The sequence below is a fragment of the Pseudophryne corroboree genome, unplaced genomic scaffold (assembly GCF_028390025.1).
Source record: "Pseudophryne corroboree isolate aPseCor3 unplaced genomic scaffold, aPseCor3.hap2 scaffold_937, whole genome shotgun sequence".
Taxonomy (NCBI): Eukaryota; Metazoa; Chordata; class Amphibia; order Anura; family Myobatrachidae; genus Pseudophryne; species Pseudophryne corroboree.
In genome coordinates, this window is record NW_026970517.1 from 69,706 (window position 1) to 130,653 (window position 60,948).

At 38.2% G+C, this 60,948-nt stretch overlaps 3 non-coding genes across 3 annotated transcripts; all 3 read right to left on the reverse strand.

Moving 5' to 3' along the window:
* Positions 1-37,985: 37,985 nt before the first annotated feature.
* Positions 37,986-38,059, reverse strand: TRNAS-ACU (transfer RNA serine (anticodon ACU)). The gene has a single exon. It is a non-coding gene; the product is annotated as a tRNA-Ser (tRNA).
* Positions 38,060-41,466: 3,407 nt separating this feature from the next.
* Positions 41,467-41,540, reverse strand: TRNAS-ACU (transfer RNA serine (anticodon ACU)). The gene has a single exon. It is a non-coding gene; the product is annotated as a tRNA-Ser (tRNA).
* Positions 41,541-44,962: 3,422 nt separating this feature from the next.
* TRNAS-ACU (transfer RNA serine (anticodon ACU)) lies at positions 44,963-45,036 on the reverse strand. The gene has a single exon. It is a non-coding gene; the product is annotated as a tRNA-Ser (tRNA).
* Positions 45,037-60,948: the final 15,912 nt, after the last annotated feature.

Below are 60,948 nucleotides of genomic sequence, written 5' to 3' on the forward strand. Positions count from 1 at the left end.
AAGGCCAGGTACCCTACACCATAAGAGGGGGTTTGAAATTTTGACTTGTCTACTTAAAGATCACCAAAATCTGATAACAAGGTCAATTACGTCCCTGGGTGGGATTGAACCACCAACCTTTTGGTTAGTAGCCGGACTCACTAACCGATTGCGCCACAGAGACACTTTGCAAAAAGTACATACTGACAAAGGCTAATAAGCATACATCTAGAACGTTTCCTAGAAAAACTTTAAAAAGTCAATAATCTGGAGAGTTTTTGTAAGATGTTTCTTCCATCAACCAACGAAGAAACACATTGGTACTTTCCCATGATGACTGAGTGCTTCAGGATCTCTTGCACTTACATGTGCAGCAAAGTACTGCAATGGAAGCATGCTGGGCCCATAACCCAGAGGTAGGCAGATTGAAACTATCCTTTGCTATATACATTTTTTTTTTGTTAATTTAAGTAATCAAAACTGGGATTGATATTTTTTTCTTTTATTTTTACTTAAAGTACAATAACTTTTACCATTATAATTTGTTTTAATAGTATATTGACAGTATAGTTTTCTTTAAAAAATCCACTTAATTTTCTTTACCCTATTATTAAAAGGGTAATTGACAAAAACAAACTACATTGTCACCAGAAGAGCAATACAAAATGTACAAGTGATATATTAAAATCATCTTTCCAGCTTGAATTTCAATGATGCATTGGGGCAACGATTTTGTGAGAAACATTTTCACCCTTAAATAAAGATTTTCTTAATTCCTTACCTGTGTGCTAATTAGATATCACCTTGTTTTCACATTAAACAGACTTCCACATGAGAAAGCAGCAAGGATGCAGTGGCGTTAATGTTTCCTGGTGTCAACCTGTATTATTTCAGTAGACATTGAAATGAGGATGCATCTTGCTGCCTTTCCAATGAAGCAAGTTTAATTTAGTAATAGGTTAAAAACCATCCTTACAAAGGTGTTAATCAGATACTTGGCTTTGTGGACACTTTTCAGAGAACAAATTTGTTAGCATAAAAATAAAGCCAGAAAATTAAGAGCTGTTTAATCACTCAATTGGATTTTTTTTGCCAGCATATTTCTTTTTCTCTGCAACCCACTGCTAAATTGTGCTTCCTAGCTGATTTTATAAAATCACTGAATCAAATCTAACTCTGATTACATCAGAGAAGGCCAGGTACCCTACACCAGAACAGGGGGATTTGAAATTTTGACTTGTCTACTTAAAGATCACCAAAATCTGATAACAAGGTCAATTACATCCCTGGGTGGGATTGAACCACCAACCTTTTGGTTAATAGCCGTGCACACTAACTGATTGCGCCACAGAGACACTTTGCAAAAGTCCATACTGACAAAGGCTAATAAGCATTCATCTAAAACGTTTCCTAGAAAAACTTTAAAAAGTCAATAATCTGGAGAGTTTTTGTAAGATGTTTCTTCCATCAACCAACGAAGAAACACATTGGTACTTTCCCATGATGAGTGAGTGCTTCAGGATCTCTTGCACTTACATGTGCAGCAGAGTACAGCAATGGAAGCATGCTGGGCCCATAACCCAGCGGTAGGCAGATTGAAACTATCCTCTGCTATATGCATTTTTTTTTTGTTAATTAAAGTAATCCAAAACTGGGATTGATATTTTGGCTCTTTTATTTTTACTTAAAGTACAATAACTTTTACCATTTTAATTTGTTTTAATAGTATATTGACAGTATTGTTTTCTTTTAAAAATCCACTTAATTTTCTTTACCCTATTATTAAAATGGTAATTGACAAAAACAAACTACATTGTCACCAGAAGAGCAATACAAAATGTACAAGTGATATATTAAAATCATCTTTCCAGCTTGAATTTCAATGATGCATTGGGGCAACGATTTTGTGAGAAACATCTTCACCCTTAAATAAAGATTTTCTTAATTCCTTACCTGTGTGCTAATTAGATATCACCTTGTTTTCACATTAAACAGACTTTTACATGAGAAAGCAGCAAGGATGCAGTGGCGTTAATGTTTCCTGGTGTCAACCTGTATTATTTCAGTAGACATTGAAATGAGGATGCATCTTGCTGCCTTTCCAATGAAGCAAGTTTAATTTAGTAATAGGTGAAAAACCATCCTTACAAAGGTGTTAATCAGAGACTTGGCTTTGTGGACACTTTTCAGAGAACAAATTTGTTAGCATAAAAATAAAGCCAGAAAATGAAGAGCTGTTTAATCGCTCAATTGGATTTTTTTGCCAGCATATTTCTTTTTCTCTGCAACCCACTGCTAAATTGTGCTTCCTAGCTGTTTTTATAAAATCACTGAATCAAATCTAACTCTGATTACATCAGAGAAGGCCAGGTACCCTACACCATAAGAGGGGGTTTGAAATTTTGACTTGTCTACTTAAAGATCACCAAAATCTGATAACAAGGTCAATTACGTCCCTGGGTGGGATTGAACCACCAACCTTTTGGTTAATAACCATACACACTAACTGATTGCGCCACAGAGACACTTTGCAAAAGTACATACTGACAAAGGCTAATAAGCATTCATCTAAAACGTTTCCTAGAAAAACTTTAAAAAGTCAATAATCTGGAGAGTTTTTGTAAGATGTTTCTTCCATCAACCAACGAAGAAACACATTGGTACTTTCCCATGATGAGTGAGTGCTTCAGGATCTATTGCACTTACATGTGCAGCAGAGTACAGCAATGGAAGCATGCTGAGCACATAACCCAGAGGTAGGCAGATTGAAACTATCCTCTGCTATATGCATTTGTTTTTGTTAATTAAAGTATTCCAAAACTGGGATTGATATGTTGGCTCTTTTATTTTTACTTACAGTACAATAACTTTTACCATTTTAATTTGTTTTAATAGTATATTGACAGTATTGTTTTCTTTCAAAAATCCACTTAATTTTCTTTACCCTATTATTAAAATGGTAATTGACAAAAACAAACTACATTGTCACCAGAAGAGCAATACAAAATGTACAAGTGATATATTAAAATCATATTTCCAGCTTGAATTTCAATGATGCATTGGGGCAACGATTTTGTGAGAAACATTTTCACCCTTAAATAAAGATTTTCTTAATTCCTTACCTGTGTGCTAATTAGATATCACCTTGTTTTCACATTAAACAGACTTCCACATGAGAAAGCAGCAAGGATGCAGTGGCGTTAATGTTTCCTGGTGTCAACCTGTATTATTTCAGTAGACATTGAAATGAGGATGCATCTTGCTGCCTTTCCAATGAAGCAAGTTTAATTTAGTAATAGGTTAAAAACCATCCTTACAAAGGTGTTAATCAGAGACTTGGCTTTGTGGACACTTTTCAGAGAACAAATTTGTTAGCATAAAAATAAAGCCAGAAAATTAAGAGCTGTTTAATCACTCAATTGGATTTTTTTTGCCAGCATATTTCTTTTTCTCTGCAACCCACTGCTAAATTGTGCTTCCTAACTGATTTTATAAAATCACTGAATCAAATCTAACTCTGATTACATCAGAGAAGGCCAGGTACCCTACACCAGAACAGGGGGATTTGAAATTTTGACTTGTCTACTTAAAGATCACCAAAATCTGATAACAAGGTCAATTACGTCCCTGGGTGGGATTGAACCACCAACCTTTTGGTTAATAGCCATGCACACTAACTGATTGCGCCACAGAGACACTTTGCAAAAGTCCATACTGACAAAGGCTAATAAGCATTCATCTAAAACGTTTCCTAGAAAAACTTTAAAAAGTCAATAATCTGGAGAGTTTTTGTAAGATGTTTCTTCCATCAACCAACGAAGAAACACATTGGTACTTTCCCATGATGAGTGAGTGCTTCAGGATCTCTTGCACTTACATGTGCAGCAGAGTACAGCAATGGAAGCATGCTGGGCCCATAACCCAGCGGTAGGCAGATTGAAACTATCCTCTGCTATATGCATTTTTTTTTGTTAATTAAAGTAATCCAAAACTGGGATTGATATTTTGGCTCTTTTATTTTTACTTAAAGTACAATAACTTTTACCATTTTAATTTGTTTTAATAGTATATTGACAGTATTGTTTTCTTTTAAAAATCCACTTAATTTTCTTTACCCTATTATTAAAATGGTAATTGACAAAAACAAACTACATTGTCACCAGAAGAGCAATACAAAATATACAAGTGATATATTAAAATCATCTTTCCAGCTTGAATTTCAATGATGCATTGGGGCAACAATTTTGTGAGAAACATCTTCACCCTTAAATAAAGATTTTCTTAATTCCTTACCTGTGTGCTAATTAGATATCACCTTGTTTTCACATTAAACAGACTTCCACATGAGAAAGCAGCAAGGATACAGTGGCATTAATGTTTCCTGGTGTCAACCTGTATTATTTCAGTAGACATTGAAATGAGGATGCATCTTGCTGCCTTTCCAATGAAGCAAGTTTAATTTAGTAATAGGTGAAAAACCATCCCTACAAAGGTGTTAATCAGAGACTTGGCTTTGTGGACACTTTTCAGAGAACAAATTTGTTAGCATAAAAATAAAGCCAGAAAATGAAGAGCTGTTTAATCACTCAATTGGATTTTTTTTGCCAGCATATTTCTTTTTCTCTGCAACCCACTGCTAAATTGTGCTTCCTAGCTGTTTTTATTAAATCACTGAATCAAATCTAACTCTGATTACATCAGAAAAGGCCAGGTACCCTACACCATAACAAGGGGTTTGAAATTTTGACTTGTCTACTTAAAGATCACCAAAATCTGATAACAAGGTCAATTACGTCCCTGGGTGGGATTGAACCACCAACCTTTTAGCTAGTAGCCAGATACACTAACCGATTGCGCCACAGAGATACTTCTCAAAAAGTACATACTGACAAAGGCTAATAAGCATACATCTAGAACGTTTCCTAGAAAAACTTTAAAAAGTCAATAATCTGGAGAGTTTTTGTAAGATGTTTCTTCCATCAACCAAAGAAGAAACACATTGGTACTTTCCCATGATGACTGAGTGCTTCAGGATCTCTTGCACTTACATGTGCAGCAGAGTACTGCAATGGAAGCATGCTGGGCCCATAACCCAGAGGTAGGCAGATTGAAACTATCCTTTGCTATATGCATTTTTTTTTGTTAATTTAAGTAATCAAAACTGGGATTGATATTTTTGCTCTTTTATTTTTACTTAAAGTACAATAACTTTTACCATTTTAATTTGTTTTAATAGTAAATTGACAGTATAGTTTTCTTTAAAAAATCCACTTAATTTTCTTTACCCTATTATTAAAAGGGTAATTGACAAAAACAAACTACATTGTCACCAGAAGAGCAATACAAAATGTACAAGTGATATATTAAAATCATCTTTCCAGCTTGAATTTCAATGATGCATTGGGGCAACGATTTTGTGAGAAACATCTTCACCCTTAAATAAAGATTTTCTTAATTCCTTACCTGTGTGCTAATTAGATATCACCTTGTTTTCACATTAAACAGACTTCTACATGAGAAAGCAGCAAGGATGCAGTGGCGTTAATGTTTCCTGGTGTCAACCTGTATTATTTCAGTAGACATTGAAATGAGGATGCATCTTGCTGCCTTTCCAATGAAGCAAGTTTAATTTAGCAATAGGTGAAAAACCATCCCTACAAAGGTGTTAATCAGAGACTTGGCTTTGTGGACACTTTTCAGAGAACAAATTTGTTAGCATAAAAATAAAGCCAGAAAATGAAGAGCTGTTTAATCACTCAATTTGATTTTTTTTGCCAGCATATTTCTTTTTCTCTGCAACCGACTGCTAAATTGTGCTTCCTAGCTGTTTTTATAAAATCAATGAATCAAATCTAACTCTGATTACATCAGAGAAGGCCAGGTACCCTACACCATAAGAGGGGGTTTGAAATTTTGACTTGTCTACTTAAAGATCACCAAAATCTGATAACAAGGTCAATTACGTCCCTGGGTGGGATTGAACCACCAACCTTTTGGTTAGTAGCCGGACTCACTAACCGATTGCGCCACAGAGACACTTTGCAAAAAGTACATACTGACAAAGGCTAATAAGCATACATCTAGAACGTTTCCTAGAAAAACTTTAAAAAGTCAATAATCTGGAGAGTTTTTGTAAGATGTTTCTTCCATCAACCAACGAAGAAACACATTGGTACTTTCCCATGATGACTGAGTGCTTCAGGATCTCTTGCACTTACATGTGCAGCAAAGTACTGCAATGGAAGCATGCTGGGCCCATAACCCAGAGGTAGGCAGATTGAAACTATCCTTTGCTATATACATTTTTTTTTTGTTAATTTAAGTAATCAAAACTGGGATTGATATTTTTGTTCTTTTATTTTTACTTAAAGTACAATAACTTTTACCATTATAATTTGTTTTAATAGTATATTGACAGTATAGTTTTCTTTAAAAAATCCACTTAATTTTCTTTACCCTATTATTAAAAGGGTAATTGACAAAAACAAACTACATTGTCACCAGAAGAGCAATACAAAATGTACAAGTGATATATTAAAATCATCTTTCCAGCTTGAATTTCAATGATGCATTGGGGCAACGATTTTGTGAGAAACATTTTCACCCTTAAATAAAGATTTTCTTAATTCCTTACCTGTGTGCTAATTAGATATCACCTTGTTTTCACATTAAACAGACTTCCACATGAGAAAGCAGCAAGGATGCAGTGGCGTTAATGTTTCCTGGTGTCAACCTGTATTATTTCAGTAGACATTGAAATGAGGATGCATCTTGCTGCCTTTCCAATGAAGCAAGTTTAATTTAGTAATAGGTTAAAAACCATCCTTACAAAGGTGTTAATCAGATACTTGGCTTTGTGGACACTTTTCAGAGAACAAATTTGTTAGCATAAAAATAAAGCCAGAAAATTAAGAGCTGTTTAATCACTCAATTGGATTTTTTTTGCCAGCATATTTCTTTTTCTCTGCAACCCACTGCTAAATTGTGCTTCCTAGCTGTTTTTATAAAATCACTGAATCAAATCTAACTCTGATTACATCAGAGAAGGCCAGGTACCCTACACCAGAACAGGGGGATTTGAAATTTTGACTTGTCTACTTAAAGATCACCAAAATCTGATAACAAGGTCAATTACGTCCCTGGGTGGGATTGAACCACCAACCTTTTGGTTAATAGCCGTGCACACTAACTGATTGCGCCACAGAGACACTTTGCAAAAGTCCATACTGACAAAGGCTAATAAGCATTCATCTAAAACGTTTCCTAGAAAAACTTTAAAAAGTCAATAATCTGGAGAGTTTTTGTAAGATGTTTCTTCCATCAACCAACGAAGAAACACATTGGTACTTTCCCATGATGAGTGAGTGCTTCAGGATCTCTTGCACTTACATGTGCAGCAGAGTACAGCAATGGAAGCATGCTGGGCCCATAACCCAGCGGTAGGCAGATTGAAACTATCCTCTGCTATATGCATTTTTTTTTGTTAATTAAAGTAATCCAAAACTGGGATTGATATTTTGGCTCTTTTATTTTTACTTAAAGTACAATAACTTTTACCATTTTAATTTGTTTTAATAGTATATTGACAGTATTGTTTTCTTTTAAAAATCCACTTAATTTTCTTTACCCTATTATTAAAATGGTAATTGACAAAAACAAACTACATTGTCACCAGAAGAGCAATACAAAATGTACAAGTGATATAGTAAAATCATCTTTCCAGCTTGAATTTCAATGATGCATTGGGGCAACGATTTTGTGAGAAACATCTTCACCCTTAAATAAAGATTTTCTTAATTCCTTACCTGTGTGCTAATTAGATATCACCTTGTTTTCACATTAAACAGACTTTTACATGAGAAAGCAGCAAGGATGCAGTGGCGTTAATGTTTCCTGGTGTCAACCTGTATTATTTCAGTAGACATTGAAATGAGGATGCATCTTGCTGCCTTTCCAATGAAGCAAGTTTAATTTAGTAATAGGTGAAAAACCATCCTTACAAAGGTGTTAATCAGAGACTTGGCTTTGTGGACACTTTTCAGAGAACAAATTTGTTAGCATAAAAATAAAGCCAGAAAATGAAGAGCTGTTTAATCGCTCAATTGGATTTTTTTGCCAGCATATTTCTTTTTCTCTGCAACCCACTGCTAAATTGTGCTTCCTAGCTGTTTTTTATAAAATCACTGAATCAAATCTAACTCTGATTACATCAGAGAAGGCCAGGTACCCTACACCATAAGAGGGGGTTTGAAATTTTGACTTGTCTACTTAAAGATCACCAAAATCTGATAACAAGGTCAATTACGTCCCTGGGTGGGATTGAACCACCAACCTTTTGGTTAATAGCCATACACACTAACTGATTGCGCCACAGAGACACTTTGCAAAAGTACATACTGACAAAGGCTAATAAGCATTCATCTAAAACGTTTCCTAGAAAAACTTTAAAAAGTCAATAATCTGGAGAGTTTTTGTAAGATGTTTCTTCCATCAACCAACGAAGAAACACATTGGTACTTTCCCATGATGAGTGAGTGCTTCAGGATCTATTGCACTTACATGTGCAGCAGAGTACAGCAATGGAAGCATGCTGAGCACATAACCCAGAGGTAGGCAGATTGAAACTATCCTCTGCTATATGCATTTGTTTTTGTTAATTAAAGTATTCCAAAACTGGGATTGATATGTTGGCTCTTTTATTTTTACTTACAGTACAATAACTTTTACCATTTTAATTTGTTTTAATAGTATATTGACAGTATTGTTTTCTTTCAAAAATCCACTTAATTTTCTTTACCCTATTATTAAAATGGTAATTGACAAAAACAAACTAGATTGTCACCAGAAGAGCAATACAAAATGTACAAGTGATATATTAAAATCATATTTCCAGCTTGAATTTCAATGATGCATTGGGGCAACGATTTTGTGAGAAACATTTTCACCCTTAAATAAAGATTTTCTTAATTCCTTACCTGTGTGCTAATTAGATATCACCTTGTTTTCACATTAAACAGACTTCCACATGAGAAAGCAGCAAGGATGCAGTGGCGTTAATGTTTCCTGGTGTCAACCTGTATTATTTCAGTAGACATTGAAATGAGGATGCATCTTGCTGCCTTTCCAATGAAGCAAGTTTAATTTAGTAATAGGTTAAAAACCATCCTTACAAAGGTGTTAATCAGAGACTTGGCTTTGTGGACACTTTTCAGAGAACAAATTTGTTAGCATAAAAATAAAGCCAGAAAATTAAGAGCTGTTTAATCACTCAATTGGATTTTTTTTGCCAGCATATTTCTTTTTCTCTGCCACCCACTGCTAAATTGTGCTTCCTAACTGATTTTATAAAATCACTGAATCAAATCTAACTCTGATTACATCAGAGAAGGCCAGGTACCCTACACCAGAACAGGGGGATTTGAAATTTTGACTTGTCTACTTAAAGATCACCAAAATCTGATAACAAGGTCAATTACGTCCCTGGGTGGGATTGAACCACCAACCTTTTGGTTAATAGCCGTGCACACTAACTGATTGCGCCACAGAGACACTTTGCAAAAGTCCATACTGACAAAGGCTAATAAGCATTCATCTAAAACGTTTCCTAGAAAAACTTTAAAAAGTCAATAATCTGGAGAGTTTTTGTAAGATGTTTCTTCCATCAACCAACGAAGAAACACATTGGTACTTTCCCATGATGAGTGAGTGCTTCAGGATCTCTTGCACTTACATGTGCAGCAGAGTACAGCAATGGAAGCATGCTGGGCCCATAACCCAGCGGTAGGCAGATTGAAACTATCCTCTGCTATATGCATTTTTTTTTGTTAATTAAAGTAATCCAAAACTGGGATTGATATTTTGGCTCTTTTATTTTTACTTAAAGTACAATAACTTTTACCATTTTAATTTGTTTTAATAGTATATTGACAGTATTGTTTTCTTTTAAAAATCCACTTAATTTTCTTTACCCTATTATTAAAATGGTAATTGACAAAAACAAACTACATTGTCACCAGAAGAGCAATACAAAATATACAAGTGATATATTAAAATCATCTTTCCAGCTTGAATTTCAATGATGCATTGGGGCAACAATTTTGTGAGAAACATCTTCACCCTTAAATAAAGATTTTCTTAATTCCTTACCTGTGTGCTAATTAGATATCACCTTGTTTTCACATTAAACAGACTTCCACATGAGAAAGCAGCAAGGATACAGTGGCATTAATGTTTCCTGGTGTCAACCTGTATTATTTCAGTAGACATTGAAATGAGGATGCATCTTGCTGCCTTTCCAATGAAGCAAGTTTAATTTAGTAATAGGTGAAAAACCATCCCTACAAAGGTGTTAATCAGAGACTTGGCTTTGTGGACACTTTTCAGAGAACAAATTTGTTAGCATAAAAATAAAGCCAGAAAATGAAGAGCTGTTTAATCACTCAATTGGATTTTTTTTGCCAGCATATTTCTTTTTCTCTGCAACCCACTGCTAAATTGTGCTTCCTAGCTGTTTTTATTAAATCACTGAATCAAATCTAACTCTGATTACATCAGAAAAGGCCAGGTACCCTACACCATAACAAGGGGTTTGAAATTTTGACTTGTCTACTTAAAGATCACCAAAATCTGATAACAAGGTCAATTACGTCCCTGGGTGGGATTGAACCACCAACCTTTTAGCTAGTAGCCGGATACACTAACCGATTGCGCCACAGAGATACTTCACAAAAAGTACATACTGACAAAGGCTAATAAGCATACATCTAGAACGTTTCCTAGAAAAACTTTAAAAAGTCAATAATCTGGAGAGTTTTTGTAAGATGTTTCTTCCATCAACCAAAGAAGAAACACATTGGTACTTTCCCATGATGACTGAGTGCTTCAGGATCTCTTGCACTTACATGTGCAGCAGAGTACTGCAATGGAAGCATGCTGGGCCCATAACCCAGAGGTAGGCAGATTGAAACTATCCTTTGCTATATGCATTTTTTTTGTTAATTTAAGTAATCAAAACTGGGATTGATATTTTTGCTCTTTTATTTTTACTTAAAGTACAATAACTTTTACCATTTTAATTTGTTTTAATAGTAAATTGACAGTATAGTTTTCTTTAAAAAATCCACTTAATTTTCTTTACCCTATTATTAAAAGGGTAATTGACAAAAACAAACTACATTGTCACCAGAAGAGCAATACAAAATGTACAAGTGATATATTAAAATCATCTTTCCAGCTTGAATTTCAATGATGCATTGGGGCAACGATTTTGTGAGAAACATCTTCACCCTTAAATAAAGATTTTCTTAATTCCTTACCTGTGTGCTAATTAGATATCACCTTGTTTTCACATTAAACAGACTTCTACATGAGAAAGCAGCAAGGATGCAGTGGCGTTAATGTTTCCTGGTGTCAACCTGTATTATTTCAGTAGACATTGAAATGAGGATGCATCTTGCTGCCTTTCCAATGAAGCAAGTTTAATTTAGCAATAGGTGAAAAACCATCCCTACAAAGGTGTTAATCAGAGACTTGGCTTTGTGGACACTTTTCAGAGAACAAATTTGTTAGCATAAAAATAAAGCCAGAAAATGAAGAGCTGTTTAATCACTCAATTTGATTTTTTTTGCCAGCATATTTCTTTTTCTCTGCAACCGACTGCTAAATTGTGCTTCCTAGCTGTTTTTATAAAATCAATGAATCAAATCTAACTCTGATTACATCAGAGAAGGCCAGGTACCCTACACCATAAGAGGGGGTTTGAAATTTTGACTTGTCTACTTAAAGATCACCAAAATCTGATAACAAGGTCAATTACGTCCCTGGGTGGGATTGAACCACCAACCTTTTGGTTAGTAGCCGGACTCACTAACCGATTGCGCCACAGAGACACTTTGCAAAAAGTACATACTGACAAAGGCTAATAAGCATACATCTAGAACGTTTCCTAGAAAAACTTTAAAAAGTCAATAATCTGGAGAGTTTTTGTAAGATGTTTCTTCCATCAACCAACGAAGAAACACATTGGTACTTTCCCATGATGACTGAGTGCTTCAGGATCTCTTGCACTTACATGTGCAGCAAAGTACTGCAATGGAAGCATGCTGGGCCCATAACCCAGAGGTAGGCAGATTGAAACTATCCTTTGCTATATACATTTTTTTTTTGTTAATTTAAGTAATCAAAACTGGGATTGATATTTTTGTTCTTTTATTTTTACTTAAAGTACAATAACTTTTACCATTATAATTTGTTTTAATAGTATATTGACAGTATAGTTTTCTTTAAAAAATCCACTTAATTTTCTTTACCCTATTATTAAAAGGGTAATTGACAAAAACAAACTACATTGTCACCAGAAGAGCAATACAAAATGTACAAGTGATATATTAAAATCATCTTTCCAGCTTGAATTTCAATGATGCATTGGGGCAACGATTTTGTGAGAAACATTTTCACCCTTAAATAAAGATTTTCTTAATTCCTTACCTGTGTGCTAATTAGATATCACCTTGTTTTCACATTAAACAGACTTCCACATGAGAAAGCAGCAAGGATGCAGTGGCGTTAATGTTTCCTGGTGTCAACCTGTATTATTTCAGTAGACATTGAAATGAGGATGCATCTTGCTGCCTTTCCAATGAAGCAAGTTTAATTTAGTAATAGGTTAAAAACCATCCTTACAAAGGTGTTAATCAGATACTTGGCTTTGTGGACACTTTTCAGAGAACAAATTTGTTAGCATAAAAATAAAGCCAGAAAATTAAGAGCTGTTTAATCACTCAATTGGATTTTTTTTGCCAGCATATTTCTTTTTCTCTGCAACCCACTGCTAAATTGTGCTTCCTAGCTGTTTTTATAAAATCACTGAATCAAATCTAACTCTGATTACATCAGAGAAGGCCAGGTACCCTACACCAGAACAGGGGGATTTGAAATTTTGACTTGTCTACTTAAAGATCACCAAAATCTGATAACAAGGTCAATTACGTCCCTGGGTGGGATTGAACCACCAACCTTTTGGTTAATAGCCGTGCACACTAACTGATTGCGCCACAGAGACACTTTGCAAAAGTCCATACTGACAAAGGCTAATAAGCATTCATCTAAAACGTTTCCTAGAAAAACTTTAAAAAGTCAATAATCTGGAGAGTTTTTGTAAGATGTTTCTTCCATCAACCAACGAAGAAACACATTGGTACTTTCCCATGATGAGTGAGTGCTTCAGGATCTCTTGCACTTACATGTGCAGCAGAGTACAGCAATGGAAGCATGCTGGGCCCATAACCCAGCGGTAGGCAGATTGAATTTATCCTCTGCTATATGCATTTTTTTTTGTTAATTAAAGTAATCCAAAACTGGGATTGATATTTTGGCTCTTTTATTTTTACTTAAAGTACAATAACTTTTACCATTTTAATTTGTTTTAATAGTATATTGACAGTATTGTTTTCTTTTAAAAATCCACTTAATTTTCTTTACCCTATTATTAAAATGGTAATTGACAAAAACAAACTACATTGTCACCAGAAGAGCAATACAAAATGTACAAGTGATATATTAAAATCATCTTTCCAGCTTGAATTTCAATGATGCATTGGGGCAACGATTTTGTGAGAAACATCTTCACCCTTAAATAAAGATTTTCTTAATTCCTTACCTGTGTGCTAATTAGATATCACCTTGTTTTCACATTAAACAGACTTTTACATGAGAAAGCAGCAAGGATGCAGTGGCGTTAATGTTTCCTGGTGTCAACCTGTATTATTTCAGTAGACATTGAAATGAGGATGCATCTTGCTGCCTTTCCAATGAAGCAAGTTTAATTTAGTAATAGGTGAAAAACCATCCTTACAAAGGTGTTAATCAGAGACTTGGCTTTGTGGACACTTTTCAGAGAACAAATTTGTTAGCATAAAAATAAAGCCAGAAAATGAAGAGCTGTTTAATCGCTCAATTGGATTTTTTTGCCAGCATATTTCTTTTTCTCTGCAACCCACTGCTAAATTGTGCTTCCTAGCTGTTTTTTATAAAATCACTGAATCAAATCTAACTCTGATTACATCAGAGAAGGCCAGGTACCCTACACCATAAGAGGGGGTTTGAAATTTTGACTTGTCTACTTAAAGATCACCAAAATCTGATAACAAGGTCAATTACGTCCCTGGGTGGGATTGAACCACCAACCTTTTGGTTAATAGCCATACACACTAACTGATTGCGCCACAGAGACACTTTGCAAAAGTACATACTGACAAAGGCTAATAAGCATTCATCTAAAACGTTTCCTAGAAAAACTTTAAAAAGTCAATAATCTGGAGAGTTTTTGTAAGATGTTTCTTCCATCAACCAACGAAGAAACACATTGGTACTTTCCCATGATGAGTGAGTGCTTCAGGATCTATTGCACTTACATGTGCAGCAGAGTACAGCAATGGAAGCATGCTGAGCACATAACCCAGAGGTAGGCAGATTGAAACTATCCTCTGCTATATGCATTTGTTTTTGTTAATTAAAGTATTCCAAAACTGGGATTGATATGTTGGCTCTTTTATTTTTACTTACAGTACAATAACTTTTACCATTTTAATTTGTTTTAATAGTATATTGACAGTATTGTTTTCTTTCAAAAATCCACTTAATTTTCTTTACCCTATTATTAAAATGGTAATTGACAAAAACAAACTAGATTGTCACCAGAAGAGCAATACAAAATGTACAAGTGATATATTAAAATCATATTTCCAGCTTGAATTTCAATGATGCATTGGGGCAACGATTTTGTGAGAAACATTTTCACCCTTAAATAAAGATTTTCTTAATTCCTTACCTGTGTGCTAATTAGATATCACCTTGTTTTCACATTAAACAGACTTCCACATGAGAAAGCAGCAAGGATGCAGTGGCGTTAATGTTTCCTGGTGTCAACCTGTATTATTTCAGTAGACATTGAAATGAGGATGCATCTTGCTGCCTTTCCAATGAAGCAAGTTTAATTTAGTAATAGGTTAAAAACCATCCTTACAAAGGTGTTAATCAGAGACTTGGCTTTGTGGACACTTTTCAGAGAACAAATTTGTTAGCATAAAAATAAAGCCAGAAAATTAAGAGCTGTTTAATCACTCAATTGGATTTTTTTTGCCAGCATATTTCTTTTTCTCTGCCACCCACTGCTAAATTGTGCTTCCTAACTGATTTTATAAAATCACTGAATCAAATCTAACTCTGATTACATCAGAGAAGGCCAGGTACCCTACACCAGAACAGGGGGATTTGAAATTTTGACTTGTCTACTTAAAGATCACCAAAATCTGATAACAAGGTCAATTACGTCCCTGGGTGGGATTGAACCACCAACCTTTTGGTTAATAGCCGTGCACACTAACTGATTGCGCCACAGAGACACTTTGCAAAAGTCCATACTGACAAAGGCTAATAAGCATTCATCTAAAACGTTTCCTAGAAAAACTTTAAAAAGTCAATAATCTGGAGAGTTTTTGTAAGATGTTTCTTCCATCAACCAACGAAGAAACACATTGGTACTTTCCCATGATGAGTGAGTGCTTCAGGATCTCTTGCACTTACATGTGCAGCAGAGTACAGCAATGGAAGCATGCTGGGCCCATAACCCAGCGGTAGGCAGATTGAAACTATCCTCTGCTATATGCATTTTTTTTTGTTAATTAAAGTAATCCAAAACTGGGATTGATATTTTGGCTCTTTTATTTTTACTTAAAGTACAATAACTTTTACCATTTTAATTTGTTTTAATAGTATATTGACAGTATTGTTTTCTTTTAAAAATCCACTTAATTTTCTTTACCCTATTATTAAAATGGTAATTGACAAAAACAAACTACATTGTCACCAGAAGAGCAATACAAAATATACAAGTGATATATTAAAATCATCTTTCCAGCTTGAATTTCAATGATGCATTGGGGCAACAATTTTGTGAGAAACATCTTCACCCTTAAATAAAGATTTTCTTAATTCCTTACCTGTGTGCTAATTAGATATCACCTTGTTTTCACATTAAACAGACTTCCACATGAGAAAGCAGCAAGGATACAGTGGCATTAATGTTTCCTGGTGTCAACCTGTATTATTTCAGTAGACATTGAAATGAGGATGCATCTTGCTGCCTTTCCAATGAAGCAAGTTTAATTTAGTAATAGGTGAAAAACCATCCCTACAAAGGTGTTAATCAGAGACTTGGCTTTGTGGACACTTTTCAGAGAACAAATTTGTTAGCATAAAAATAAAGCCAGAAAATGAAGAGCTGTTTAATCACTCAATTGGATTTTTTTTGCCAGCATATTTCTTTTTCTCTGCAACCCACTGCTAAATTGTGCTTCCTAGCTGTTTTTATTAAATCACTGAATCAAATCTAACTCTGATTACATCAGAAAAGGCCAGGTACCCTACACCATAACAAGGGGTTTGAAATTTTGACTTGTCTACTTAAAGATCACCAAAATCTGATAACAAGGTCAATTACGTCCCTGGGTGGGATTGAACCACCAACCTTTTAGCTAGTAGCCGGATACACTAACCGATTGCGCCACAGAGATACTTCACAAAAAGTACATACTGACAAAGGCTAATAAGCATACATCTAGAACGTTTCCTAGAAAAACTTTAAAAAGTCAATAATCTGGAGAGTTTTTGTAAGATGTTTCTTCCATCAACCAAAGAAGAAACACATTGGTACTTTCCCATGATGACTGAGTGCTTCAGGATCTCTTGCACTTACATGTGCAGCAGAGTACTGCAATGGAAGCATGCTGGGCCCATAACCCAGAGGTAGGCAGATTGAAACTATCCTTTGCTATATGCATTTTTTTTTGTTAATTTAAGTAATCAAAACTGGGATTGATATTTTTGCTCTTTTATTTTTACTTAAAGTACAATAACTTTTACCATTTTAATTTGTTTTAATAGTAAATTGACAGTATAGTTTTCTTTAAAAAATCCACTTAATTTTCTTTACCCTATTATTAAAAGGGTAATTGACAAAAACAAACTACATTGTCACCAGAAGAGCAATACAAAATGTACAAGTGATATATTAAAATCATCTTTCCAGCTTGAATTTCAATGATGCATTGGGGCAACGATTTTGTGAGAAACATCTTCACCCTTAAATAAAGATTTTCTTAATTCCTTACCTGTGTGCTAATTAGATATCACCTTGTTTTCACATTAAACAGACTTCTACATGAGAAAGCAGCAAGGATGCAGTGGCGTTAATGTTTCCTGGTGTCAACCTGTATTATTTCAGTAGACATTGAAATGAGGATGCATCTTGCTGCCTTTCCAATGAAGCAAGTTTAATTTAGCAATAGGTGAAAAACCATCCCTACAAAGGTGTTAATCAGAGACTTGGCTTTGTGGACACTTTTCAGAGAACAAATTTGTTAGCATAAAAATAAAGCCAGAAAATGAAGAGCTGTTTAATCACTCAATTTGATTTTTTTTGCCAGCATATTTCTTTTTCTCTGCAACCGACTGCTAAATTGTGCTTCCTAGCTGTTTTTATAAAATCAATGAATCAAATCTAACTCTGATTACATCAGAGAAGGCCAGGTACCCTACACCATAAGAGGGGGTTTGAAATTTTGACTTGTCTACTTAAAGATCACCAAAATCTGATAACAAGGTCAATTACGTCCCTGGGTGGGATTGAACCACCAACCTTTTGGTTAGTAGCCGGACTCACTAACCGATTGCGCCACAGAGACACTTTGCAAAAAGTACATACTGACAAAGGCTAATAAGCATACATCTAGAACGTTTCCTAGAAAAACTTTAAAAAGTCAATAATCTGGAGAGTTTTTGTAAGATGTTTCTTCCATCAACCAACGAAGAAACACATTGGTACTTTCCCATGATGACTGAGTGCTTCAGGATCTCTTGCACTTACATGTGCAGCAAAGTACTGCAATGGAAGCATGCTGGGCCCATAACCCAGAGGTAGGCAGATTGAAACTATCCTTTGCTATATACATTTTTTTTTTGTTAATTTAAGTAATCAAAACTGGGATTGATATTTTTGTTCTTTTATTTTTACTTAAAGTACAATAACTTTTACCATTATAATTTGTTTTAATAGTATATTGACAGTATAGTTTTCTTTAAAAAATCCACTTAATTTTCTTTACCCTATTATTAAAAGGGTAATTGACAAAAACAAACTACATTGTCACCAGAAGAGCAATACAAAATGTACAAGTGATATATTAAAATCATCTTTCCAGCTTGAATTTCAATGATGCATTGGGGCAACGATTTTGTGAGAAACATTTTCACCCTTAAATAAAGATTTTCTTAATTCCTTACCTGTGTGCTAATTAGATATCACCTTGTTTTCACATTAAACAGACTTCCACATGAGAAAGCAGCAAGGATGCAGTGGCGTTAATGTTTCCTGGTGTCAACCTGTATTATTTCAGTAGACATTGAAATGAGGATGCATCTTGCTGCCTTTCCAATGAAGCAAGTTTAATTTAGTAATAGGTTAAAAACCATCCTTACAAAGGTGTTAATCAGATACTTGGCTTTGTGGACACTTTTCAGAGAACAAATTTGTTAGCATAAAAATAAAGCCAGAAAATTAAGAGCTGTTTAATCACTCAATTGGATTTTTTTTGCCAGCATATTTCTTTTTCTCTGCAACCCACTGCTAAATTGTGCTTCCTAGCTGTTTTTATAAAATCACTGAATCAAATCTAACTCTGATTACATCAGAGAAGGCCAGGTACCCTACACCAGAACAGGGGGATTTGAAATTTTGACTTGTCTACTTAAAGATCACCAAAATCTGATAACAAGGTCAATTACGTCCCTGGGTGGGATTGAACCACCAACCTTTTGGTTAATAGCCGTGCACACTAACTGATTGCGCCACAGAGACACTTTGCAAAAGTCCATACTGACAAAGGCTAATAAGCATTCATCTAAAACGTTTCCTAGAAAAACTTTAAAAAGTCAATAATCTGGAGAGTTTTTGTAAGATGTTTCTTCCATCAACCAACGAAGAAACACATTGGTACTTTCCCATGATGAGTGAGTGCTTCAGGATCTCTTGCACTTACATGTGCAGCAGAGTACAGCAATGGAAGCATGCTGGGCCCATAACCCAGCGGTAGGCAGATTGAAACTATCCTCTGCTATATGCATTTTTTTTTGTTAATTAAAGTAATCCAAAACTGGGATTGATATTTTGGCTCTTTTATTTTTACTTAAAGTACAATAACTTTTACCATTTTAATTTGTTTTAATAGTATATTGACAGTATTGTTTTCTTTTAAAAATCCACTTAATTTTCTTTACCCTATTATTAAAATGGTAATTGACAAAAACAAACTACATTGTCACCAGAAGAGCAATACAAAATGTACAAGTGATATATTAAAATCATCTTTCCAGCTTGAATTTCAATGATGCATTGGGGCAACGATTTTGTGAGAAACATCTTCACCCTTAAATAAAGATTTTCTTAATTCCTTACCTGTGTGCTAATTAGATATCACCTTGTTTTCACATTAAACAGACTTTTACATGAGAAAGCAGCAAGGATGCAGTGGCGTTAATGTTTCCTGGTGTCAACCTGTATTATTTCAGTAGACATTGAAATGAGGATGCATCTTGCTGCCTTTCCAATGAAGCAAGTTTAATTTAGTAATAGGTGAAAAACCATCCTTACAAAGGTGTTAATCAGAGACTTGGCTTTGTGGACACTTTTCAGAGAACAAATTTGTTAGCATAAAAATAAAGCCAGAAAATGAAGAGCTGTTTAATCGCTCAATTGGATTTTTTTGCCAGCATATTTCTTTTTCTCTGCAACCCACTGCTAAATTGTGCTTCCTAGCTGTTTTTTATAAAATCACTGAATCAAATCTAACTCTGATTACATCAGAGAAGGCCAGGTACCCTACACCATAAGAGGGGGTTTGAAATTTTGACTTGTCTACTTAAAGATCACCAAAATCTGATAACAAGGTCAATTACGTCCCTGGGTGGGATTGAACCACCAACCTTTTGGTTAATAGCCATACACACTAACTGATTGCGCCACAGAGACACTTTGCAAAAGTACATACTGACAAAGGCTAATAAGCATTCATCTAAAACGTTTCCTAGAAAAACTTTAAAAAGTCAATAATCTGGAGAGTTTTTGTAAGATGTTTCTTCCATCAACCAACGAAGAAACACATTGGTACTTTCCCATGATGAGTGAGTGCTTCAGGATCTATTGCACTTACATGTGCAGCAGAGTACAGCAATGGAAGCATGCTGAGCACATAACCCAGAGGTAGGCAGATTGAAACTATCCTCTGCTATATGCATTTGTTTTTGTTAATTAAAGTATTCCAAAACTGGGATTGATATGTTGGCTCTTTTATTTTTACTTACAGTACAATAACTTTTACCATTTTAATTTGTTTTAATAGTATATTGACAGTATTGTTTTCTTTCAAAAATCCACTTAATTTTCTTTACCCTATTATTAAAATGGTAATTGACAAAAACAAACTAGATTGTCACCAGAAGAGCAATACAAAATGTACAAGTGATATATTAAAATCATATTTCCAGCTTGAATTTCAATGATGCATTGGGGCAACGATTTTGTGAGAAACATTTTCACCCTTAAATAAAGATTTTCTTAATTCCTTACCTGTGTGCTAATTAGATATCACCTTGTTTTCACATTAAACAGACTTCCACATGAGAAAGCAGCAAGGATGCAGTGGCGTTAATGTTTCCTGGTGTCAACCTGTATTATTTCAGTAGACATTGAAATGAGGATGCATCTTGCTGCCTTTCCAATGAAGCAAGTTTAATTTAGTAATAGGTTAAAAACCATCCTTACAAAGGTGTTAATCAGAGACTTGGCTTTGTGGACACTTTTCAGAGAACAAATTTGTTAGCATAAAAATAAAGCCAGAAAATTAAGAGCTGTTTAATCACTCAATTGGATTTTTTTTGCCAGCATATTTCTTTTTCTCTGCCACCCACTGCTAAATTGTGCTTCCTAACTGATTTTATAAAATCACTGAATCAAATCTAACTCTGATTACATCAGAGAAGGCCAGGTACCCTACACCAGAACAGGGGGATTTGAAATTTTGACTTGTCTACTTAAAGATCACCAAAATCTGATAACAAGGTCAATTACGTCCCTGGGTGGGATTGAACCACCAACCTTTTGGTTAATAGCCGTGCACACTAACTGATTGCGCCACAGAGACACTTTGCAAAAGTCCATACTGACAAAGGCTAATAAGCATTCATCTAAAACGTTTCCTAGAAAAACTTTAAAAAGTCAATAATCTGGAGAGTTTTTGTAAGATGTTTCTTCCATCAACCAACGAAGAAACACATTGGTACTTTCCCATGATGAGTGAGTGCTTCAGGATCTCTTGCACTTACATGTGCAGCAGAGTACAGCAATGGAAGCATGCTGGGCCCATAACCCAGCGGTAGGCAGATTGAAACTATCCTCTGCTATATGCATTTTTTTTTGTTAATTAAAGTAATCCAAAACTGGGATTGATATTTTGGCTCTTTTATTTTTACTTAAAGTACAATAACTTTTACCATTTTAATTTGTTTTAATAGTATATTGACAGTATTGTTTTCTTTTAAAAATCCACTTAATTTTCTTTACCCTATTATTAAAATGGTAATTGACAAAAACAAACTACATTGTCACCAGAAGAGCAATACAAAATATACAAGTGATATATTAAAATCATCTTTCCAGCTTGAATTTCAATGATGCATTGGGGCAACAATTTTGTGAGAAACATCTTCACCCTTAAATAAAGATTTTCTTAATTCCTTACCTGTGTGCTAATTAGATATCACCTTGTTTTCACATTAAACAGACTTCCACATGAGAAAGCAGCAAGGATACAGTGGCATTAATGTTTCCTGGTGTCAACCTGTATTATTTCAGTAGACATTGAAATGAGGATGCATCTTGCTGCCTTTCCAATGAAGCAAGTTTAATTTAGTAATAGGTGAAAAACCATCCCTACAAAGGTGTTAATCAGAGACTTGGCTTTGTGGACACTTTTCAGAGAACAAATTTGTTAGCATAAAAATAAAGCCAGAAAATGAAGAGCTGTTTAATCACTCAATTGGATTTTTTTTGCCAGCATATTTCTTTTTCTCTGCAACCCACTGCTAAATTGTGCTTCCTAGCTGTTTTTATAAAATCAATGAATCAAATCTAACTCTGATTACATCAGAAAAGGCCAGGTACCCTACACCATAAGAGGGGGTTTGAAATTTTGACTTGTCTACTTAAAGATCACCAAAATCTGATAACAAGGTCAATTACGTCCCTGGGTGGGATTGAACCACCAACCTTTTAGCTAGTAGCCGGATACACTAACCGATTGCGCCACAGAGACACTTTGCAAAAAGTACATACTGACAAAGGCTAATAAGCATACATCTAGAACGTTTCCTAGAAAAACTTTAAAAAGTCAATAATCTGGAGAGTTTTTGTAAGATGTTTCTTCCATCAACCAACGAAGAAACACATTGGTACTTTCCCATGATGACTGAGTGCTTCAGGATCTCTTGCACTTACATGTGCAGCAAAGTACTGCAATGGAAGCATGCTGGGCCCATAACCCAGAGGTAGGCAGATTGAAACTATCCTTTGCTATATACATTTTTTTTTTGTTAATTTAAGTAATCAAAACTGGGATTGATATTTTTGTTCTTTTATTTTTACTTAAAGTACAATAACTTTTACCATTATAATTTGTTTTAATAGTATATTGACAGTATAGTTTTCTTTAAAAAATCCACTTAATTTTCTTTACCCTATTATTAAAAGGGTAATTGACAAAAACAAACTACATTGTCACCAGAAGAGCAATACAAAATGTACAAGTGATATATTAAAATCATCTTTCCAGCTTGAATTTCAATGATGCATTGGGGCAACGATTTTGTGAGAAACATTTTCACCCTTAAATAAAGATTTTCTTAATTCCTTACCTGTGTGCTAATTAGATATCACCTTGTTTTCACATTAAACAGACTTCCACATGAGAAAGCAGCAAGGATGCAGTGGCGTTAATGTTTCCTGGTGTCAACCTGTATTATTTCAGTAGACATTGAAATGAGGATGCATCTTGCTGCCTTTCCAATGAAGCAAGTTTAATTTAGTAATAGGTTAAAAACCATCCTTACAAAGGTGTTAATCAGATACTTGGCTTTGTGGACACTTTTCAGAGAACAAATTTGTTAGCATAAAAATAAAGCCAGAAAATTAAGAGCTGTTTAATCACTCAATTGGATTTTTTTTGCCAGCATATTTCTTTTTCTCTGCAACCCACTGCTAAATTGTGCTTCCTAGCTGTTTTTATAAAATCACTGAATCAAATCTAACTCTGATTACATCAGAGAAGGCCAGGTACCCTACACCAGAACAGGGGGATTTGAAATTTTGACTTGTCTACTTAAAGATCACCAAAATCTGATAACAAGGTCAATTACGTCCCTGGGTGGGATTGAACCACCAACCTTTTGGTTAATAGCCGTGCACACTAACTGATTGCGCCACAGAGACACTTTGCAAAAGTCCATACTGACAAAGGCTAATAAGCATTCATCTAAAACGTTTCCTAGAAAAACTTTAAAAAGTCAATAATCTGGAGAGTTTTTGTAAGATGTTTCTTCCATCAACCAACGAAGAAACACATTGGTACTTTCCCATGATGAGTGAGTGCTTCAGGATCTCTTGCACTTACATGTGCAGCAGAGTACAGCAATGGAAGCATGCTGGGCCCATAACCCAGCGGTAGGCAGATTGAAACTATCCTCTGCTATATGCATTTTTTTTTGTTAATTAAAGTAATCCAAAACTGGGATTGATATTTTGGCTCTTTTATTTTTACTTAAAGTACAATAACTTTTACCATTTTAATTTGTTTTAATAGTATATTGACAGTATTGTTTTCTTTTAAAAATCCACTTAATTTTCTTTACCCTATTATTAAAATGGTAATTGACAAAAACAAACTACATTGTCACCAGAAGAGCAATACAAAATGTACAAGTGATATATTAAAATCATCTTTCCAGCTTGAATTTCAATGATGCATTGGGGCAACGATTTTGTGAGAAACATCTTCACCCTTAAATAAAGATTTTCTTAATTCCTTACCTGTGTGCTAATTAGATATCACCTTGTTTTCACATTAAACAGACTTTTACATGAGAAAGCAGCAAGGATGCAGTGGCGTTAATGTTTCCTGGTGTCAACCTGTATTATTTCAGTAGACATTGAAATGAGGATGCATCTTGCTGCCTTTCCAATGAAGCAAGTTTAATTTAGTAATAGGTGAAAAACCATCCTTACAAAGGTGTTAATCAGAGACTTGGCTTTGTGGACACTTTTCAGAGAACAAATTTGTTAGCATAAAAATAAAGCCAGAAAATGAAGAGCTGTTTAATCGCTCAATTGGATTTTTTTGCCAGCATATTTCTTTTTCTCTGCAACCCACTGCTAAATTGTGCTTCCTAGCTGTTTTTTATAAAATCACTGAATCAAATCTAACTCTGATTACATCAGAGAAGGCCAGGTACCCTACACCATAAGAGGGGGTTTGAAATTTTGACTTGTCTACTTAAAGATCACCAAAATCTGATAACAAGGTCAATTACGTCCCTGGGTGGGATTGAACCACCAACCTTTTGGTTAATAGCCATACACACTAACTGATTGCGCCACAGAGACACTTTGCAAAAGTACATACTGACAAAGGCTAATAAGCATTCATCTAAAACGTTTCCTAGAAAAACTTTAAAAAGTCAATAATCTGGAGAGTTTTTGTAAGATGTTTCTTCCATCAACCAACGAAGAAACACATTGGTACTTTCCCATGATGAGTGAGTGCTTCAGGATCTATTGCACTTACATGTGCAGCAGAGTACAGCAATGGAAGCATGCTGAGCACATAACCCAGAGGTAGGCAGATTGAAACTATCCTCTGCTATATGCATTTGTTTTTGTTAATTAAAGTATTCCAAAACTGGGATTGATATGTTGGCTCTTTTATTTTTACTTACAGTACAATAACTTTTACCATTTTAATTTGTTTTAATAGTATATTGACAGTATTGTTTTCTTTCAAAAATCCACTTAATTTTCTTTACCCTATTATTAAAATGGTAATTGACAAAAACAAACTAGATTGTCACCAGAAGAGCAATACAAAATGTACAAGTGATATATTAAAATCATATTTCCAGCTTGAATTTCAATGATGCATTGGGGCAACGATTTTGTGAGAAACATTTTCACCCTTAAATAAAGATTTTCTTAATTCCTTACCTGTGTGCTAATTAGATATCACCTTGTTTTCACATTAAACAGACTTCCACATGAGAAAGCAGCAAGGATGCAGTGGCGTTAATGTTTCCTGGTGTCAACCTGTATTATTTCAGTAGACATTGAAATGAGGATGCATCTTGCTGCCTTTCCAATGAAGCAAGTTTAATTTAGTAATAGGTTAAAAACCATCCTTACAAAGGTGTTAATCAGAGACTTGGCTTTGTGGACACTTTTCAGAGAACAAATTTGTTAGCATAAAAATAAAGCCAGAAAATTAAGAGCTGTTTAATCACTCAATTGGATTTTTTTGCCAGCATATTTCTTTTTCTCTGCCACCCACTGCTAAATTGTGCTTCCTAACTGATTTTATAAAATCACTGAATCAAATCTAACTCTGATTACATCAGAGAAGGCCAGGTACCCTACACCAGAACAGGGGGATTTGAAATTTTGACTTGTCTACTTAAAGATCACCAAAATCTGATAACAAGGTCAATTACGTCCCTGGGTGGGATTGAACCACCAACCTTTTGGTTAATAGCCGTGCACACTAACTGATTGCGCCACAGAGACACTTTGCAAAAGTCCATACTGACAAAGGCTAATAAGCATTCATCTAAAACGTTTCCTAGAAAAACTTTAAAAAGTCAATAATCTGGAGAGTTTTTGTAAGATGTTTCTTCCATCAACCAACGAAGAAACACATTGGTACTTTCCCATGATGAGTGAGTGCTTCAGGATCTCTTGCACTTACATGTGCAGCAGAGTACAGCAATGGAAGCATGCTGGGCCCATAACCCAGCGGTAGGCAGATTGAAACTATCCTCTGCTATATGCATTTTTTTTTGTTAATTAAAGTAATCCAAAACTGGGATTGATATTTTGGCTCTTTTATTTTTACTTAAAGTACAATAACTTTTACCATTTTAATTTGTTTTAATAGTATATTGACAGTATTGTTTTCTTTTAAAAATCCACTTAATTTTCTTTACCCTATTATTAAAATGGTAATTGACAAAAACAAACTACATTGTCACCAGAAGAGCAATACAAAATATACAAGTGATATATTAAAATCATCTTTCCAGCTTGAATTTCAATGATGCATTGGGGCAACAATTTTGTGAGAAACATCTTCACCCTTAAATAAAGATTTTCTTAATTCCTTACCTGTGTGCTAATTAGATATCACCTTGTTTTCACATTAAACAGACTTCCACATGAGAAAGCAGCAAGGATACAGTGGCATTAATGTTTCCTGGTGTCAACCTGTATTATTTCAGTAGACATTGAAATGAGGATGCATCTTGCTGCCTTTCCAATGAAGCAAGTTTAATTTAGTAATAGGTGAAAAACCATCCCTACAAAGGTGTTAATCAGAGACTTGGCTTTGTGGACACTTTTCAGAGAACAAATTTGTTAGCATAAAAATAAAGCCAGAAAATGAAGAGCTGTTTAATCACTCAATTGGATTTTTTTTGCCAGCATATTTCTTTTTCTCTGCAACCCACTGCTAAATTGTGCTTCCTAGCTGTTTTTATTAAATCACTGAATCAAATCTAACTCTGATTACATCAGAAAAGGCCAGGTACCCTACACCATAACAAGGGGTTTGAAATTTTGACTTGTCTACTTAAAGATCACCAAAATCTGATAACAAGGTCAATTACGTCCCTGGGTGGGATTGAACCACCAACCTTTTAGCTAGTAGCCGGATACACTAACCGATTGCGCCACAGAGATACTTCACAAAAAGTACATACTGACAAAGGCTAATAAGCATACATCTAGAACGTTTCCTAGAAAAACTTTAAAAAGTCAATAATCTGGAGAGTTTTTGTAAGATGTTTCTTCCATCAACCAAAGAAGAAACACATTGGTACTTTCCCATGATGACTGAGTGCTTCAGGATCTCTTGCACTTACATGTGCAGCAGAGTACTGCAATGGAAGCATGCTGGGCCCATAACCCAGAGGTAGGCAGATTGAAACTATCCTTTGCTATATGCATTTTTTTTTGTTAATTTAAGTAATCAAAACTGGGATTGATATTTTTGCTCTTTTATTTTTACTTAAAGTACAATAACTTTTACCATTTTAATTTGTTTTAATAGTAAATTGACAGTATAGTTTTCTTTAAAAAATCCACTTAATTTTCTTTACCCTATTATTAAAAGGGTAATTGACAAAAACAAACTACATTGTCACCAGAAGAGCAATACAAAATGTACAAGTGATATATTAAAATCATCTTTCCAGCTTGAATTTCAATGATGCATTGGGGCAACGATTTTGTGAGAAACATCTTCACCCTTAAATAAAGATTTTCTTAATTCCTTACCTGTGTGCTAATTAGATATCACCTTGTTTTCACATTAAACAGACTTCTACATGAGAAAGCAGCAAGGATGCAGTGGCGTTAATGTTTCCTGGTGTCAACCTGTATTATTTCAGTAGACATTGAAATGAGGATGCATCTTGCTGCCTTTCCAATGAAGCAAGTTTAATTTAGCAATAGGTGAAAAACCATCCCTACAAAGGTGTTAATCAGAGACTTGGCTTTGTGGACACTTTTCAGAGAACAAATTTGTTAGCATAAAAATAAAGCCAGAAAATGAAGAGCTGTTTAATCACTCAATTGGATTTTTTTTGCCAGCATATTTCTTTTTCTCTGCAACCGACTGCTAAATTGTGCTTCCTAGCTGTTTTTATAAAATCAATGAATCAAATCTAACTCTGATTACATCAGAGAAGGCCAGGTACCCTACACCATAAGAGGGGGTTTGAAATTTTGACTTGTCTACTTAAAGATCACCAAAATCTGATAACAAGGTCAATTACGTCCCTGGGTGGGATTGAACCACCAACCTTTTGGTTAGTAGCCGGACTCACTAACCGATTGCGCCACAGAGACAATTTGCAAAAAGTACATACTGACAAAGGCTAATAAGCATACATCTAGAACGTTTCCTAGAAAAACTTTAAAAAGTCAATAATCTGGAGAGTTTTTGTAAGATGTTTCTTCCATCAACCAACGAAGAAACACATTGGTACTTTCCCATGATGACTGAGTGCTTCAGGATCTCTTGCACTTACATGTGCAGCAAAGTACTGCAATGGAAGCATGCTGGGCCCATAACCCAGAGGTAGGCAGATTGAAACTATCCTTTGCTATATACATTTTTTTTTTGTTAATTTAAGTAATCAAAACTGGGATTGATATTTTTGTTCTTTTATTTTTACTTAAAGTACAATAACTTTTACCATTATAATTTGTTTTAATAGTATATTGACAGTATAGTTTTCTTTAAAAAATCCACTTAATTTTCTTTACCCTATTATTAAAAGGGTAATTGACAAAAACAAACTACATTGTCACCAGAAGAGCAATACAAAATGTACAAGTGATATATTAAAATCATCTTTCCAGCTTGAATTTCAATGATGCACTGGGGCAACGATTTTGTGAGAAACATTTTCACCCTTAAATAAAGATTTTCTTAATTCCTTACCTGTGTGCTAATTAGATATCACCTTGTTTTCACATTAAACAGACTTCCACATGAGAAAGCAGCAAGGATGCAGTGGCGTTAATGTTTCCTGGTGTCAACCTGTATTATTTCAGTAGACATTGAAATGAGGATGCATCTTGCTGCCTTTCCAATGAAGCAAGTTTAATTTAGTAATAGGTGAAAAACCATCCTTACAAAGGTGTTAATCAGAGACTTGGCTTTGTGGACACTTTTCAGAGAACAAATTTGTTAGCATAAAAATAAAGCCAGAAAATGAAGAGCTGTTTAATCACTCAATTGGATTTTTTTGCCAGCATATTTCTTTTTCTCTGCAACCCACTGCTAAATTGTGCTTCCTAGCTGTTTTTATAAAATCACTGAATCAAATCTAACTCTGATTACATCAGAGAAGGCCAGGTACCCTACACCATAAGAGGGGGTTTGAAATTTTGACTTGTCTACTTAAAGATCACCAAAATCTGATAACAAGGTCAATTACGTCCCTGGGTGGGATTGAACCACCAACCTTTTGGTTAATAGCCATACACACTAACTGATTGCGCCACAGAGACACTTTGCAAAAGTATATACTGACAAAGGCTAATAAGCATTCATCTAAAACTTTTCCTAGAAAAACTTTAAAAAGTCAATAATCTGGAGAGTTTTTGTAAGATGTTTCTTCCATCAACCAACGAAGAAACACATTGGTACTTTCCCATGATGAGTGAGTGCTTTAGGATCTATTGCACTTACATGTGCAGCAGAGTACAGCAATGGAAGCATGCTGGGCACATAACCCAGAGGTAGGCAGATTGAAACTATCCTCTGCTATATGCATTTTTTTTTTGTTAATTTTAGTAATCAAAACTGGGATTGATATTTTTGCTTTTTTATTTTTACTTAAAGTACAATAACTTTTACCATTTTAATTTGTTTTAATAGTATATTGACAGTATAGTTTTCTTTAAAAAATCCACTTAATTTTCTTTACCCTATTATTAAAAGGGTAATTGACAAAAACAAACTACATTGTCACCAGAAGAGCAATACAAAATGTACAAGTGATATATTAAAATCATCTTTCCAGCTTGAATTTCAATGATGCATTGGGGCAACGATTTTGTGAGAAACATCTTCACCCTTAAATAAAGATTTTCTTAATTCCTTACCTGTGTGCTAATTAGATATCACCTTGTTTTCACATTAAACAGACTTCTACATGAGAAAGCAGCAAGGATGCAGTGGCGTTAATGTTTCCTGGTGTCAACCTGTATTATTTCAGTAGACATTGAAATGAGGATGCATCTTGCTGCCTTTCCAATGAAGCAAGTTTAATTTAGTAATAGGTGAAAAACCATCCCTACAAAGGTGTTAATCAGAGACTTGGCTTTGTGGACACTTTTCAGAGAACAAATTTGTTAGCATAAAAATAAAGCCAGAAAATGAAGAGCTGTTTAATCACTCAATTGGATTTTTTTTGCCAGCATATTTCTTTATCTCTGCAACCCACTGCTAAATTGTGCTTCCTAGCTGTTTTTATAAAATCAATGAATCAAATCTAACTCTGATTACATCAGAGAAGGCCAGGTACCCTACACCATAACAGGGGGTTTTAAATTTTGACTTGTCTACTTAAAGATCACCAAAATCTGATAACAAGGTCAATTACGTCCCTGGGTGGGATTGAACCACCAACCTTTTGATTAGTAGCCGGACACACTAACCGATTGCGCCACAGAGACACTTTGCAAAAAGTACATACTGACAAAGGCTAATAAGCATACATCTAGAACGTTTCCTAGAAAAACTTTAAAAAGTCAATAATCTGGAGAGTTTTTGTAAGATGTTTCTTCCATCAACCAACGAAGAAACACATTGGTACTTTCCATTGATGACTGAGTGCTTCAGGATCTCTTGCACTTACATGTGCAGCAAAGTACTGCAATGGAAGCATGCTGGGCCCATAACCCAGAGGTAGGCAGATTAAAACTATCCTCTGCTATATGCATTTTTTTTGTTAATTAAAGTAATCCAAAACTGGGATTGATATTTTTGCTCTTTTATTTTTCATTAAAGTACAATAATTTTTACCATTTTAATTTGTTTTAATAGTATATTGAAAGTATTGTTTTCTTTTAAAAATCCACTTAATTTTCTTTACCCTATTATTAAAATGGTAATTGACAAAAACAAACTACATTGTCACCAGAAGAGCAATACAAAATGTACAAGTGATATATTAAAATCATCTTTCCAGCTTGAATTTCAATGATGCATTGGGGCAACGATTAATAATCTGGAGAGTTTTTGTAAGATGTTTCTTCCATCAACCAATGAAGAAACACATTGGTACTTTCCCATGATGAGTGAGTGCTTCAGGATCTCTTGCACTTACATGTGCAGCAGAGTACTGCAATGGAAGCATACAGGGCCCATAACCCAGAGGTAGGCAGATTGAAACTATCCTTTGCTATATGCATTTTTTTTGTTAATTTAAGTAATCAAAACTGGGATTGATATTTTTGCTCTTTTATTTTTACTTAAAGTACAATAACTTTTACCATTTTAATTTGTTTGAATAGTATATTGACAGTATAGTTTTCTTTAAAAAATCCACTTAATTTTCTTTACCCTATTATTAAAAGGGTAATTGACAAAAACAAACTACATTGTCACCAGAAGAGCAATACAAAATGTACAAGTGATATATTAAAATCATCTTTCCAGCTTGAATTTCAATGATGCATTGCGGCAACGATTTTGTGAGAAACATCTTCACCCTTAAATAAAGATTTTCTTAATTCCTTACCTGTGTGCTAATTAGATATCACCTTGTTTTCACATTAAACAGACTTCCACATGAGAAAGCAGCAAGGATGCAGTGGCGTTAATGTTTCCTGGTGTCAACCTGTATTATTTCAGTAGAAATTGAAATGAGGATGCATCTTGCTGCCTTTCCAATGAAGCAAGTTTAATTTAGTAATAGGTGAAAAACCATCCCTACAAAGGTGTTAATCAGAGACTTGGCTTTGTGGACACTTTTCAGAGAACAAATTTGTTAGCATAAAAATAAAGCCAGAAAATGAAGAGCTGTTTAATCACTCAATTGGATTTTTTTTGCCAGCATATTTCTTTTTCTCTGCAACCCACTGCTAAATTGTGCTTCCTATCTGTTTTTATAAAATCACTGAATCAAATCTAACTCTGATTACATCAGAGAAGGCCAGGTACCCTACACCATAACGGGGGGTTTGAAATTTTGACTTGTCTACTTAAAGATCACCAAAATCTGATAACAAGGTCAATTACGTCCCTGGGTGGGATTGATCCACCAACCATTCGGTTAGTAGCCAGACACACTAACCGATTGCGCCACAGAGACACTTTGTAAAAAGTACATACTGACAAAGGCTAATAAGCATACATCTGGAACGTTTCCTAGAAAAACTTTAAAAAGTCAATAATCTGGAGAGTTTTTGTAAGATGTTTCTTCCATCAACCAACGAAGAAACACATTGGTACTTTCCCATGATGAGTGAGTGCTTCAGGATCTCTTGCACTTACATGTGCAGCAGAGTACTGCAATGGAAGCATGCTGGGCCCATAACCCAGAGGTAGGCAGATTGAAACTATCCTTTGCTATATGCATTTTTTTTTGTTAATTTAAGTAATCAAAACTGGGATTGATATTTTTGCTCTTTTATTTTTACTTAAAGTACAATAACTTTTACCATTTTAATTTGTTTTAATAGTATACTGACAGTATAGTTTTCCTTAAAAAAATCCACTTAATTTTCTTTACCCTATTATTAAAAGGGTAATTGACAAAAACAAACTACATTGTCACCAGAAGAGCAATACAAAATGTACAAGTGATATATTAAAATCATCTTTCCAGCTTGAATTTCAATGATGCATTGGGGCAACGATTTTGTGAGAAACATCTTCACCCTTAAATAAAGATTTTCTTAATTCCTTACCTGTGTGCTAATTAGATATCACCTTGTTTTCACATTAAACAGACTTCTACATGAGAAAGCAGCAAGGATGCAGTGGCGTTAATGTTTCCTGGTGTCAACCTGTATTATTTCAGTAGACATTGAAATGAGGATGCATCTTGCTGCCTTTCCAATGAAGCAAGTTTAATTTAGTAATAGGTGAAAAACCATCCCTACAAAGGTGTTAATCAGAGACTTGGCTTTGTGGACACTTTTCAGAGAACAAATTTGTTAGCATAAAAATAAAGCCAGAAAATGAAGAGCTGTTTCATCACTCAATTGGATTTTTTTTGCCAGCATATTTCTTTTTCTCTGCAACCCACTGCTAAATTGTGCTTCCTAGCTGTTTTTATAAAATCAATGAATCAAATCTAACTCTGATTACATCAGAGAAGGCCAGGTACCCTACACCATAACAGGGGGTTTGAAATTTTGACTTGTCTACTTAAAGATCACCAAAATCTGATAACAAGGTCAATTACATCCCTGGGTGGGATTGAACCATCAACCTTTTGGTTAGTAGCCAGACACACTAACCGATTGCGCCACAGAGACACTTTGCAAAAAGTACATACTGACAAAGGCTAATAAGCATACATCTAGAACGTTTCCTAGAAAAACTTTAAAAAGTCAATAATCTGGAGAGTTTTTGTAAGATGTTTCTTCCATCAACCAACGAAGAAACACATTGGTACTTTCCCATGATGAGTGAGTGCTTCAGGATCTCTTGCACTTACATGTGCAGCAGAGTACTGCAATGGAAGCATGCTGGGCCCATAACCCAGAGGTAGGCAGATTGAAACTATCCTTTGCTATATGCATTTTTTTTGTTAATTTAAGTAATCAAAACTGGGATTGATATTTTTGCTCTTTTATTTTTACTTAAAGTACAATAACTTTTACCATTTTAATTTGTTTTAATAGTATATTGACAGTATAGTTTTCTTTAAAAAATCCACTTAATTTTCTTTACCCTATTATTAAAAGGGTAATTGACAAAAACAAACTACATTGTCACCAGAAGAGCAATACAAAATGTACAAGTGATATATTAAAATCATCTTTCCAGCTTGAATTTCAATGATGCATTGGGGCAACAATTTTGTGAGAAACATCTTCACCCTTAAATAAAGATTTTCTTAATTCCTTACCTGTGTGCTAATTAGATATCACCTTGTTTTCACATTAAACAGACTTCTACATGAGAAAGCAGCAAGGATGCAGTGGCGTTAATGTTTCCTGGTGTCAACCTGTATTATTTCAGTAGACATTGAAATGAGGATGCATCTTGCTGCCTTTCCAATGAAGCAAGTTTAATTTAGTAATAGGTGAAAAACCATCCCTACAAAGGTGTTAATCAGAGACTTGGCTTTGTGGACACTTTTCAAAGAACAAATTTGTTAGCATAAAAATAAAGCCAGAAAATGAAGAGCTGTTTAATCACTCAATTGGATTTTTTTTGCCAGCATATTTCTTTTTCTCTGCAACCCACTGCTAAATTGTGCTTCCTAGCTGTTTTTATAAAATCACTGAATCAAATCTAACTCTGATTACATCAGAGAAGGCCAGGTACCCTACACCATAACAGGGGGTTTGAAATTTTGACTTGTCTACTTAAAGATCACCAAAATCTGATAACAATGTCAATTACATCCCTGGTTGGGATTGAACCACCAACCTTTTGGTTAGTAGCCGGACACACTAACCGATTGCGCCACAGAGACACTTTGCAAAAAGTACATACTGACAAAGTCTAATAAGCATACATCTAGAACGTTTCCTAGAAAAACTTTAAAAAGTCAATAATCTGGAGAGTTTTTGTAAGATGTTTCTTCCATCAACCAATGAAGAAACACATTGGTACTTTCCCATGATGAGTGAGTGCTTCAGGATCTCTTGCACTTACATGTGCAGCAGAGTACTGCAATGGAAGCATACAGGGCCCATAACCCAGAGGTAGGCAGATTGAAACTATCCTTTGCTATATGCATTTTTTTTGTTAATTTAAGTAATCAAAACTGGGATTGATATTTTTGCTCTTTTATTTTTACTTAAAGTACAATAACTTTTACCATTTTAATTTGTTTTAATAGTATATTGACAGTATAGTTTTCTTTAAAAAATCCACTTAATTTTCTTTACCCTATTATTAAAAGGGTAATTGACAAAAACAAACTACATTGTCACCAGAAGAGCAATACAAAATGTACAAGTGATATATTAAAATCATCTTTCCAGCTTGAATTTCAATGATGCATTGGGGCAACGATTTTGTGAGAAACATCTTCACCCTTAAATAAAGATTTTCTTAATTCCTTACCTGTGTGCTAATTAGATATCACCTTGTTTTCACATTAAACAGACTTCTACATGAGAAAGCAGCAAGGATGCAGTGGCGTTAATGTTTCCTGGTGTCAACCTGTATTATTTCAGTAGACATTGAAATGAGGATGCATCTTGCTGCCTTTCCAATGAAGCAAGTTTAATTTAGTAATAGGTGAAAAACCATCCCTACAAAGGTGTTAATCAGAGACTTGGCTTTGTGGACACTTTTCAGAGAACAAATTTGTTAGCATAAAAATAAAGCCAGAAAATGAAGAGCTGTTTAATCACTCAATTGGATTTTTTTTGCCAGCATATTTCTTTTTCTCTGCAACCCACTGCTAAATTGTGCTTCCTAGCTGTTTTTATTAAATCACTGAATCAAATCTAACTCTGATTACATCAGAAAAGGCCAGGTACCCTACACCATAACAGGGGGTTTGAAATTTTGACATGTCTACTTAAAGATCACCAAAATCTGATAACAAGGTCAATTACGTCCCTGGGTGGGATTGAACCACCAACCTTTTGGTTAGTAGCCGGATACACTAACCGATTGCGCCACAGAGACACTTCGCTAAAAATGCATTCTGACAAAGGCTAATAAGCATACATCTAGAACGTTTCCTAGAAAAACTTTAAAAAGTCAATAATCTGGAGAGTTTTTGTAAAATGTTTCTTCCATCAACCAACGAAGAAACACATTGGTACTTTCCCATGATGAGTGAGTGCTTCAGGATCTCTTGCACTTACATGTGCAGCAGAGTACTGCAATGGAAGCATGCTGGGCCCATAACCCAGAGGTAGGCAGATTGAAACTATCCTTTGCTATATGCATTTTTTTTGTTAATTTAAGTAATTAAAACTGGGATTGATATTTTTGCTCTTTTATTTTTACTTGAAGTACAATAACTTTTACCATTTTAATTTGTTTGAATAGTATATTGACAGTATAGTTTTCTTTAAAAAATCCACTTAATTTTCTTTACCCTATTATTAAAAGGGTAATTGACAAAAACAAACTACATTGTCACCAGAAGAGCAATACAAAATGTACAAGTGATATATTAAAATCATCTTTCCAGCTTGAATTTTGTGAGAAACATCTTCACCCTTAAATAAAGATTTTCTTAATTCCTTACCTGTGTGCTAAATAGATATCACCTTGTTTTCACATTAAACAGACTTCCACATGAGAAAGCAGCAAGGATGCAGTGGCGTTAATGTTTCCTGGTGTCAACCTGTATTATTTCAGTAGAAATTGAAATGAGGATGCATCTTGCTGCCTTTCCAATGAAGCAAGTTTAATTTAGTAATAGGTGAAAAACCATCCCTACAAAGGTGTTAATCAGAGACTTGGCTTTGTGGACACTTTTCAGAGAACAAATTTGTTAGCATAAAAATAAAGCCAGAAAATTAAGAGCTGTTTAATCACTCAATTGGATTTTTTTTGCCAGCATATTTCTTTTTCTCTGCAACCAACTGCTAAATTGTGCTTCCTATCTGTTTTTATAAAATCACTGAATCAAATCTAACTCTGATTACATCAGAGAAGGCCAGGTACCCTACACCATAACGGGGGGTTTGAAATTTTGACTTGTCTACTTAAAGATCACCAAAATCTGATAACAAGGTCAATTACGTCCCTGGGTGGGATTGAACCACCAACCTTTCGATTAGTAGCCAGACACACTAACCGATTGCGCCACAGAGACACTTTGTAAAAAGTACATACTGACAAAGGCTAATAAGCATACATCTGGAACGTTTCCTAGAAAAACTTTAAAAAGTCAATAATCTGGAGAGTTTTTGTAAGATGTTTCTTCCATCAACCAACGAAGAAACACATTGGTACTTTCCCATGATGAGTGAGTGCTTCAGGATCTCTTGCACTTACATGTGCAGCAGAGTACTGCAATGGAAGCATGCTGGGCCCATAACCCAGAGGTAGGCAGATTGAAACTATCCTTTGCTATATGCATTTTTTTTTGTTACTTTAAGTAATCAAAACTGGGATTGATATTTTTGCTCTTTTATTTTTACTTAAAGTACAATAACTTTTACCATTTTAATTTGTTTTAATAGTATATTGACAGTATAGTTTTCCTTAAAAAAATCCACTTAATTTTCTTTACCCTATTATTAAAAGGGTAATTGACAAAAACAAACTACATTGTCACCAGAAGAGCAATACAAAATGTACAAGTGATATATTAAAATCATCTTTCCAGCTTGAATTTCAATGATGCATTGGGGCAACAATTTTGTGAGAAACATCTTCACCCTTAAATAAAGATTTTCTTAATTCCTTACCTGTGTGCTAATTAGATATCACCTTGTTTTCACATTAAACAGACTTCTACATGAGAAAGCAGCAAGGATGCAGTGGCGTTAATGTTTCCTGGTGTCAACCTGTATTATTTCAGTAGACATTGAAATGAGGATGCATCTTGCTGCCTTTCCAATGAAGCAAGTTTAATTTAGTAATAGGTGAAAAACCATCCCTACAAAGGTGTTAATCAGAGACTTGGCTTTGTGGACACTTTTCAGAGAACAAATTTGTTAGCATAAAAATAAAGCTGGAAAATGAAGAGCTGTTTAATCACTCAATTGGATTTTTTTTGCCAGCATATTTCTTTTTCTCTGCAACCCACTGCTAAATTGTGCTTCCTATCTGTTTTTATAAAATCACTGAATCAAATCTAACTCTGATTACATCAGAGAAGGCCAGGTACCCTACACCATAACGGGGGGTTTGAAATTTTGACTTGTCTACTTAAAGATCACCAAAATCTGATAACAAGGTCAATTACGTCCCTGGGTGGGATTGAACCACCAACCTTTCGGTTAGTAGCCAGACACACTAACCGATTGCGCCACAGAGACACTTTGTAAAAAGTACATACTGACAAAGGCTAATAAGCATACATCTGGAACGTTTCCTAGAAAAACTTTAAAAAGTCAATAATCTGGAGAGTTTTTGTAAGATGTTTCTTCCATCAACCAACGAAGAAACACATTGGTACTTTCCCATGATGAGTGAGTGCTTCAGGATCTCTTGCACTTACATGTGCAGCAGAGTACTGCAATGGAAGCATGCTGGGCCCATAACCCAGAGGTAGGCAGATTAAAACTATCCTCTGCTATATGCATTTTTTTTGTTAAAGTAATCCAAAACTGGGATTGATATTTTTGCTCTTTTATTTTTACTTAAAGTACAATAACTTTTACCATTTTAATTTGTTTTAATAGTATATTGACAGTATAGTTTTCTTTAAAAAATCCACTTAATTTTCTTTACCCTATTATTAAAAGGGTAATTGACAAAAACAAACTACATTGTCACCAGAAGAGCAATACAAAATGTACAAGTGATATATTAAAATCATCTTTCCAGCTTGAATTTCAATGATGCATTGGGGCAACGATTTTGTGAGAAACATCTTCACCCTTAAATAAAGATTTTCTTAATTCCTTACCTGTGTGCTAATTAGATATCACCTTGTTTTCACATTAAACAGACTTCTACATGAGAAAGCAGCAAGGATGCAGTGGCGTTAATGTTTCCTGGTGTCAACCTGTATTATTTCAGTAGACATTGAAATGAGGATGCATCTTGCTGCCTTTCCAATGAAGCAAGTTTAATTTAGTAATAGGTGAAAAACCATCCTTACAAAGGTGTTAATCAGAGACTTGGCTTTGTGGACACTTTTCAGAGAACAAATTTGTTAGCATAAAAATAAAGCCAGAAAATGAAGAGCTGTTTAATCACTCAATTGGATTTTTTTTGCCAGCATATTTCTTTTTCTCTGCAACCCACTGCTAAATTGTGCTTCCTAGCTGTTTTTATTAAATCACTGAATCAAATCTAACTCTGATTACATCAGAAAAGGCCAGGTACCCTACACCATAACAGGGGGTTTGAAATTTTGACATGTCTACTTAAAGATCACCAAAATCTGATAACAAGGTCAATTACGTCCCTGGGTGGGATTGAACCACCAACCTTTTGGTTAGTAGCCGGATACACTAACCGATTGCGCCACAGAGACACTTCGCTAAAAATGCATTCTGACAAAGGCTAATAAGCATACATCTAGAACGTTTCCTAGAAAAACTTTAAAAAGTCAATAATCTGGAGAGTTTTTGTAAAATGTTTCTTCCATCAACCAACGAAGAAACACATTGGTACTTTCCCATGATGAGTGAGTGCTTCAGGATCTCTTGCACTTACATGTGCAGCAGAGTACTGCAATGGAAGCATGCTGGGCCCATAACCCAGAGGTAGGCAGATTGAAACTATCCTTTGCTATATGCATTTTTTTTGTTAATTTAAGTAATTAAAACTGGGATTGATATTTTTGCTCTTTTATTTTTACTTGAAGTACAATAACTTTTACCATTTTAATTTGTTTGAATAGTATATTGACAGTATAGTTTTCTTTAAAAAATCCACTTAATTTTCTTTACCCTATTATTAAAAGGGTAATTGACAAAAACAAACTACATTGTCACCAGAAGAGCAATACAAAATGTACAAGTGATATATTAAAATCATCTTTCCAGCTTGAATTTTGTGAGAAACATCTTCACCCTTAAATAAAGATTTTCTTAATTCCTTACCTGTGTGCTAAATAGATATCACCTTGTTTTCACATTAAACAGACTTCCACATGAGAAAGCAGCAAGGATGCAGTGGCGTTAATGTTTCCTGGTGTCAACCTGTATTATTTCAGTAGAAATTGAAATGAGGATGCATCTTGCTGCCTTTCCAATGAAGCAAGTTTAATTTAGTAATAGGTGAAAAACCATCCCTACAAAGGTGTTAATCAGAGACTTGGCTTTGTGGACACTTTTCAGAGAACAAATTTGTTAGCATAAAAATAAAGCCAGAAAATTAAGAGCTGTTTAATCACTCAATTGGATTTTTTTTGCCAGCATATTTCTTTTTCTCTGCAACCAACTGCTAAATTGTGCTTCCTATCTGTTTTTATAAAATCACTGAATCAAATCTAACTCTGATTACATCAGAGAAGGCCAGGTACCCTACACCATAACGGGGGGTTTGAAATTTTGACTTGTCTACTTAAAGATCACCAAAATCTGATAACAAGGTCAATTACGTCCCTGGGTGGGATTGAACCACCAACCTTTCGATTAGTAGCCAGACACACTAACCGATTGCGCCACAGAGACACTTTGTAAAAAGTACATACTGACAAAGGCTAATAAGCATACATCTGGAACGTTTCCTAGAAAAACTTTAAAAAGTCAATAATCTGGAGAGTTTTTGTAAGATGTTTCTTCCATCAACCAACGAAGAAACACATTGGTACTTTCCCATGATGAGTGAGTGCTTCAGGATCTCTTGCACTTACATGTGCAGCAGAGTACTGCAATGGAAGCATGCTGGGCCCATAACCCAGAGGTAGGCAGATTGAAACTATCCTTTGCTATATGCATTTTTTTTTGTTACTTTAAGTAATCAAAACTGGGATTGATATTTTTGCTCTTTTATTTTTACTTAAAGTACAATAACTTTTACCATTTTAATTTGTTTTAATAGTATATTGACAGTATAGTTTTCCTTAAAAAAATCCACTTAATTTTCTTTACCCTATTATTAAAAGGGTAATTGACAAAAACAAACTACATTGTCACCAGAAGAGCAATACAAAATGTACAAGTGATATATTAAAATCATCTTTCCAGCTTGAATTTCAATGATGCATTGGGGCAACAATTTTGTGAGAAACATCTTCACCCTTAAATAAAGATTTTCTTAATTCCTTACCTGTGTGCTAATTAGATATCACCTTGTTTTCACATTAAACAGACTTCTACATGAGAAAGCAGCAAGGATGCAGTGGCGTTAATGTTTCCTGGTGTCAACCTGTATTATTTCAGTAGACATTGAAATGAGGATGCATCTTGCTGCCTTTCCAATGAAGCAAGTTTAATTTAGTAATAGGTGAAAAACCATCCCTACAAAGGTGTTAATCAGAGACTTGGCTTTGTGGACACTTTTCAGAGAACAAATTTGTTAGCATAAAAATAAAGCTGGAAAATGAAGAGCTGTTTAATCACTCAATTGGATTTTTTTTGCCAGCATATTTCTTTTTCTCTGCAACCCACTGCTAAATTGTGCTTCCTATCTGTTTTTATAAAATCACTGAATCAAATCTAACTCTGATTACATCAGAGAAGGCCAGGTACCCTACACCATAACGGGGGGTTTGAAATTTTGACTTGTCTACTTAAAGATCACCAAAATCTGATAACAAGGTCAATTACGTCCCTGGGTGGGATTGAACCACCAACCTTTCGGTTAGTAGCCAGACACACTAACCGATTGCGCCACAGAGACACTTTGTAAAAAGTACATACTGACAAAGGCTAATAAGCATACATCTGGAACGTTTCCTAGAAAAACTTTAAAAAGTCAATAATCTGGAGAGTTTTTGTAAGATGTTTCTTCCATCAACCAACGAAGAAACACATTGGTACTTTCCCATGATGAGTGAGTGCTTCAGGATCTCTTGCACTTACATGTGCAGCAGAGTACTGCAATGGAAGCATGCTGGGCCCATAACCCAGAGGTAGGCAGATTAAAACTATCCTCTGCTATATGCATTTTTTTTGTTAAAGTAATCCAAAACTGGGATTGATATTTTTGCTCTTTTATTTTTCATTAAAGTACAATAACTTTTACCATTTTAATTTGTTTTAATAGTATATTGAAAGTATTGTTTTCTTTTAAAAATCCACTTAATTTTCTTTACCCTATTATTAAAATGGTAATTGACAAAAACAAACTACATTGTCACCAGAAGAGCAATACAAAATGTACAAGTGATATATTAAAATCATCTTTCCTGCTTGAATTTCAATGATGCATTGGGGCAACGATTTTGTGAGAAACATTTTCACCCTTAAATAAAGATTTTCTTAATTCCTTACCTGTGTGCTAATTAGATATCACCTTGTTTTCACATTAAACAGACTTCCACATGAGAAAGCAGCAAGGATGCAGTGGCGTTAATGTTTCCTGGTGTCAACCTGTATTATTTCAGTAGACATTGAAATGAGGATGCATCTTGCTGCCTTTCCAATGAAGCAAGTTTAATTTAGTAATAGGTGAAAAACCATCCTTACAAAGGTGTTAATCAGAGACTTGGCTTTGTGGACACTTTTCAGAGAACAAATTTGTTAGCATAAAAATAAAGCCAGAAAATGAAGAGCTGTTTAATCACTCAATTGGATTTTTTTTGCCAGCATATTTCTTTTTCTCTGCAACCCACTGCTAAATTGTGCTTCCTAGCTGTTTTTATAAAATCACTGAATCAAATCTAACTCTGATTACATCAGAGAAGGCCAGGTACCCTACACCATAAGAGAGGGTTTGAAATTTTGACTTGTCTACTTAAAGATCACCAAAATCTGATAACAAGGTCAATTACGTCCCTGGGTGGGATTGAACCACCAACCTTTTGGTTAATAGCCATACACACTAACTGATTGCGCCACAGAGACACTTTGCAAAAGTACATACTGGCAAAGGCTAATAAGCATTCATCTAAAACGTTTCCTAGAAAAACTTTAAAAAGTCAATAATCTGGAGAGTTTTTGTAAGATGTTTCTTCCATCAACCAATGAAGAAACACATTGGTACTTTCCCATGATGAGTGAGTGCTTCAGGATCTATTACACTTACATGTGCAGCAGAGTACAGCAATGGAAGCATGCTGGGCACATAACCCAGAGGTAGGCAGATTGAAACTATCCTCTGCTATATGCATTTTTTTTTGTTAAAGTAATCCAAAACTGGGATTGATATGTTGGCTCTTTTATTTTTACTTACAGTACAATAACTTTTACCATTTTAATTTGTTTTAATAGTATATTGACAGTATTGTTTTCTTTCAAAAATCCACTTAATTTTTTTTACCCTATTATTAAAAGGGTAATTGACAAAAACAAACTACATTGTCACCAGAAGAGCAATACAAAATGTACAAGTGATATATTAAAATCATCTTTCCAGCTTGAATTTCAATGATGCATTGGGGCAACGATTTTGTGAGAAACATCTTCACCCTTAAATAAAGATTTTCTTAATTCCTTACCTGTGTGCTAATTAGATATCACCTTGTTTTCACATTAAACAGACTTCCACATGAGAAAGCAGCAAGGATACAGTGGTGTTAATGTTTCCTGGTGTCAACCTGTATTATTTCAGTAGACATTGAAATGAGGATGCATCTTGCTGCCTTTCCAATGAAGCAAGTTTAATTTAGTAATAGGTGAAAAACCATCCCTACAAAGGTGTTAATCAGGACTTGGCTTTATGGACACTTTTCAGAGAACAAATTTGTTAGCATTAAAATAAAGCCAGAAAATGAAGAGCTGTTCAATCACTCAATTGGATTTTTCTGCCAGCATATTTTTTTTTTCTCTGCAACCCACTGCTAAATTGTGCTTCCTAGCTGTTTTTTATAAAATCACTTAATCAAAACTAACTCTGGTTACATCAGAGAAGGCCAGGTACCCTACATCATAAGAGGGGGTTTGAAATTTTGACTTGTCTACTTAAAGATCACCAAAACCTGACCACAAGGTCAATTACATCCCTGGGTGGGATTGAACCACCAACCTTTTGGTTAGTAGCCAAACACACTAACTGATTGCACCACAGAGACACTTTGCAAAAATGCATACTGACAAAGGCTAATAAGCATTCATCTAGAACGTTTCCTAGAAAAACTTTAAAAAGTCAATAATCTGGAGAGTTTTTGTAAGATGTTTCTTAGATCAACCAACGAAGAAACACATTGGTACTTTCCCATGATGAGTGAGTGCTTCAGGATCTCTTGCACTAACATGTACAGCAGAGTACTGCAATGGAAGCATGCTGGGCTTATAACCCAGAGGTAGGCAGATTGAAACTATCCTCTGCTATATGCATTTTTTTTAATTAAAGTAATCCAAAACTGGGATTGATATTTTAGCTCTTTTATTTTTACTTAAAGTACAATAACTTTTACCATCTTAATTTGTTTTAATAGTATATTGACAGTATTGTTTTCTTTCAAAAATCCACTTAATTTTCTTTACCCTATTATTAAAATGGTAATTGACAAAAACAAACTACATTGTCACCAGAAGAGCAATACAAAATGTACAAGTGATATATTAAAATCATCTTTCCAGCTTGAATTTCAATGATGCATTGGGGCAACGATTTTGTGAGAAACATTTTCACCCTTAAATAAAGATTTTCTTAATTCCTTACCTGTGTGCTAATTAGATATCACCTTGTTTTCACATTAAACAGACTTCCACATGAGAAAGCAGCAAGGATGCAGTGGCGTTAATGTTTCCTGGTGTCAACCTGTATTATTTCAGTAGACATTGAAATGAGGATGCATCTTGCTGCCTTTCCAATGAAGCGTTTAATTTAGTAATAGGTGAAAAACCATCCCTACAAAGGTGTTAATCAGAGACTTGGCTTTGTGGACACTTTTCAAAGAACAAATTTGTTAGCATAAAAATAAAGCCAGAAAATGAAGAGCTGTTTAATCACTCAATTGGATTTTTTTTGCCAGCATATTTCTTTTTCTCTGCAACCCACTGCTAAATTGTGCTTCCTAGCTGTTTTTATTAAATCACTGAATCAAATCTAACTCTGATTACATCAGAAAAGGCCAGGTACCCTACACCATAACAGGGGGTTTGAAATTTTGACTTGTCTACTTAAAGATCACCAAAATCTGATAACAAGGTCAATTATGTCCCTGGGTGGGATTGAACCACCAACCTTTTGGTTAGTAGCCGGACACACTAACCGATTGCGCCACAGAGACACTTCACGAAAAGTACATACTGACAAAGGCTAATAAGCATACATCTAGAACGTTTCCTAGAAAAACTTTAAAAAGTCAATAATCTGGAGAGTTTTTGTAAAATGTTTCTTCCATCAACCAACGAAGAAACACATTGGTACTTTCCCATGATGAGTGAGTGCTTCAGGATCTCTTGCACTTACATGTGCAGCAGAGTACTGCAATGGAAGCATACAGGGCCCATAACCCAGCGGTAGGCAGATTGAAACTATCCTTTGCTATATGCATTTTTTTTGTTAATTTAAGTAATCAAAACTGGGATTGATATTTTTGCTCTTTTATTTTTACTTGAAGTACAATAATTTTTACCATTTTAATTTGTTTAAATCCACTTAATTTTCTTTACCCTATTATTAAAAGGGTAATTGACAAAAACAAACTACATTGTCACCAGAAGAGCAATACAAAATGTACAAGTGATATATTAAAATCATCTTTCCAGCTTGAATTTCAATGATGCATTGGGGCAACGATTTTGTGAGAAACATCTTCACCCTTAAATAAAGATTTTCTTAATTCCTTACCTGTGTGCTAATTAGATATCACCTTGTTTTCACATTAAACAGACTTCCACATGAGAAAGCAGCAAGGATGCAGTGGCGTTAATGTTTCCTGGTGTCAACCTGTATTATTTCAGTAGAAATTGAAATGAGGATGCATCTTGCTGCCTTTCCAATGAAGCAAGTTTAATTTAGTAATAGGTGAAAAACCATCCCTACAAAAGTGTTAATCAGAGACTTGGCTTTGTGGACACTTTTCAGAGAACAAATTTGTTAGCATAAAAATAAAGCCAGAAAATGAAGAGCTGTTTAATCACTCAATTGGATTTTTCTGCCAGCATATTTCTTTTTCTCTGCAACCCACTGCTAAATTGTGATTCCTAGCTGTTTTTGTTAAATCACTGAATCAAATCTAACTCTGATTACATCAGAAAAGGCCAGGTACCCTACACCATAACAGGGGGTTTGAAATTTTGACTTGTCTACTTAAAGATCACCAAAATCTGATAACAAGGTCAATTACGTCCCTGGGTGGGATTGAACCACCAACCTTTTGGCTAGTAGCCGGACACACTAACCGATTGCGCCACAGAGACACTTCACAAAAAGTACATACTGACAAAGGCTAATAAGCATACATCTAGAACGTTTCCTAGAAAAACTTTAAAAAGTCAATAATCTGGAGAGTTTTTGTAAAATGTTTCTTCCATCAACCAACAAAGAAACACATTGGTACTTTCCCATGATGAGTGAGTGCTTCAGGATCTCTTGCACTTACATGTGCAGCAGAGTACTGCAATGGAAGCATACAGGGCCCATAACCCAGAGGTAGGCAGATTGAAACTATCCTTTGCTATATGCATTTTTTTTGTTAATTTAAGTAATCAAAACTGGGATTGATATTTTTGCTTTTATTTTTACTTGAAGTACAATAATTTTTACCATTTTAATTTGTTTAAATCCACTTAATTTTCTTTACCCTATTATTAAAAGGGTAATTGACAAAAACAAACTACATTGTCACCAGAAGAGCAATACAAAATGTACACGTGATATATTAAAATCATCTTTCCAGCTTGAATTTCAATGATGCATTGGGGCAACGATTTTGTGAGAAACATCTTCACCCTTAAATAAAGATTTTCTTAATTCCTTACCTGTGTGCTAATTAGATATCACCTTGTTTTCACATTAAACAGACTTCCACATGAGAAAGCAGCAAGGATGCAGTGGCGTTAATGTTTCCTGGTGTCAACCTGTATTATTTCAGTAGAAATTGAAATGAAGATGCATCTTGCTGCCTTTCCAATGAAGCAAGTTTAATTTAGTAATAGGTGAAAAACCATCCCTACAAAGGTGTTAATCAGAGACTTGGCTTTGTGGACACTTTTCAGAGAACAAATTTGTTAGCATAAAAATAAAGCCAGAAAATGAAGAGCTGTTTAATCACTCAATTGGATTTTTCTGCCAGCATATTTCTTTTTCTCTGCAAACCACTGCTAAATTGTGCTTCCTATCTGTTTTTATAAAATCACTGAATCAAATCTAACTCTGATTACATCAGAGAAGGCCAGGTACCCTACACCATAACAGGGGGTTTGAAATTTTGACTTGTCTACTTAAAGATCACCAAAATCTGATAACAAGGTCAATTACGTCCCTGGGTGGGATTAAGCCACCAACCTTTTGGTTAGTAGCCAGACACACTAACCGATTGCGCCACAGAGACACTTTGTAAAAAGTACATACTGACAAAGGCTAATAAGCATACATCTAGAACGTTTCCTAGAAAAACTTTAAAAAGTCAATAATCTGGAGAGTTTTTGTAAGATGTTTCTTCCATCAACCAACGAAGAAACACATTGGTACTTTCCCATGATGAGTGAGTGCTTCAGGATCTCTTGCACTTACATGTGCAGCAGAGTACTGCAATGGAAGCATGCTGGGCCCATAACCCAGAGGTAGGCAGATTGAAACTATCCTTTGCTATATGCATTGTTTTTTTGTTAATTTAAGTAATCAAAACTGGGATTGATATTTTTGCTCTTTTATTTTTACTTAAAGTACAAAAACTTTTACCATTTTAATTTGTTTTAATAGTATATTGACAGTATAGTTTTCTTTAAAAAATCCACTTAATTTTCTTTACCCTATTATTAAAATGGTAATTGACAAAAACAAACTACATTGTCACCAGAAGAGCAATACAAAATGTACAAGTGATATATTAAAATCATCTTTCCAGCTTGAATTTCAATGATGCATTGGGGCAACGATTTTGTGAGAAACATCTTCACCCTTAAATAAAGATTTTCTTAATTCCTTACCTGTGTGCTTATTAGATATCACCTTGTTTTCACATTAAACAGACTTCTACATGAGAAAGCAGCAAGGATGCAGTGGTGTTAATGTTTCCTGGTGTCAACCTGTATTATTTCAGTAGACATTGAAATGAGGATGCATCTTGCTGCCTTTCCAATGAAGCAAGTTTAATTTAGTAATAGGTGAAAAACCATCCCTACAAAGGTGTTAATCAGAGACTTGGCTTTGTGGACACTTTTCAGAGAACAAATTTGTTAGTATAAAAATAAAGCCAGAAAATGAAGAGCTGTTTAATCACTCAATTGGATTTTTTTTTGCCAGCATATTTCTTTTTCTCTGCAACCCACTGCTAAATTGTGCTTCCTAGCTGTTTTTATAAAATCACTGAATCAAATCTAACTCTGATTACATCAGAGAAGGCCAGGTACCCTACACCAGAACAGGGGTTTTGAAATTTTGACTTGTCTACTTAAAGATCACCAAAATCTGATAACAAGGTCAATTACGTCCCTGGGTGGGATTGAACCACCAACCTTTTGGTTAATAGCCGTGCACACTAACTGATTGCGCCACAGAGACACTTTGCAAAAGTCCATACTGACAAAGGCTAATAAGCATTCATCTAAAACGTTTCCTAGAAAAACTTTAAAAAGTCAATAATCTGGAGAGTTTTTGTAAGATGTTTCTTCCATCAACCAACGAAGAAACACATTGGTACTTTCCCATGATGAGTGAGTGCTTCAGGATCTCTTGCACTTACATGTGCAGCAGAGTACAGCAATGGAAGCATGCTGGGCCCATAACCCAGCGATATGCAGATTGAAACTATCCTCTGCTATATGCATTTTTTTTTGTTAATTTAAGTAATCAAAACTGGGATTGATATGTTAGCTCTTTTATGTTTACTTAAAGTACAATAACTTTTACCATTTTAATTTGTTTTAATAGTATATTGACAGTATTGTTTTCTTTCAAAAATCCACTTAATTTTCTTTACCCTATTATTAAAATGGTAATTGACAAAAACAAACTACATTGTCACCAGAAGAGCAATACAAAATGTACAAGTGATATATTAAAATCATCTTTCCAGCTTAAATTTCAATGATGCATTGGGGCAACGATTTTGTGAGAAACATCTTCACCCTTAAATAAAGATTTTCTTAATTCCTTACCTGTGTGCTAATTAGATATCACCTTGTTTTCACATTAAACAGACTTCCACATGAGAAAGCAGCAAGGATACAGTGGTGTTAATGTTTCCTGGTGTCAACCTGTATTATTTCAGTAGACATTGAAATGAGGATGCATCTTGCTGCCTTTCCAATGAAGCAAGTTTAATTTAGTAATAGGTGAAAAACCATCCCTACAAAGGTGTTAATCAGAGACTTGGCTTTGTGGACACTTTTCAGAGAACAAATTTGTTAGCATAAAAATAAAGCCAGAAAATGAAGAGCTGTTTAATCACTCAATTGGATTTTTTTTGCCAGCATATTTCTTTTTCTCTGCAACCCACTGCTAAATTGTGCTTCCTAGCTGTTTTTATTAAATCACTGAATCAAATCTAACTCTGATTACATCAGAAAAGGCCAGGTACCCTACACCATAACAGGGGGTTTGAAATTTTGACTTGTCTACTTAAAGATCACCAAAACCTGACCACAAGGTCAATTACATCCCTGGGTGGGATTGAACCACCAACCTTTTGGTTAGTAGCCAAACACACTAACTGATTGCACCACAGAGACACTTTGCAAAAATGCATACTGACAAAGGCTAATAAGCATTCATCTAGAACGTTTCCTAGAAAAACTTTAAAAAGTCAATAATCTGGAGAGTTTTTGTAAGATGTTTCTTAGATCAACCAACGAAGAAACACATTGGTACTTTCCCATGATGAGTGAGTGCTTCAGGATCTCTTGCACTAACATGTACAGCAGAGTACTGCAATGGAAGCATGCTGGGCTTATAACCCAGAGGTAGGCAGATTGAAACTATCCTCTGCTATATGCATTTTTTTTAATTAAAGTAATCCAAAACTGGGATTGATATTTTAGCTCTTTTATTTTTACTTAAAGTACAATAACTTTTACCATCTTAATTTGTTTTAATAGTATATTGACAGTATTGTTTTCTTTCAAAAATCCACTTAATTTTCTTTACCCTATTATTAAAATGGTAATTGACAAAAACAAACTACATTGTCACCAGAAGAGCAATACAAAATGTACAAGTGATATATTAAAATCATCTTTCCAGCTTGAATTTCAATGATGCATTGGGGCAACGATTTTGTGAGAAACATTTTCACCCTTAAATAAAGATTTTCTTAATTCCTTACCTGTGTGCTAATTAGATATCACCTTGTTTTCACATTAAACAGACTTCCACATGAGAAAGCAGCAAGGATGCAGTGGCGTTAATGTTTCCTGGTGTCAACCTGTATTATTTCAGTAGACATTGAAATGAGGATGCATCTTGCTGCCTTTCCAATGAAGCAAGTTTAATTTAGTAATACGTGAAAAACCATCCTTACAAAGGTGTTAATCAGAGACTTGGCTTTGTGGACACTATTCAGAGAACAAATTTGTTAGCATAAAAATAAAGCAAGAAAATTAAGAGCTGTTTAATCACTCAATTGGATTTTTTTTTGCCAGCATATTTCTTTTTCTCTGCAACCCACTGCTAAATTGTGCTTCCTAGCTGTTTTTATAAAATCACTGAATCAAATCTAACTCTGATTACATCAGAGAAGGCCAGGTACCCTACACCATAACAGGGGGTTTGAAATTTTGACTTGTCTACTTAAAGATCACCAAAATCTGATAACAAGGTCAATTACGTCCCTGGGTGGGATTGAACCACCAACCTTTTAGCTAATAGCCGTGCACACTAACTGATTGCGCCACAGAGACACTTTGCAAAAGTCCATACTGACAAAGGCTAATAAGCATTCATCTAAAACGTTTCCTAGAAAAACTTTAAAAAGTCAATAATCTGGAGAGTTTTTGTAAGATGTTTCTTCCAACAACCAACGAAGAAACACATTGGTACTTTCCCATGATGAGTGAGTGCTTCAGGATCTCTTGCACTTACATGTGCAGCAGAGTACTGCAATGGAAGCATGCTGGGCCCATAACCCAGAGGTAGGCAGATTGAAACTATCCTCTGCTATATGCATTTTTTTTTTATTAAAGTAATCCAAAACTGGGATTGATATTTTAGCTCTTTTATTTTTACTTAAAGTACAATAACTTTTACCATCTTAATTTGTTTTAATAGTATATTGACAGTATTGTTTTCTTTCAAAAATCCACTTAATTTTCTTTACCCTATTATTAAAAGGGTAATTGACAAAAACAAACTACATTGTCACCAGAAGAGCAATACAAAATGTACAAGTGATATATTAAAATCATCTTTCCAGCTTGAATTTCAATGATGCATTGGGGCAACAATTTTGTGAGAAACATCTTCACCATTAAATAAAGATTTTCTTAATTCCTTACCTGTGTGCTAATTAGATATCACCTTGTTTTCACATTAAACAAACTTCCACATGAGAAAGCAGCAAGGATGCAGTGGCGTTAATGTTTCCTGGTGTCAACCTGTATTATTTCAGTAGAAATTGAAATGAGGATGCATCTTGCTGCCTTTCCAATGAAGCAAGTTTAATTTAGTAATAGGTGAAAAACCATCCCTACAAAGGTGTTAATCAGAGACTTGGCTTTGTGGACACTTTTCAGAGAACAAATTTGTTAGCATAAAAATAAAGCCAGAAAATGAAGAGCTGTTTAATCACTCAATTGGATTTTTTTTGCCAGCATATTTCTTTTTCTCTGCAACCCACTGCTAAATTGTGCTTCCTATCTGTTTTTATAAAATCACTGAATCAAATCTAACTCTGATTACATCAAAGAAGGCCAGGTACCCTACACCATAAGCTACAGGGAGCCTTCCACCCCCCCCCCTTCCCCATGACTATGGGACACTGCGGCCCCCACAGGGGGGGGGGGTTGTTTGGGTTAGCTGGACATTCCCAAAAAAAGTGACTGTCCTGCAAAAATTGGTATAGTTGGGAGGTATGTTCAAATACATTTATTGTTTTGCATGCAGGGTAAATACTGTCTTCTTTGACATTTAGCCACAAATGCTGCACAGCTGAATTACAGTATTACACTGCAATTAACAGTTATGCTAGGACATTCCCCCTCCCAAATCTACCTCTCTCTGCATGTTACATCTGTCCCACAGTGGCGTGCGGTGAGGTCAGTGGCTAGTGAGGCACTACAGCCATAATTTCCGCCGAATCCTGCCGATGACCCTTAGCCAATGCCCGCTACTGCCTCTGAGCCGATACCCGCTGCCACCGCCAATGGCTTACAAACTCTCCCACAATCAACTGACCCAGCCCTCCACCACTAATTTCTATCTCAGTCCGATGCCGCCAATGCCCGCTGCCTGCCTGCTCATTGTTCTTGTTATATATTATACATTTTTAAAGAAAAAAAAATAAGTGTTTGGGACTGGGAAGGGTGAGGGAGGAGGACATGAATGCAATTTTGTTGTCCAGGGCTTCCATTAACTTAAAGGAGAAGGGTCTGAATGGGTTAAAAAAAATGCGTGAGGTTCCCCCTCCTTAGTATAACCAGCCTCGGGCTCTTTGAGCCGGTCCTGGTTATTTAAATACTGGGGGAAAAATTGGACAGGGGTTCCCCGTATTTAGACAACCAGCACCGGGCTCTTAGAACGGTCCAGGTTCCAAAAATACGTGGGACAAAAGATGTAGGGGTCCCCCATATAACAACTGGTGCAAGCTACACGTAAGGCTCCAGTGTGGAGCGGTTATTTTGCACAATATCATCTCCTTTGCCAAGTGGCAGCATATTGAGGAATTCCAATATATAACAACTTATAAATATGTTATCTACTACATGGGTGAGAGAGAGCAGTCACTGGAGGGTAAGAAGGGGGCGGGGCCTAGTCCTACAGACGGGAGAGAGCACAGACAGGAGAGAGCAAGGTACAGGGGTAGAAGGGGACGGCTGATGTGAAGGGGGCGGGGCCTATTCTTGCATCCTTTCAAAATTCGACTTTTTAAAATTCGACATTTGACAAATTCGACTTTTCTGCAATGGTACAAATGCGGCAATTCAACAAAAGTATATTCAATTGAAGTTTGTCAATTCGACAACAGTGCTTTTAAAAAGTAAATTCGTCATTTTCAATCCGCCACACTTTGCAGGCGGAATCTAATAAAAAAAATTTAAAACATGTTTTTTTTGGGGTAATAGCATATCTATTTATATTAGAAGGGATTAGGTACTTGGTTTGTCTTTTTTGGAGGCACAAGTATTATTTATATATTTTTTAAAAGATTATTATTATTATTATTTTTTTTAAATGGAATGTGAAAAACCCGGAAAAGAAAAATTGCGTGGGGTCCCCCCTCCAAAGCATAACCAGCCTCGGGCTCTTCGAGCCGGTCCTGGTTCTAAAAAACCGGGGGAAAAACGGACAGGGGATCCCCCGTATTTTTAAAAAACCAGCTCCGGGCTCTGCGCCTGGTGCTGGTGCAAAAAATACGGGGGACAAAGAGTAGGGTCCCCCATTATTTTTACACCAGCATCGGGCTCCACTAGCTGGACAGATAATGCCACAGCCGGGGGTCACTTTTATACAGTGCCCTGCGGCCGTGGCATTAAATATCCAACTAGTCACCCCTGGCCGGGGTACCCTGGGGGAGTGGGGACCCCTTCAATCAAGGGGTCCCCCCCCAGCCACCCAAGGGCCAGGGGTGAAGCCCGAGGCTGTCCCCCCCATCCAAGGGCTGCGGATGGGAGGCTGATAGCCTTGAGAAAATTGAAAGAATATTGTTTTTTCCAGTAGTACTACAAGTCCCAGCAAGCCTCCCCCGCAAGCTGGTACTTTGAGAACCACAAGTACCAGCATGCGGGAGAAAAACGGGCCCGCTGGTACCTGTAGTTCTACTGGGGAAAAAATACCCAAATAAAAACAGGACACAGACACCGTGAAAGTATAACTTTATTTCACACCTGCCGACACACACATACTTACCTATGTTGACACGAAGCAGTCGGTCCTCTTCTCCAAGTAGAATCCACGGGTACCTGAAAATAAAAGATAATTATACTCACCTGATCCAGGTTCCAGATTAAATCCACGTACTTGGCAAAACAACAAACCGAACACCCGGACCAGACGGACTGAAAGGGGTCCCATGTTTACACATGGGACCCCTTTCCACGAATGCAGACATCCTAATCTCGCGGGAATCCGACAGCGGGATGATGACGTTCGGGCGCGCTCGGGTTAGCCGAGCAAGGCGGGAAGGTTCGAACCTGCCTCGGACCCATGTAAAATGGGTGAAGTTCGGGGGGTCCGGATTCCGACGAACCGAACCCACTCATCACTAGTATGTACGTGTGTGTCAGGTGCCGTGCGCGTACGTACGTACGTACGTACGTACGTACGTATTTACGTGTGTGTCAGGTGTCGTGCGTGTGTTAGGTGGCGCGTACCTACATGTGTGTATGTCAGGTGCTGTGCATGTGTGTACGTACACGCGTGTATGTGTCAGGTGCCGCACGTGTACGTGTGTGTGTGTGTGTGTGTGTGTGCCAGGAGCCACGCGTGTACATGCGTGAGGGTGTCAGGAGCCGGGTGTATACGTACATGCGTGTAGGTGTCAGGTGCCGCGCGTATACATACGTGTGTGTGTCAGGAGCCGAGCGTGTACGTACATGTGTGTGTGTCAGGAGCAACGCGCGTGTGTGTCAGGAGCCACATGTGTGCATACGTGTGTGTGTGTCAGGTGCCACACGTGTACGTACGTACGTACGTACGTTCGTACGTGTGTGTTTGTGTGTGTGTGTGTCAGGTGCCGCACGTGTACGTGTGTGTGTCAAGTGCCGCGTGTGTACGTACGTATGTGTGTGCCTGGAGCCGCGCGTGTACATGCATGTGTGTGTGTGTGTGTCTCAGGTGCTGTACGTGTATGTGTGTGTCTCAGGTGCTGCACGTGTATATGTGTGTATTTCAGGTGCTGCATTTGTATGCGTCAGCTGCCACGTGGGTGTCAGGTGTTGAGCGTGTTTGTGTCAGCTGTCGCATCTGTATGTGTGTGACTGTCAGGTGCTGCGCGTGTATGTGTGTGTCAGGTGCTGTTCATGTATGTGGGAGTGGCAGGTGCTGCATGTGTATATATGTGTGAGTGGCAGGTGCTGCGTGTGTATACGAGTGTGTGTGAGGTGCTGCGAGTGTATGTGTGTGTTAGGTGCTCTGAGTGTATATGATTGTGTGTCAGGTGCTGTGCGTGTGTGCGTTAAATGCCACATGTATATATGTGTGTCAGGTGCTGCGTGTGTGTGTGTGTGTGTGTGTCAGGTGCTGCATGTTTGTATGTGTGTGTGTGTGTGTGTGTCAGGTGCTGCATGTCTGTATGTGTGTGTGTGTGTGTGTGTGTGTCAGGCGCTGCATGTCTGTATGTGTGTGTGTGTGTGTCAGGTGCTGCATGTCTGTGTGTGTGGGTGTGTCAGGTGATGCATGTGTGTGTGTGGGTGTGTGTGTGTGTGTGTGTGTGTCAGGCGCTGCATGTCTGTGTGTGTGTGTGGGTGTGTGTGTCTGTCAGGTGCTGCATGTGTGTGTCAGGTGCTGCATGTCTGCGTGTGTGTCAGGCGCTGTATGTCTGCGTGTGTGTGTCAGGCGCTGCATATCTGTGTCAGGTGCTGTGTGTGTGTGTGTCTGTCAGGTGCTGCGTGTCTGTCAGGTGCTGCGTGTCTGCGTGTCTGTCAGGCGCTGCGTGCCTGCGTGTGTGTCAGGCGCTGCGTGTCTGCGTGTGTGTCAGGCGCTGCGTGTCTGCGTGTGTGTCAGGCGCTGCGTGTCTGTCAGGCGCTGCGTGTCTGTCAGGCGCTGCGTGTCTGTCAGGCGCTGCGTGTCTGTCAGGCGCTGCGTGTCTGCGTGTCTGTCAGGCGCTGCGTGTCTGTCAGGCGCTGCGTGTCTGTCAGGCGCTGCGTGTCTGTCAGGCGCTGCGTGTCTGCGTGTCTGTCAGGCGCTGCGTGTCTGCGTGTGTCAGGCGCTGCGTGTCTGCGTGTGTCAGGCGCTGCGTGTCTGCGTGTGTGTCAGGCGCTGCGTGTGTGTGTCAGGTGCTGCGTGTGTGTGTGTCAGGTGCTGCGTGTCTGCGTGTGTGTCAGGTGCTGCGTGTGAGTATGTCAGGTGCTGCGTGTGAGTGCGTGTGTCAGGTGCATGTGAGTGTCAGGTGCGTGTGTGTGTCAGGTGCGTGTGTGTGTCAGACGCTGCGTGTGCGTGTGTCAGGCGCTGCATGTGCCAGGCGCTGCGTGTGCGTGTTTGTCAGGCGCTGCCTGTGCGTCAGGCGCTGCGTGTCTGTGTGTGTCAGGCGCTGCGTGTCTGTGTGTGTCAGGCGCTGCGTGTCTGTGTGTGTCAGGCGCTGCGTGTCTGTGTGTGTCAGGCGCTGCGTGTCTGTGTGTGTCAGGCGCTGCGTGTGCGTGTGTGTCAGGCGCTGCCTGTGCGTGTGTGTCAAGCGCTGCCTGTGCGTGTGTGTCAGGCGCCGCGTGTGCGTCAGGCGCCGCGTGTGCGTCAGGCGCCGCGTGTGAGTGTGTGCGTGTGTGTCAGGTCCGTGTGAGTGTCAGGTGCTGCGTGTCTGCGTGTGTGTCAGGTGCTGCGTGTGAGTATGTCAGGTGCTGCGTGTGAGTGCGTGTGTCAGGTGCATGTGAGTGTCAGGTGCGTGTGTGTGTCAGGTGCGTGTGTGTGTCAGACGCTGCGTGTGCGTGTGTCAGGCGCTGCATGTGCCAGGCGCTGCGTGTGCGTGTTTGTCAGGCGCTGCCTGTGCGTCAGGCGCTGCGTGTCTGTGTGTGTCAGGCGCTGCGTGTCTGTGTGTGTCAGGCGCTGCGTGTCTGTGTGTGTCAGGCACTGCGTGTCTGTGTGTGTCAGGCGCTGCGTGTCTGTGTGTGTCAGGCGCTGCGTGTGCGTGTGTGTCAGGCGCTGCCTGTGCGTGTGTGTCAAGCGCTGCCTGTGCGTGTGTGTCAGGCGCCGCGTGTGCGTCAGGCGCCGCGTGTGCGTCAGGCGCCGCGTGTGAGTGTGTGCGTGTGTGTCAGGTCCGTGTGAGTGTCAGGTGCTGCATCTGTGTGTGCGTGTGTCAGGTGCTGCGTGTGTGTCAGGTGCTGCGTGTGAGTGTGTGCGCGTGTGTCAGGTCCGTGTGAGTGTCAGGTGCTGTGTGTGTGTGTGTGTGTGTCAGGTGCTGTGTGTGTGCGTGTGTGTCAGGTGCTGTGTGTGTGTGCGTGTGTGTCAGGCGCTGCATATGCGTATGCGTGTGTCAGGCGTTGCGTGTCTGCGTGTCTGTCAGGCGCTGCGTGTCTGCGTGTCTGTCAGGCGCTGCGTGTCTGTCAGGCGCTGCGTGTCTGTCAGGCGCTGCGTGTCTGTCAGGCGCTGCGTGTCTGCGTGTCTGTCAGGCGCTGCGTGTCTGCGTGTGTCAGGCGCTGCGTGTCTGCGTGTGTCAGGCGCTGCGTGTCTGCGTGTGTGTCAGGCGCTGCGTGTGTGTGTCAGGTGCTGCGTGTGTGTGTGTCAGGTGCTGCGTGTCTGCGTGTGTGTCAGGTGCTGCGTGTGAGTATGTCAGGTGCTGCGTGTGAGTGCGTGTGTCAGGTGCATGTGAGTGTCAGGTGCGTGTGTGTGTCAGGTGCGTGTGTGTGTCAGACGCTGCGTGTGCGTGTGTCAGGCGCTGCGTGTGCGTGTGCGTGTTTGTAATGCGCTGCCTGTGCGTCAGGCGCTGCGTGTCTGTGTGTGTCAGGCGCTGCGTGTCTGTGTGTGTCAGGCGCTGCGTGTCTGTGTGTGTCAGGCGCTGCGTGTCTGTGTGTGTCAGGCGCTGCGTGTGCGTGTGTGTCAGGCGCTGCCTGTGCGTGTGTGTCAAGCGCTGCCTGTGCGTGTGTGTCAGGCGCCGCGTGTGCGTCAGGCGCCGCGTGTGCGTGTGTGCGTGTGTGTCAGGTCCGTGTGAGTGTCAGGTGCTGCATCTGTGTGTGCGTGTGTCTGGTGCTGCGTGTGTGTCAGGTGCTGCGTGTGAGTGTGTGCGCGTGTGTCAGGTCCGTGTGAGTGTCAGGTGCTGTGTGTGTGTGTGTCAGGTGCTGTGTGTGTGCGTGTGTGTCAGGTGCTGTGTGTGTGTGCGTGTGTGTCAGGCGCTGCATATGCGTATGCGTGTGTCAGGCGTTGCATGTCTGTGTGTGTCAGGCGCTGCGTGTCTGGGGGGGGGTGGCCGGACACACAGCAGAGAGGGGGGGGGTGGCTGGACACACAGCAGAGAGGGGAGGGTGACCGGACACACGGCAGGGAGGGGAGGGGGTAGGGGGTGGCCGAACACAGCGGGAAGAGGGGGGAGTTGCCGAACACACAGCAGGGGAGGGGAGGGGATGGTGGCCAGACAAACAGCAGGGGGGAGGGTAGGCCGGACACACAGCAGGTGAGGGGGGGGTGGCTGGACACACAGCAGGGGAGGGGAGGGTGGCCGGACAAACAGCAGGGGGGGGTAGGCCGGACACACAGCAGGTGAGGGGGGGGCTGGACACACAGCAGGTGAGGGGGGGGGGCTGGACACACAGCAGGTGAGGGGGGGGGGGGGGCTGGACACACAGCAGGTGAGGGGGGGGGCTGGACACACAGCAGGTGAGGGGGGGGGCTGGACACACAGCAGGTGAGGGGGGGGGCTGGACACACAGCAGGTGAGGGGGGGGCTGGACACACAGCAGGTGAGGGGGGGGGGCTGGACACACAGCAGGTGAGGGGGGGGGGCTGGACACACAGCAGGTGAGGGGGGGGCTGGACACACAGCAGGTGAGGGGGGGGGGGCTGGACACACAGCAGGTGAGGGGGGGGCTGGACACACAGCAGGTGAGGGGGGGGGGGCTGGACACACAGCAGGTGAGGGGGGGGGCTGGACACACAGCAGGTGAGGGGGGGGGCTGGACACACAGCAGGTGAGGGGGGGGGGCTGGACACACAGCAGGTGAGGGGGGGGGGGGCTGGACACACAGCAGGTGAGGGGGGGGGGGCTGGACACACAGCAGGTGAGGGGGGGGCTGGACACACAGCAGGGGGGGGGTAGGCTGGACACGCAGCAGGGGGAGGGGGGGGGTAGGCTGGACACGCAGCAGGGGAGGGGGGGGGGTAGGCTGGACACGCAGCAGGGGAGGGGGGGGTAGGCTGGACACGCAGCAGGGGAGGGGGGGGGGGTAGGCTAAACACGCAGCAGGGGAGGGGGTAGGCTGGACACGCAGCAGGGGAGGGGGTAGGCCGGACACACAGCAGGGGAGGGGGAGGGTGGCCGGACACACAGCAGGGGAGGGGAGGGTGGCCGGACACACAGCAGGGGAGGGTGGCCGGACACACAGCAGGGGAGGGGAGGGTGGCCGGACAAACAGCAGGGAGGGGGGTGGGGGTAGGCCGGACACACAGCAGAGGAGGAGGGGGGGGGCTGGACACACAGCAGGTGAGGGGGGGGGGGCTGGACACACAGCAGGTGAGGGGGGGGGTAGGCCGGACACACAGCAGGTGAGGGGGGGGGGTAGGCCGGACACACAGCAGGTGAGGGGGGGGGTAGGCCGGACACACAGCAGGTGAGGGGGGGGGGGGTTGGCCGGACACACAGCAGGTGAGGGGGGGGTGGACGGACACACAGCAGGGAGGGGGGGGGGGTAGGCCGGACACACAGCAGGTGAGGGGGGGGGTGGCTGGACACACAGCAGGTGAGGGGGGGGGGGGGGGTAGGCCGGACACACAGCAGGTGAGGGGGGGGGGTAGGCCGGACACACAGCAGGTGAGGGGGGGGGGGTGGCTGGACACACAGCAGGGAGGGAAGGGCGTAGGGGGGTGGCCTTATTATAATAACCGTGTGGGGGAGGAGTCTGCGGCGGTGGGTGAATGAGATGTGGGGGCAGGCTGCTAAAGTTGCAGGGGGGGAGGGAGCCGGAGGGATCTGAACATGAGCCGCACGTCCCGCTGCCGGTAACTACCGCAGAGTATGTATCTATGCTCCGATGCCACTGCTACTGTTGCCAGTCTCCCCCCCCTCCCCAGGATGGAATACATGGTGGGGGCAGGCTGCTAAGGGTGCAGGGGAGGAGGGGAAGGGAGCCGGATGGATCTGAATGTGAGCCGCACGTAAGGGACCATACTGATCCTCCCCACCTCAGCCCGCTGGTGCTGCCGCTGCTGCCTGACTTCTTCCGTGCAGCACAGCTGTCTTCTCCGGCTGCCGCTCCCGCACTCGCTTCAGGTGTGGGGGTACCACACCGCTCAGTAGGCAAGCGCTGTCAGTCAGGAGTCAGCGCTGCACCGGATGTCTCTTCTGGATGTCCTCTGACTTTCTCCTGCGGCGCAGCTCCAGCTATTCCTCCCGCTGCGGCTCCCACTTCGGGTAAGGGGACCATATTGCTCAGTAGTGAGCACTTTCGGTAAGCCTGCGGCTGCTATGCCGCTACCCCTCTCCTCCACAGTCCTAATGGGTCGCTGCAGTCTGTAAGGGACCGCAGGTGCACACACCCAGGAACCGCTGGCTCTCTTCCCGCCGCCAGCAGCTACTTTTATAACCTCAGCCTGCACGAGACCCCTTCCCTCACTCACTCTCGCTCTCCTGGCGGCCACTGCGCAGCCGCAACAAATTGAAAAGCCCTATCTCTATAATGGGGCATATTTCTCTTAATTAAAAAAACCCTATAACTTTCTGAAAAACCACAACCCCAAAAGGCACTACACTGGGGCATACTCTATCTAGTAAAACAAACCCCAAGTCTTAATTCGTCCTCTATCCGGAGTTATGCCTTCCCAAAAAATATCTAATTCACTCTATAGGAAAACGGTGTCAAAAAGCCACAAAGGAAGTCACAGAAAAAAACTGACAGTTGGAACTTTAGGTTACTCCCAATTCCTCATTTTTTATTATTTTGCCCTGAAATTTGGCATGCAGCACCGGGTGACGATTCTACACGCCCATGCCAAATTTCAGCTCAGTACGTCCAATCAGTTTTGA